The sequence below is a fragment of the Zosterops lateralis genome (genome assembly GCF_965231275.1).
Source record: "Zosterops lateralis genome assembly, chromosome: 14".
In the NCBI taxonomy this organism is placed as follows: Eukaryota; Metazoa; Chordata; class Aves; order Passeriformes; family Zosteropidae; genus Zosterops; species Zosterops lateralis.
The window spans coordinates 16016720-16088602 of NC_139774.1; the positions used below are offsets into that span (position 1 = coordinate 16016720).

Sequence of the window (71883 nt, forward strand, 5' to 3'; positions counted from 1 at the left end):
GGTTGCCAGGGTGAGGAAGAGCAAAGTGCCAACCATGTCCCCCTCTGAACAGTTTGTCTTTCAACAAGGATGTGGAAAACCTCGAGTGAGGGAACAAACCTCCTGTCCCCAGCCACAGTGATCACCCCACTGTAAATCCCAGAATCACTGAGGTTGGAAAAGCCCTCCCAGATCATCGAGCCCCACCTTGTCCCCAGCCCAGAGCACTGAGTGCCACATTCTTGGTCACCTCCAGGGATGGGGACTCCAAATCTCCCTGGGCAGCCCCTTCCAGTGCCTGGGCAATCCTTTCCAGGAAGAAATCCTCATGATCAGGATCTCAACAAGAAACAGCACAGGGTTCACAGGATGCTCTGGAATGTTGGCTTTTCCTGCCTCTCCAGCAGCTGCCCTGCCCCTGAGCACCAGAGATGGGCAGGATCATGCCAGGCCAAACACAGAGGTGGAAATGTGGTCCCCACTGCTGAGGAAGGAACAAACTCCATCTCCACAGAGGATTAACACAGAACACGCCCTGCAGCAGGAATTGATTTATACAAACCCAAAGGAAATGAGAAACTGAAGGAACAAGGACTCAAATGAGAGTGAGCACTGAGGGAAGCACAGGCAGGACTCCACTGCTGCAGATTCCACATGGGGAATACACACCCTGCCAGCTCCACACCCCTTCCAGGACCTTCTGGCTCATGCAGCATCACAATGTGAGTTTTCAGTGAGAGCTTTAAGGAGCAGAAATGAGCATCCATGAAAACAGATTTCATTCACTCCACTTTTCGGGAACAACTTGGTTTTGTCAGCCAGTTGCAACAACCATGAACTCTTTGCAGGCAGCTGTAGAAGAGAAGGCTTTTCCCCTATGATACCAGAATTTCCAGGGAAAGAGGTGCTGGTTTACAGCTCTTGTGATTGTGGTGACAGGAGGAGGATGAAGAAGTGGGGCTGAGAATGGAGGAAATGTGCAAGGCGGTGGTGACAAACAGTGACAAAGAAAGGACTGACTTCTGGCTCTGATCATCTGTGACAGCAAGTGTGACTGGAATTCAGGGGGTTTTTGTTTTTATTTTTTAATTGAAATTACAATTAAATACCCACATATCACTGGTCAACTAAAGGAATGGGGTTCAGGGGGACTGTAACCCAGGAAAATAAGATTAAAAATCATTGATTGCCATCTTGATCCAAGTAACTCCCTACACCATTTTTTTTTCTGTTTATTTAATCTGAAATAATCTTTCTCCCTAAGCTTTACAAGTTTGCTTCCCCTCAGCTTAAGCCCTTATCCAACATGAGAACTGCATCTCCAACTCAACAGCAAACAGGTAAAAAATTCTCTCTTCCTGAGCCTTCTGCTGACCTGAACTGTGGAAACTGCCTGAAGCTTTCCTCGAGGCCATGGATATAGGGAGAGTTCAGAGATCTCATAAATTTTGTACTCGAGATGTGATTCAAGGAGAGGTTCACAGTTCTCCTCCCTGGGGGCCAGAGCTGCTTTATCTCAGCCACCACAGCTAAATGCTCTCGCTGTGTGCTGTGATGCCGGGCAAAAACACACAGATAAAACAGATTAAACACTCTGCTTTTCTCTTTTCCCCCCTGCTACAGATCTCAAAACTATCAAACACTGCTTGACCTCGACCCCAGAGCTTGTAAGAGAGCCTGTGACCCCTCATTATCTCAGAGCTACCTGCTTTGCCCTCTCTGCTCTGCCTTGAAACATCAATTGTGGCACCGTGAGAAAGAGGTCACTGCATCCACCCACAGGAAAAGGCACAGACCTCACACAGGGACTTGGAGCAGTGCAGCAGGATCAGCACCATGACGAGGCAGTTCCAGATCAGCTTGGAGCATCCCGGCTACGGGACCTTGCACTGAGGATTTTCCTCTCCTGTATCACTGGATGCTCAAAGTCTCATCCAGTAATTTGATAATTGGGAGAGTTTTTTACTCCAGTAAACCCCAGGCTGGATTCTGTGCTGCTGAAGGGTTGGGTTTGCCTTTGAGGTCGCTGCCTCTCAGCTCTCCCGCGGGAAGGAGCCATCAGGACAGCAGGAATATCCTGCAAAAAAATAATAATAACAATAAAATCCGCCTCCTCCATCGCTCCCTTGGTGCTGCGAGGGTCCCAAGGGAGGGACCACCCCTCTGCCTTCGCTGCTGGTTCCACAGCGAGGCTAAAATCCATGAAATACATCCCTGCCAGGGGTGAGAGCGGATCGGGAGGCGCCGGGATGGGGACCGGGATGGGGACCGGGATGGGGACCGGGTGCCACCTGCCGGGATCTCCGCGCTGCTTCCCCCGCTCCCGAACAGCGGCTGCCGGGCCCTGTCCCTGTCCCTGTCCCTGTCCCTGTCCCTGTCCCTGTCCCTGTCCCTGTCCCTGTCCCTGTCCCCGATCAGCAGCCGCCCCCTGGGATCGGCGACAGGAGCCAGGGCAGGGCTGGAGCTGCGCCAGGGCAGGTTTAGGTTGGATTTTGGGAAAGGTTCTTTCCCCCAGAGGGTGCTGGCACTACCCAGGCTCCCCAGGAAATGGGCACAGCCCCGAGGCTGCCAGAGCTCCAGGAGAGCTTGGACAGCACTGTCAGGGATGCCCAGGGTGGGATTTTGTGGCTGTGCAGAGATAGGAGCTGGACTTAGATCATCCCTTCTAACTCGGGATATTCTGTGACTTCCCTGCCCACGGGAGAAAACAAGGCCATGCCCCTAACAACTACCCAGAGATGAGGTGCAGAGTCCTGGCAGATCTGTTTAATAAACCACATTCTTATTCCAGCTCTAACCAGCCCCTGGAGTGTCACTGCTGTCACACCTGTGACAATCAGCACGAGTGTTGTTCTAAGTTTCCTTGCCTTGTGAGCATTTGCAATTTTGTAGTGGAGATTTTTACACAGCTTCATGTAAACTATGTAGATATTTAGAGTTATTTATTTTGTTTACATATTTCTTCTCTGGGAGGAGAAATGTGATTAATAGTGATGTTCACCTATGGAATCGAAGAGGTGGCAACCTGTGTAGCCAATCTTTTGCCTTCTGTAAAAAGTGTATATAAATGGAGTCAGAAATATTAAAATAGAACTGGGGTCTGTTCACGCTGCCATTCGTCCCTCTTCTTTCCTCAAAACCGCCCTGTGAGGGTGGGGAGGATCTGGAGAAGCTGTGGCTGCCCCTGGATCCCTGGCAGTGCCCAAGGCCAGGCTGGATGGAGCTTGGAGCCACCTGGGACAGTGGAAGGTGTCCCTGTCCATGGCAGGGGATGGAACTGGATGAATTTTAGGGTCCCTCAACTATTCTGGGATCCTGTGATTACACTCCTGCACTGCTTGTCCTCCTGTATGAGGATGGGAATATCCCAATGAGCCGATTATTGCACACAACATCGCTGGGAAGGAACAAACCCGAGGTGCAGGATCCGTGCCCTGCAGGCCACAGCTGCAATCGGTGTCAGCCCTTGCTGGGGACAGTCGGGTCCCAGGATCCCGATACAAATACAGCACGATCCCACACAAATTGATGGGTTTTTTCCCTCAATTTACATTATCTCTGTGCGTACTAGGGCACAGGAGGAAACACACACAAGTCAGAACCTCGCTGTTATCATGGGCGGGGCATCCCTGAGCATCCAACTGCACACCTGGAGCATCGAGGCGATGCTGAGGAACCCGCGGGCCCTCTGCCCGGCTGAGCCCGTCCCAGGGGGACACGGGGAGCCCTGTGACCTCTCCGGCCGGGTGATCCCAGCACAGCCGCCGGTGGACGAGGGGAGGCCCCTCACGATCCCGTAACTACAACTCCCAAGACGCACCGCGACAGCAACGCGCCCACCTTCCCGCTGCCTTGCGGGGCCGCTCCGCGGTGCACGCTGGGATTTATAGTTCTAAGAAGGCTATAAGCATATGGCATCTCTCTGGCGGAGAACTCGCCTCCCCGTGATGCACCGCGACGCGGTGACACCATCGGCCGTCGCCGGCGCGGAGGGCGCGGGCGATGTCGGAGAGCGGCGGCGGCGGCGGCGGGGCCGCGGCGGGCGGGGGCGGCGGCGGCGGCTCGGGGGCCGCGGGGCCCGGGCCCACCGACCCCGCCTCGCTGCCGCCCGGGGACCCGCAGCTCATCGCCATCATCGTGGAGCAGCTCAAGAGCCGCGGCCTCTTCGACGGCTTCCGCCGCGACTGCCTGGCCGACGTGGACACCAAGGTACCGACCGGGGCCGGGCACCGAGCCCGGGGCCTGCCCGCCCCTGGAGCTCTGGGGCTGCTCCCGGGGGATCCCTGGAGCCACATCCGCACCCCGGGCGCGAACGGGCCGAGAACAGGCTCAGCCTTTCATTTCCCAGCCCAGGCTTTCCTGGGAAAACACCTTCCCATAAGAACAGTGCTGCTCTCAATCTTGAATTCAAAAATTCCCATATTCTCAAACATTCCTATATTCTCAAATCAAGCCTTTAACCTTTGTTTCTTGAGTAGATGTTCTCAGGCTGTTGTTTGACATTAATTTTTTCTCAGGCACAACAAACTGCTCACGATTTGTTGCCAGTATTGAAGTTGAGCTGTCAGTGTCACGTTGGATTATTCACAGTGACTCTGTCAAAATTCAATGCTTTTTGTTGAATTTTGCTTTCCCAAGGTTTTATGCTCCAGCAAGAGCCTTGTCCTGGGATCTGCTGTCTTCATCCAGGGCCAGCACCCAGGACAGGCACATAAACTCTGAAATATCCCTGTTTTCCCTCTTGTTTTTCCCTTGCATCAAACTCTGAAATATCCCTGTTTTCTCTCTTGTCCTTCCCTTGCATCAAACTCTGAAATATCCCTGTTTTCCCTCTTGTCCTTCCCTTGCATCAAACTCTGAAATATCCCTGTTTTCCCTCTTGTCCTTCCCTTGCATGCAGGATGTGGATAATCCTGAGTATTTATATGGATTTGTTAGTTAAGTTCCTCTTCAGTGGAATTACATTTCCTCTGATAAAACTCAAATAATTATAACCATCTTTAAAAATTACAGTTGTATATTTTTATTCTTATCTTCTCTACAAGTGCCACAGAAGCAAATAATTCAAGTTCTTGTTTAATGACAGTATTAAGAATTCTGGGGTGGAGGGTTTCCAGACAGCAAGAACTCTGCTTAAACAACCTCTGTCTGCACAGTTTGCATTTCACTACAATTTCAGCCCCAATCTATCCAGCTGTTGGAATTATGACAACACTGAGTGAGTGTTCTGTGCAATTTCCAGTTGTGTTCTCGGGGAAAACAGGATTATCTTTGTTCAGGGAGTGAAAGGAGGGAAGCACAGACACAGCAGAGCAGTCTGTGTGTGACAATAGCTGCACTGTGAAGGGCTCTGGCAGGGGGTTGTTTGGAGGTATTTGAGCTGCTGAGGTGGATTTATTTTTATTTTTTTTTAGCCAGCCTATCAGAACCTGAGGCAGAAAGTGGACAACTTTGTCTCAACCCAGCTGGACAAGCAAGAATGGAACCCAGCCATGAACAAGAACCAGCTGCGGAATGGGCTGAGGCAGAGTGTGATCCAGTAAGTGAGATTTCATCATCACCTAAGGCAAAGGAGAACTGCCTGAGTTAAGTTTTTCACACCATTTTCTGTTGTCCTCCTTGAGTTTCATTGTGGGAGTGAGTGCAGTCTGAAATCTCCCCAAAATGCACGTTATTGCTCTGTCTGAAGTGGGTGTTTTTGAGAGGTGAAATGGGTGGTTTTGAGAGGTGAAATATTTATATTTTCTGTCCAAATTATTGCTGCAAAAACAGTACCTGCTGTTCTGAGCTGGATGACCTTGATCTTGACTTTCAGGAAAGAGAAGAGCCTTTAAAGATTCTTTAAAGAAAGAGTCCTGAGGATGCCAGAGGTTTGTGTGTAGACTCCAAGCCCTGTCAGCAGAAATCTCTGCACCAGCCTGAGCTCCTGCAGCACAGGATAGTTCCTATCCAGTTTTTGCAGATAATGCACAGATAATGAGCAGAGGATGGAGCAGCTCTGCTGGGAGGGAAGGCTCAGAAGGAAAGGGAGAGCTGGGATTGTTCACCCTGGAGAGGAAAAGCTTTGGAGTGACCTCACTGTGGGTTTGCAGGGCCTGAAGGAGCCAACAAGATGGAGAGAGAGAATTTACCAGGGCCTGGAGGGACAGGACAAGGGGGAATGGCTTCAACTGAGAGAACAGGGTTACAGTAGATAGCAGGAATAAATCCTTCCCTGTGAGGGTGGGCAGGCCCTGGCACAGGGTGCCCAGAGAAGCTGTGGCTGCCCCTGGATCCCTGGAAATGTCCAAGGCCAGGCTGGACAGGGCTTGGAGCAGCCTGGGACAGTGGGAGGTGTCCCTGCCCTGGCAGGAGGTGGCACTGGATGAGCTTTAAGGTCCCTTCCAGCCCAAACCATTCTGTGACTGACAACTTATACTGATTCCCAGAGCTGCTGAGCTTTAGTCAGGGAGAGGAGGAGGAGGTATTGCACACAAAATGTTGTAAAGAACAGTCACAGGGAGTTTAAAGAGTCCCTGTCACTCCTGGAGGGGCAGGACTGAGCCCTGGGGGAGTCCAGGTGTGTGTCCTGCCCACCCAGGCTGCTGTTACCTGGAGGTGGCACAAAGTGCCCTGTCTCTGCATCTTTCACAGCCTCATTATCCCTGGCTCCTTTTCCCAGTGCCATGAACATCTCCGTTTCCTTGCAGACATGACTTAACCCTCCCAGACAGCCTGTGCCCCACAGTCCAGGAGCCTGACACAGCCCCTGAAGTCACTTCAGTTCCTGCTGCTCAGTCCAGAACCTCTGCTGTGTGCTCACTGTCTTCTTTTTATAATTCATACCCATCTGTCTAGACAAGGAGCGAGTGGACAGTCCTGTTCTTGGGGGGCAGGGCTCTTCTCCCTCCACTCAGCCAAAAAAAAAAAAAAAAAAGCCTGTGCTCTCACCTGCCCTCCTCCTCAGAATAGCTTATTTCTCTTCTTGTGCCAGAATGTGTTTGTGCCAAAATGTGTTTGTTTGCTTTCATGTTGACCTGGTTTCCACAGGAGCCCTATTAAAAGTGGCTCTTGGCCAAGGTGTCATTTAAGTACCTGGGAGAGCAGATGTGAGTTGTTAATTCTGCAGGGAGCAGGGAGAGAAATAGGTGAGTGAAACAAGTCCCTGTTAAGGATCTCCTGAGTAGGCTGCAGTTCTCACCATGTTAATGCTAATTGCAGTTGACAGGAGGGCTCTGGAGAGTTTCTGGAGGAGATTGGGGAGAAGTTTTTCAGAGGAGCTGAATGACTTCTTTGTCTTTGTTCAAGGTCAGGAATGCTGGAAGCTGGAGTGGACAGAATTATTTCTCAGGTGGTGGATCCAAAACTAAACCACATCTTCAGGCCTCAGATAGAGAGGGCGATTCATGAATTTTTGGCTGCACAAAAGAAAGAGGAAAATGTGCCAGCTCCTCCTCCAGAGCCTGAGAATAAGGATCCTCCTGCTCCATCTCAGGATGCCTCCTAAAGGTCTGGTATCTCTGCACTTACTGCTGACATTCCTTGTGCCTCATCTCTCTATTTGTACAGTGTAAGATAGGGGAGGGCTTGGCAGGGGGGACACTTTGATCAGCAGCCTGTTGTCATTGTCACACAGCCCTCTGCCCCTCCAGTGGCTGCTAAAAATAACTGGGGCTAAGACACAGGGATGATGTAAATCAGCTATCAAGGAACACTGTACACTCTGCCAGAGCTGGGCTCGGATCAGCCCAAAAGGCTTTTTATTCCAGTAAAGCATATCCAAAAAAAGAAAAAGCATATCCAGCAGCATTAACGTGGAAGTGGCTGGATTGCCTTCAGAACTGTATCAAATAGATTAAATATATATATCATTTACTGAAACACAGATGGGAATAGAGTGGTGACAAGTTATTGTGGCTTAGCATTGAAAGTTTTAGGTATCTCTGCTTCAGAACAAACACTGGAGTGTTGAATTGTCACTGACCAAAATAGTCCTGTTGGAGTAAGGGCAACATCTCTGGGAGTGACAAACTGTTCACTCAAAAAACTGGTTTAAATAGACCAACCTGGATCTTGCAGCTGCAAGGACTGAGGTGCCTTTGTGGCAAACAAGTTCATTCTGGCTTTTGTGATTAAAATAACTGCAGGGGCCTCAGGGGGCCATAACTGCTCCTCTGTCTTAGCACAAGATGTGCCCATCTTTGCTAAAGTTGCTGAGGTTGTTCAGGATCTTGAGGAGCCACTGCCTTGGTGGGAAATTTCAATCTGCAGCTTTGCTGGGGGATTTCAAACCATGCTGGCATGAAAGGAAGTTAATTGTCAGTATTCCATCTGCCAGGGCTTCCTGAAAGCAAAAAGGCTCCATATAATCTGCAGCTGATTTATTTAGAAGGAATATAATAACCTACAGTGGCTGTTCTAATGTTTGGAATTAGCAGAGCAACCAGCATGAGGGTTTGGCTTAATAGTAGAAGTTTAAGTGGCTGTAGTGTCATCCTGAGTTATTTACTTGTGACTTGCAGCTTTAATGCCTTGATTTTTGCATTTGCCTGGTTCAAGTAGTTTAAAAGTCCATTATAACCCACAGCAAAGTGCAGCTGTTAATATATCCTAATCTATCCTAATGCACTGACTTGTGAAGGTGCTTTTACATCCTCTAAAATCTCTTTTTTTTCCCTTGCAGGGAGATCCTGCTGCTGAGCAGCTGCAGTTGCAACAACGCCCTGTCAGACTGGCAATGGATTCCTTGTTCCCTTTGGTGCAGGATTGCTGTCTGCCAAAGATGATTAACCTTTATTAGGCCTGTGAGAAACGGGGGAAATTCAGGTGCAGCTGGAGTTGTGCCCATGGAAGGACAGCCCAAGTGTGGAGAGGGTTTTTTTGCTGTGAACTGCAGTGTGTATTCATTAGTCAAGGGGGTGGGAAGGAAAAAAGGGAGTTGTCTGCTGTCTGGAGGGAGTGGGGAAGTGGGTTGAGATGCTGCAAGGAGCACAAAGAAAGGAAAAAGAGGGTTTGGGGGTGGGGTATTTTTTGGAGACCAAGTAGAGATTTCCTTTGCTAGAAAAGCCAGAGGAGGGGAAGCCTCGTGCTCCTCTGCTGGGTTAGAGGGAGCAGCAGGTGCCAGGTCAGGTGGAACTCACTGCACTGCCTGCTTTGGGAAGGGCATTTCCTGCTCAAAACTGGAGCTGAAGCTTCAGGATCCATTATCCAGATCGATTCTGTTGAACACAGGAACATGTTTACAGTTGGCTATGCCTATAGCTGATGTCACTCCTATTTCCCAGGGAGCTCTGGGGAGCAAAGGGCACACCAGAGTAGGGGATCAGGTGGAAATTTGTCTTTTTTTCTGCTTGGAAGACTTTTCTTTCTCAGGTGCCTGGTGGAAACTGTCCTATGCTTTCAGCTTGAATGCATGCAGTGTCCTCTGGATGACAGTCAAATGGAGAATGTGATAACCTGTTCTGCCAGCAAATGTCCACACTTTTTTTTTTTTTTTTTTTTTTTTTTTCAATAAAACACCTCTAAAAGCATCTCTGAGGCTTGGCTTCTTCGGCATTTTTTTTTCTAAGGAGAAACTATTTAAAGGAATCCAGGATGGGTTTAAATAATTAGGATTCTTAAATAAAATAAAGGATTTATTTAAAGAAATCCAGTGCTGATGGCTGGAACCTGAAGGAAGGTGTGACCTTACACATTTTATGGGTTAATCCAGATTTAACAACCTGGAGTTGTTTCTTATTGTGAAATAAGATGGTTTTAGTATCCTTTCCACAGAATATGCCTCAAAAAATGTAAAATATTGTGAGGATTGTGTGAGTAAAGGGTTCTCTCCTGGGTGTTGGTTTGGAGGTTAAAAACTGCTCCAAATCTGTAATAAATGTTTTCCCTTAGGGCGTGAAGGGCAGCTCTTGACAGAAGAGAATATTTTACCTCCTGGTGGGGTTCTCAACCACTTCTTTGGAACTGAAATACTTATTCAGGGGGAAAAAAATGGTTGAAGAGTTTAGAAAGAGCGAATGGAAAGGATTCTGACTGTGCTTAGGCAAATTCTGGATGACACCAGGAGTAGTCAGGGAGCAGGGACACCAGCTCAGGGCTTTTTTTGTAGCAAGTCAAGCTGGATTTCCCTCCTGCAGTGAAGAGGGAACCTGAACCTGCATTTCCAGCAGCTTTAAAAGATGAGTGAAGGAGAATAGACTCAGCCAGGGTAGTTTTTAAAAAGCTTTTCCATTGTTATCTCTGTTCAGTCTGAGCTCTGACACTGCTGTGCCTTTGGTGGGGCCCAGGCTGTGCACGGCTCCAGTGGCTGTGGGAACCTTCAGATCACAACAGAAACACCTGAAGAGTTGGGGCAGCCAGTCTGGGATCACACAGGCTTTAATGTTGGGGTTCTGAAGTCCTTGCTTTGGATCAGAGCTTTGGAAAGGAACCCCTGACACAATGAGACAGTGACAAAAGCCACCAAAGTCCTTTTGATGAAGGACTTGTGCAGGGCCCTTTGATTAAATTCTGTCAGTGACACAGCCAGACTCAGGGTTCCAGCCTTAAAAGCTCAGTGATGAAATAGAAATCTTCACACCAGAACAAAAGAACAAAGCTGTCCCCACTACAGAAGTGAAATTGTCCCTGCAGCAGGATGTGGGACTAAAGCTGGGGAATGAGTCAGGTTTTGCTGTGCTGGGTGTGTTAAACACAGCCTGGGGAGACAGAGAGGTCTAAGGAATCAAGAAGCTGACATTAAACAGATGTTTGCACAAGCATCACTTGCAGCACTGCAGAACTTTCCTTATTTTCCCTTGTTCCCATCAAACCCTGGCCTGAAGCCACACAACAGTTCTGATGTCTCTGTTCCTCTCTGTCCCAAATTCTGTCATGTTAGAAAAACTGAACAGCAGAATTCCATTGCCTTTGCCCCATTATTCCTGAAAAGTGTATATGTAATGTATATCAAACACACACAGCAATCCATTATTACAAACATACATATTTTAGCCCAATTTAAACTTAATTACAAGCACTGAACAGGAGTTAAGTGATAAATAATGTGTTTATAACTCATTCTTGTAGTAAAATTGATTATTTCTTTAAATTAATAGGCATTTCCTGATACTTTTTAAAATTTCTTATGCAAATCTTACATAAAATAAAGGGGTTGATTCCTGAGGCACTTAGGACTGTTCTGTGATAACTCCAGAGATGCTTTTCAGTGAAACCTGGAGCAGGTTACCAACAGAACCAGGCAGAAACCACAACTGCTGATCACCTCCCCAAGGTCACAGTTCCACCTTGGGTGGATTTTGGACTCTTCAAACCCCTTTGCAACTGCAAAGCAAGTTTTTGAGTGGGTCCCACTGACTCCAGCACTGCCTTTACCTCTGTGATCTTAAAGGTCCCTTCCAGCCCAAGCCATTCTAAGATTCTGTAATTACATATTTGGCCAGTTCTGGGTTCAAACTCACAGAGAACTGAAGCACTTTAACTCTTTCACAGATATTTTGCGGTTCATACTGCAGTGAAAAACATCTTTAAAGAGAGCTGGTTTGACTGCTAGTGAGCAGCTGGGGTCTCTCCACAACCACTGAGTGCAGCAATTCCTGCTCCTTCCTTCCCTTCCCAAGCTCAGCTGTTCAGAATTCAGCCATAAGAGGGAGATAAACTCTTATTCATTCCTCAGTTCCTCCCTGCAGGATTCTTTCGCTGCCTCCTGAGTGAATCAGCCCGGCAAGGTGTGGAAACAGCTTTCCCGAAGTGTTTCCCTGAGCTCTGACTGTGCTTGTCCAAAATCACACAAATCACTGCAAATCACACAGCAGACACTGACATTTCTCAACAGGTTTGGCAATAGGAAAGGAATATCAGGGTTAGGGGAGAGAAGTGAACACCCCCAGTGATCAGGGACAAAATCACAGCTTTAGGATGTAAAACTGTAAATCCTGGCTTAGCCAAATCTGTAATTCACAGGTGTGAGCAAGGTTGAAGCCCCAGCTGGTTGTGCCATGAGATTGTATCAGAACCATTGCTGCAGCTCTTGCAATTTTTTTTTTTTGTGATTCAGGTGCTGAGCCCACAACAGAGCAGAGCTGTGGGCTCAGCCTGGAGAACATGACTGGGCAGTGACCAGCCCAGTCTAGACACCCTCCCAGCCGTGCACAGAGAAATGTGCTACCTCAGCCATCAGACTGGGAGCTGCCTCCAACAATCCCCTGCAGCGCTGGGCCAAAGCAGGCAAAAAGCAAAATGCAACTGGTCCAGCCCACCTGGACAGGCTGAAGGACTTCGTGTGTCACTAATTCCATCTCCCTGACTCACACAGGTCAGTGGCTTTTGCACTGGTGTCTTTACAGACAGATCCCTGCTCACATTTAAAAAAAAAAAAAAAAAAAAAAAAAAAAAAAAAAAAAAAAAATCTCCAAAGCACTTCAGGTGTTGGCCCTACAAAGAATTCAGGGTGCAGTTTGCTGAATTGGGGCTTTTGGGAATTCCAAGCAACCTTATACATTAAATATACCCATTTTGGAAGGGATTTCTAGCAGAGATAGAAAATCACTGCCATGAGCTTCACATTTCATTGCAACTCTGAAAAAGGGAGATGAAACAATCACAATTCTGAGAACGCTCACAAAATTTACATCTTCTACAAGGGGGCAGCACAACCACAGAAAAAAAAAAGATAAATAAAAAAGAAAGAAAACCCGGTGGGAACTTTCCCCACATCCCTCCCTGTGAGACACGGGGACATTAAACACGCCCCTCTGTGCCAGCATTCACCTCCACCAGCTCCTCCTGCCAACATTTCATCCTTCCTCCAGGTACTTCTGCCATCCCAGTAAAACCAGGACTGCTTTGACCAAGGAAAAAAGCCGTGGACATCACCAACATCAGCTCCTGGGCTGCTCAGCAGCACCAAGCCTGAGCTCCACACCTTCACTCCCTGCCTTCTCCAACCACACTACACACACCTTACAGGACCTTGCAAAAAGCACCCCACTGACACAAATCTATTCAAGAAACCCCAAATATAGTCCAGTTGAGCCTTACCCTGCTCTGCAGAGCTCAGTGCTTCTCTCCCCCCAGGCTCTGGCACACTCTGTGCTCCCCTGTGGCTCAGCCCCAGTTGCAGGGGATCAGGGGAGCATTGATCTCGTCTCATCTCACCCCAAAAAAACACCTAAGCCATTGCCTTGCCACCCCAATCTCTTCCCAGGGAAATGAAAAGCTGCTTCACCTGCAAAAAGAGATGGCTGATTATCTCCAACCCCACCAGAATCTCTGCTTCCTACAGGAGAGACTAAACATAACCATAATCTCTTGCAAAAATCCATCTTTCCCAAAAGGCTTTGGAAAAAGTGAGATTTGGCAGCTGCCGGCCCCACAGGTGACCCCTGGACACTTCCCCAAGGCTGACACTCCTCCAGGGATGTCACAGAGATTCGAGGGCTGGAGGGGGTTTATTTTGGGAACAAATTCCCATTTTAACCAGCGCCGGGTACCAGGACGCGGCTCCATCCCCAGCAGATTGTCAGGAGCTTTTCCCAGCCCCCGTGGCTGCCAGGGAGCCCCAGGGGTCCAAGGGCAGGGCAGGGGGTTGCTGTGGTAACAGCACGGCCCAGGCAGCCCATCCTGAGCCCCCCTGGGCCCCCCAGCCCCGGCGGCCACTGCCGACGTGCGGGGCCGCAGGAGCAGCTCCGGCAGCGCCCGGCCCTGCGAGGGCCAGGGACACAGCAGGGAAAGGGCTTGTGGCAAAAACACAACCCCAGGCAGGGTTTGAGATATGAGACTTTTGGGGTTTTGAGACAGAAAATCAGGTTTTGGATCAAACCCATGTTCCGTCCCCGAGTCGTTGCGATTTTGCTGTTTGGCATCGCTCTCGCTACTGAGGAAAATTAGGGTCACCCCAAAGTACAGCTCACCCACAGGCTGCAGCACTTTTTTGGGTGGGATGTAAAAGGTTTAGCTGGTTATGAGGCTCACTGGATCTCAAAAGGATTTTTCTTTGCTTTCTCCTTCATACTAAAGAAGGAGAAAAACTTTCTCCTTCATACTAAAGAAAGAAAGTGAAGTTTGGTGGGTAAACTTCACCGCGGTCCCTGTCAATTAAACCATTTGTTATAGATTTTGTGTCAAGGTAGGGTTTGCTCTCAGGGTTTCATGGGTGTGCTCATCCCTCCCAAAGAGAAAGCTGCCTGGAATGAGTTAGAGTGGGAATTTGGGAAATGGAAAGCACGTGAAGGAAGTTCTGCCATGTGTGGAAGGACCATCCTGACAGCAGGGTATCCTTAGGGGCAGGGGATGGCCACTCTGCACCACCACAGGGAGCCCTTGAAGCCTCTATGGAAAAGTATAAAGAAGCAATTGATTTTTTGGTCAATGCTGCAGACATGAGAAATTCAGGGGAGCAGCCATTTGGGTGTGGTTTACATTAAATATTGGGGGGTCCTTTGCACTTTGTCCATCCCCACTGAACAGACCCTGGAGAGAAGGGCTCTCAAAGAAGCCCAAAGTCAGGGAAATCTCCGAAGCTGATAATAAAGAAATGTGGTCCCTGACCAGGATTATTCCAGGTTTAAGGACAAATCTGGTTTCTGCTTTGATGTTTTCAGTCATCTCACCATGAGCAGCATTTGTGAGATGATTTGCTGCCCTGACCACTGGTCCTCACAGATCAGATCAAGAGATTCCATCTGTCCTTCTCAAGCTCAGCTCCTTCTGTCGTTGCCTAAAAGAAAAACCTCTCCCAGCCAGAAGAGTTTTCACTCTGGAGGCTTCAGGATCTCAGAGAAGCAGTAGGAGAGATGACAGAGCTGCCTTTGAATCGAGCTGTGATGAATAATTTGTAATTTCGGTAGATGTAATATGTATGACATCCCTTACCTCAGTGAGAGCATTCGACTTCTCTGCAAAGAGTGAAATCAAAGGAAAAAATAAAGAAACTGAGCTGAAGGCAGAGCTCAAACACCAGCCTGCAGGACACCGAGGCACTGGGAGTTACTGGGAGGTGATCCACGGAGAATAATTCCAGCCAAACCAGCAGTTCAGAATTCTGCAGGCATCGACCGAGGGCAGTTGCAATGTGAGAGCCCATCCAAGAGAAATAAAGGCATGGAAATAATGTTCTTGGGGACTGGAAAAGGGCTCCAAAAGAAACGAGTTTATGAGATACTGGCTCATAATAGGAATTAAATTGCCCTCGCTGAAAAGCAGCTGATGCACAGAAAAGAGTTGGTAGAAATCTTTAAGGCTTTAATCAGAAATTTTAAAAACTGGAGAGGCTTTAGAGTGTTTCAGCAGAGGGCAGAGAGTCTGAATGGGCACAGATACTCTAAACGAGATTCTTCAGGCAAAGGTTTGATGAGTGTGAGGAGGAAGAGACAAAAAATGAGATTTAAACTGCAAATGCAGCAGCAGCAGCACCTTGCCTGAGCCCCAGGAGGTTCAGGGTGGATTCTTGGGTTGTCCTGTTCTTGTGGGTCCCTTCTAACTCAGGATTTTCCAGGATTCTGTGATTCTAAGATTCCCTCTGCTCACATCCAGCATTTCCCACTCTGCAGGAAGACACCATTAACACTGCTCGCACCAAACCATCCTGAAGCTCTGGATTTTATTCACACACACACACACAAAAAAAAAAAAAAAAAAAAAAAAAAAAAAAAAAAAAAAAATCAGAGGGCAAAACTTAAGTGACAACAAACTTCCAGAAAGTCTTAAAAGTTCTAGGAATTCTGAGCCTTTTATTAAGAGAACCAGCAAATCTACAGGAAAAAAAAAATAAATTGCTTTGGGATTTGCTGTTCAATCTTACTTTTCCACCTTGCCTTGAGCTCTGAGGATGTTAAAGAGTTCAGGCTGCACTGCAGGCAGGCAGGGGATGCATTTGTGAAACGTTCCCTGCCACTTCTGCAGAATATGGGAGTCCTCCCCATCAGCCACACACTCCCTTTCCCAGCACAGGATGGTAATGAGCACAAAAGAAGAACAAAAATCCAACTAATGGGACTTTAAACAACCAGAAATAAAACGATGACAGGGATTCTGACAGCTCAGTGCTTGGTAACACCTTCAACCTCTCCCAGATGTCAGAGGATAAGCTATTTTTACCAAAAAGAGATGGTAGAAATGGGAGCTTATTTGGACACCTGCAGCAGAAATTGATTTAAAGTGATTTGAGCTTTGAAAATGGGGTTTGGAGGCGACTCATTGGGCTTTGTTTTTCTGGAAAGGGGGACAGACCACCTGAGATTCTTGGTGCAGCATCAGTCTCTCTACTCTAATGCCTGTCAGTCATATTTAAATATGTGCAATATTTAACTTTTCCACTCTCTGGACCTAGATATTAAATAGGCTTTAATTTTAGACTTTGCCAAAGGACAAGATGAAAGTTCCTCCTTTTGGGCATATCAAGGCTCTCTCTTTTTTCCTCCTTTTTTTTTTTTCTTTTTTTTTTTTTTTTTTCCCAAGCCTTTTTTTCTTGTTCCTTTTAGAGCAGAGAAAACCACAACATAATTCCCCCATCCCACTTCCACCCCAGCCCAGTTCCATCTCCCAGCACCACTGAAGTGCAGCTCAGGTTTATCCATCCCTCAGCTCCACCATTCCCACCCCAGGCTGTGGCTGAACCCTCTGCACTCACTGTGGTGAGTTCACCAAGTCCATCCAGGCAGGAGAGCTCCATGTGCCAAGGAGCACTTGATCCATTGAAATATTAAATTTCATGCTGCAGCCTCCAGTTATGTGACCCGGAATGTCTGACCTGATGTCAGAGGGGCCTGGGGCTCTGCAGATATTTCCCCAGGGCACCCTGCCCTCTTTCCACCAAAGGAATCCGATCCAGCTACAGGAAAGAGAAGGAATTTTCAGCTGTCCCATCCCCTGTGAGACAGTCTGTGCTACATGGTTCTGATGTAAGGTGTTTCTCACCCACTCCCTTTCTCCTCCTTGCCTCTCTAGGTGCTAATCCTGCATTGATTTCTACAAACAGCCAGGTTTGTATTTTCCCTTTGTATTTTCCCTTTTCCATCTTTTACAGCCAACATCCCACATGGGCTCCACACTTGCAAAGGTGCTAAACAGTTCTGTCACCCACAGAAACCCAGGCTGGCCAAAGGCAGGAAGGATTTTGCACAATTTCACTGCCTTTGTGGGATTTGCTTCAGCCTTCATGGAAATCCTGACATTTCTGGGATCAGGGAGTGCCACCTGAGCATCCATCCCACAAAGAACTGCAGGTGAAAGAGAGAGATAATTCCTGACACCAAAACTCACAGGAGCTGGGAGCTGATCCCTCCTCCCCTCCCTGTTATCCTTGTGGTTTCTAAATGGCTACAAAAGGTGATGTCCAGAGTTTCACCAGCACCAGGAGAGGCAGGAAAATGCCTCTTGAAATGCCTTTCAAGTTTATTTTCTTGCCATCAACACTTTTCAAGCAAGGGGTGATTTTTAAAGACCAAAGGGTCTTGAAAATTAAGTATCTGGGTATAGAATTCTTGCTGCTATTATTTAAAGAGCAGCATAATAAAAAGACTCTTTTTTTTTTTTTTTCAGTCTTTAACAAGTCAGAGATGGAAAAAACCCTCTCAGAATTTTTGCAGATGCTGAAATAGGCCTGGCTTGTGCAAAATGTCACCCCTGAATGGGCTTTTGCCCCTAAATGACACAGATTTCACAGCTCCCTGGTCTGCCTCCAGCCTCCACATCTCCAAGTAGCTGTTCCTGGGCTGATATTCCAAACATTCACATGTTGCTGATGGAAAAGTGATTTTTCTCTTTTTTTTTTGGCCTTTTAACAGTGTGGGTGTGAGTGTCAGCCAGCAGTTGTTTCACCTGGCTCATCATTTGTCCACATGGCATCCAGAAACTGCTTCATCAGGCCAGAAGTGAAACAGAGGGAAAGCACAGAGCCAACACTGGGGATGGAGTCAGGATCTCCTCTGTTCCTATCCCAGCCCCATGTTTCACTTGGGGGAACACTTGTAAGGTCCCTCCATCATCACCTCAATTTAGGAAAAGCAGCAACAATCTACCCACATCCAAACTCCAAAAACCAACCACCACCTGCCTCTCCAAACGGAGAACTTTGTGACAATTAAGGATGTCCTGAAGATTAAATCCAGCCCCAAACCCATCAGGGTTGCTCAAAAGGGGACAATGGAGATGAGCAGAGCCACGGAGTCACTGGGGAAAGTGCAGACAATGAGCTGGTCAATCAGAGCTGCTTCCAAGGTGGGCAGATAAATAAACACTAATGAAATCATTGCTGAGACAGCCCCACCAAGGGGGGCTGCAGCTCTCAGGGGTAATACCAGCCTGTCCATTAAAAAAAAAACCACAAAACACAACCCTGAAAAGCCACCAAAGAAGGCGGCACTCAGTGCGTTTTCAGGGCTCTGAGAAAGGAGGTACCTTGGAGCCCTTTTGTCCCAGGGAAGGTTTTTCCCTTTCAGCCCTGCCCACTTTAGCATCGCTGCTTTTCGCTCGCCACTGTGAAAAACCAGGTTCACTTTTTGGTAAATTTTAAGAAATATGTTTAATAAAAAAATTAAGACAATTAGGAGATAAAAAAAAGCAAAGTATGGCCGGGTGACTCGGCACTCAGCCCAGTCCACACTCTGCTATCTCAGAGACATTTCTTAAATACTCTTTCTATTGCATCAGTTTGTGAATATTCATATTTTTCCATAAACTAGTTTCCATATTTTAGGAACTGTTTTGCATGGTCCCTCCTTGGGTTTGCCTTTTTAGAGCATTTGTGTTTTGTGGTTGTGTCTTCATTATCACCTCCAGCTCGGGCCTTGGTCTGTGCTTTCTTCAGATGGGAGATGCTGATAGTTGGTGTATCAATAGCAGAGTCTTCTTTACCTGTTCACTGGATGTTATTTCGGCCCAACAGACAGTTTAACCACACTTATATCAACTACTACCACTATGCCTAATTTTCTTTACTAATAGCAGAAATAAAAAACTTATATCCTATATCCTTACCACAAAGTTATCAATCATATAACACACATCTTTCAAAAAGCCAATTTTATAATATACATTTATAACAGTTTCCTTTGTGCAGCACAGAAGGGGGTTTTAAATCACCCTGCAAAGGAGCCAGGGGTGTTTTACAGCTTGTTGACAATGCCACACTCTGCAGACATCAGGGCCACTCTGCACTCAGGGACAGCCCTGGAGGGTTCTGTTTTCACAAGCATTTCCCAACACAGCGCCAGGAATGCAGAAGAAACTCTCACATTTACACCAGCAGGGATCAGGGGCTGTTTGTCCCCTTCCACAGTTGGCCAGAAGTGCTCCCAGCACTGCAAGCAGCCCATGGGGATGAGCTCTCCTGGGAAGAGCTGCTGTCTGTCCTCACTGGGAGGTTTATGGTTGATTCAGGGCACTGGCAGAGCATCTGTTGTCAGACCTGCTCCTCCCTCACTCAAGAAGTTATTTGCCTCATCAAGGGCCAGTTTGCTTGTTTAGAAAAGAAGATTATAATATTTATTTCCCAGCTGAGATGCAAAGCCTCGTCAATCGTTACTTAAGCAACTGAGGGGTTTTTTATTTGGATGAGGCTAAATAGGTGTAAAATTATAGGGGGGATTAGAGACAGATTAAGGGGTGCCTGTTACTCAGAAATGACTCCTGGGAATATTTCCAAGAGGCCAAACATAACTTGCAGCAGCAGCACAGAGCAAGCATCTTGTGCTACCCTGTGCTTAGAGTCAACACCTCCAGCAATGCCTTGAAAACCTTCTCGTGTCCTGCTGGCCACTCCTGATGACAGCTTTAGTGACCACACTCAGCTGTCCCTGAAAGTGAGACCTCACTTTGGCACTTGGGCTGAAGGGTTTCACTCAGAGCAGCAAGTGGGGATGAGCCTCGGGCTCTGTTCTCTGTCAGCTCTGGCACCACCCTGAACCAGCAATTTCAGCAGCTTCAGGGCCCACGGGTCCTTATCTGGGATCCACCCCCTGCACTCCTCATGGTGTTGGATTCTTTTAATCCAAAGTTTTAATGCTGGAAAGATGGTGTCACAATCCTTTCTCTGTGTGCTGTCACAGCAGAGGGGCTGCAGCCCCTTAAAGGGATGGTGTGCAAGGGCAGTTTATCAATAACAGTTTATCAATAGCATTTTAACAGTGTCATCAATAACAGTTTATCAGTGTTATCAAAAAGAGTTTATCAATAACCCTTTTTTCATCCCCTCACTCATCTCAGCCCTGTGTGCTCCACTAGGAGGAGGAAATGCCACCTTTCACCCATCACAAAGCCCCCTGTGTGCCTTTTTTCCTGGACCTCACACGTCATGAGGGAGGCAACAAATCAGAAAGTGCAAAGACCACAAACACTACCAGGGAATGAGATATCTTAAAAAAAAAAAAAATAAAATCTCAGCATTTTATTTCCCTCCCCTCGACTTGCTTGAAAATTGTGCAACACAAAAATATTTCAGCCCAGATAATACACAAGCTGCAGTTTCAAATTGCAAGGCAGCACTGGGTTGCCTCTGGACTGGATGCTGAAAAGGAAGGATTGCTTTTTTTTTTTTTTTTTTTTTTTTTTTTTTTTTTTTTTAAGAATAGGGGAAAATGCGATACTTTCAAATATTTCTGAGGTCCTGGGATTTCTGGTTGCGTAACAAGCAGAAACTTCTCTTGAGTCATTATCCCCTCCCCTTGTTAAGTTCTCATTTGTTTTCACACATATGACATATCAGCTTCCTACATCAGTGGGTAGGAAGATCGTACCTGCTTTAAAATCCTTTATAATGCTGCTTCTCCTTCCCTCAAATAATTTTTTTTTTTTTTAATTTAAAAGAAAAACACTTTCAGGTAATCAGTCAGCCCACAGATCTGAAGAGAATCGCTGTCTCCTGACAATGACATATTGCCTGTATTTTAGGAAATCTAAAAAAAAATCAGGGGAGTATATTTATTGAACTGATCTGTACCTGGAATCCTCCTCTCCACACTGCAAAGGCACACGGGGCCTGTGTGGAACAGAAATCTCACAACAGAAAGCAAAATTCTGAATAAAGGGCGAATTTTTTTTCTCCAGTTTTTAGAAGAAACTGAATTGTGGCATTCAAAGTGTCACACCCAAAGCTTCTCCATGTAGCTGTGCCTTTGCAAGGGTCGTTTGCCTTTGGGATGGGATTCAGGACTAGGGTGGGTGCAGCATGGTCTGGGTGAAAGGAGGAGTCCACAGAGGGAAGCAAAAAGCAGAGAGATCCCAAAGGCACAAGAGCCTGGACAGCAGCACCTGGGAATATCTGCCCTCTTCTGCTCCTCATCTCTGCTGCTCTTGAATAAAAATATAACAGGTTGGTTTTATGGTCAGTCTGAGAGAGAAACAGGTCAGCCCTTGGATTTCAGGAGGCAGAGAATGGCCACAAAAACCTGTGATCACCATGGATCTCCTGCACAGTCCCTGTCCTTGGTGGGCTGTACCACAGCCTGGCATTTGAGTTATAATTACTTGTGCCTTTTTCACTCTTAACACCCGAAATATAATCCTTGACTCACTGTGTTTCTGTCCAGAATGAGGGAAGTGGAAAGAGAGAGGTGGGATGCAGGTGAGGATGGAGCACAGGTGGCTCATCTTCCTCGTGTCCTCCAGGAGAGCTCTGCTCTGCTTCCCAGGCCACCTCCCTGGCCTGAAATGCCTGAACAACCCAGGAGCTGGATGCTGCCCCAAGGTTCTCCCTTCCTGAGGTTTCCAGCAGCCCTGGTGTGAGTGTCCATCCCACCCAAATCCAGGGAAAGCCAAGCATTCCCTGCTCTGTTACAACACCACATCCAGCAGGGAAGCAAAGCTCCCTCCTGCAGGCTCAGGAGCCCTTTCAGATCCCAGTTTTGCCCCCTGAGGTTCTGCTCATCCCCAGGGCAGCTCCTGACAAGGGTTTATCCAGGACAACAGGGAATTTGTGCCAACAGAAACCGAGCCCAGCTCAGAAAGGAGAGGTCCCCTTTGTCTGTAACACAAGGCCAGCACAGGCAGAGATGTTTTCTCTGTAACCAGATCCTCTGACTGGAGCAGAAGGGGACTCTGTTGGGAACCAGCCTTGCCTCCCTCCAGCTTCCCTGGAGGGGAAGACTTTCCAACCTAAGGGATTCCTTCTCACCCTGAAGGAGCCCAGCAGTGCACAGCCCTGTTCTCAGTGCCAGCCACTCCCACTTTCCAGCTTTCAAGGTCTAGAAACAAGATCTAGATTTCAAAATCTAGAAACATCAACTCCTTCTTCTCTTCCTTCTCCATAGCTCATTTTCAGTTCCCTAAAGGCTCCCCTGACTTTATCCAGAAAAAAACCTCCATGAGTTTAAATGAGAGCTCACAGCCAAAATCTGTATTTTTTTACATAGAGGAGCATATACCAAATGAAAACTCTCCTGGCTGTTGTAGATGTCAATACTCCTCCAGAAACCAAATAATCAAGCCATGTTCCTCAGTAAATGACCCACCAATGTATCCTGTTAACTTGGTGCTGCTAAAGGATGCTCCCTTTTCTATCTTGGAAATCACCTCTGCCTGTGATTGCAGATTTAAAGAGAAGGCTTAGAAATCGTGATTTTGATACAGGGGATGAGAGGCCACTACAGAAATAGATGAGTGGGAATGAGATGAGTTTTAAGATCCCTTCCAACCCTAAACCATTCTGTGATTTTTAGGTGGCAGGAGAGGAACCCCCAGAGCACTGGGGGGTGTCTGCAGCACCTGCTGCTCCATCCCTGCCGTGGTGACACAGCCCAGCACATCCCATTGTCTGCTGGGACCACAGGAAGGTTCATCCCCACACTCAGCACATCCCAAGCTGCCTCTCCTGCCCCATGCTGGCCTTGGGAGCTGCCAGTGAAACAGGAAACCCGTGCTGAAAAACAAACCAGTGCCACCCAGTAAGAGAAAATGAACAATTTCCCCAAGGAGCTGGCTCACGGGGGACCCTGGCTTTGTGTGGGTAATTGGGAGGAACAAATGGGCAAACCACAGTTCATCCCATCACATCCATCCCAGGATGGACCCAGCATTTCCACTGGCTCACATTAACCCCCTTGGGCACTTGGCAGGAAATAAGAGGCCACTGCAGCAGCCCTGAGCCCTTTTGAAAGCAGAGCTGGGATCACTATGTACCAAGGGAACCGTGCCACCCATTGCCAGCTAATCCTGCTCCGAGAGCCCTACAAGGAAGAACCCCTATGGAGTAATGAGAAACTTAAACCAAACACGAGGCTCTTTTCTAAAAGGGCCATTTATCCTCGGAGGGGAAGCAGGAAAACACACATGGCACCACTCAGAGCTGCGTGCTGCCTGCTTGGTACTGCGAGTTCTATTTTCACGTTTTTATAATTATCACATAATGCATAATGTGACACAAACCAGGAGACGTCAGCTCCGTGCAGAGCCAAACCCAGCACAGGCAGGCACTGCATGGTCCCCACAGGGCAGCCAAACCCTGCCCTGCTCCTCCTGGCTCCATCCCAGGAACACCAGCCACATCCCTGTGCCCCAGGTCACCTCCCCTGGAGCAGCACAGCCCAGGGCAAAGCTGCTCCTGCTCTCACAACCTGCACAGGATAAATCCTCCTTGCTGCAGTCCAGGGGGTTTCAATGAAGTGCCAGAGCCTGCAGTGAGTCTCAGCCTCTCCCAGCCTGCAAAATCAGGTTTTCAAGCCAGGCAGGTGTGCTCTGAATTGAGGGAGTGCAAACACAGCCCTGAGGTGCCCCGTGGGGTCTGGGCAGCACAATGTCCTCAGGGAACATGGTCCTCCTGCCAGGACACCCACACCCTGTGAAATCCCCAAAATTCTTACTGGAGACATGGGATAAATGAAATTTGTCACCATTCAGGGCTTCAAGCTCCCTCTCCTGAGGGTCCTGCCCAGGGCACCCCTCTGGCTCTGTGTTCTGTTCTCCAGTCCCTCTCCCAGCTCTGGAGCTGCCCTTGGTACTCCCTTTGCTCTGCCACAGCACAGGCAGCAGCTCCCTCTGTGATCAGTGGCTGCCCTGAGACACAAAACCTGGCACTGGGACTTTATAACTCCTGGAGATCTGCTCTGGGCTCGTGACAGGATGGAGGATCCAGCGAGGAATCCCTGCCTTGACTCCAACACTCACACACACACGGAGCTGTGCTTCTCCTTATTAAAGGTCTCATAGAAACTTTTCATCCTCACACTCCATCCCAACCTTTGCTCTGCCATCAGGACCATCTGGCTGAACCTCACTCTGGAAAAGCAGAGCCTGCAGCAGGGTACACTCAAGTTCAGCCATGGCTGGCACAAGGCAGCACCTTTGAGAGATTTCTGCAGCAGGTCCTGCTGAGAAGAACAGAAATGATCCCGTGGAGAACTTCTTCCTCTATGAAAATCTCTTCATTTCCACAGAACTAACAGGGTTTGTTCTCCCTCCCCACCCTGACATGAGAGACACAGACAATTGTACAATGCTGTGGAGCAAGGATGACCATGAGGGAGGAATAAAGCATCTTTTTTTTCCCTCCTGTAGGAAAATATGGTCCAAGTAAGCAGCTGGACTGAGGGGAGGCTCTTCCAGAGGAACTGGCATGCTCTGCTGTTCCTAGACTGAATGGATGGCTGGTCTTCTCCAGCCAATGCTGCTTTACAGAGGAGCTCTACAAAATCAATATCTTCCTTCCAAGGCCAAACCCCTCCTGGTGCCAGCTCTCAGCTCGGAGCAGATGTCACTGCTTGGGCTGCAGAGCCCCCGAGGAGCAGGGCCAGCTGTCCCCAGCTGTGCTGTGCAGCCCCTGGGGCAGCTGGAGGGGGCTGGGGGTGTCAGACAGAGAAAATTTCTCACTGAGGAGATGGGAATACAACCACCACTCCATCAGGGGTGTTTCAGTCACTTGGTGAAGCCAAGGAGTTGCTGTGTAACCTTGGGGAAGTAGTTTAAGTTTTTCAGAGGCAGAGTTGAGCAGTGCAGCAGGTCTGGGCTGAAGAAATCTGCTCTGGGAGGGAGTGTCCTTTGTCAGGCAGGGAGAGAAAAAGTGATTTATTATTAGAGATGCATTAGGGAAAGAAATGGGATTCAGCAGTGCTAAGGTTCCTTCTAAGCCTGACGCAGGAAAAAGCTCAAGGTTGAGTAAGGACCCTCCTCCTGAGATCAGCTCAGCTGCTCAGAGCGTGTGTGAGAAGATGGAGCTGCACTCAGGAACTTCTCTGCCAGTTCCTCCACCACAGTGACCATGGAGAGCTGGGCACTGCCCAGAGGTGCAGCACAAACAGCAAAGCACCAGCCCCTCACCTCAGGGCACCCAGGAATCCACGGGATGTCAAGTGGGGAGTGAATTGTAAAGAAATCTGTCCTGACTGGGATAAAACACGAGGCCAGTTCATCCACAGGACACGTACAAAGGGGGAAAGCCAGCAGCCTGTGCACTCCTTTCCTGCTTTCAAGAAACTTGCAGCGTCAGGCAGAATTTGGAGCTTTAACCCAGCAGCAATGAAAAAAAAACCCTCTGCCTGCATCTGAACTCTGCCTACATCTGGTGGCTGAGAACACTGCCAAGGCTTTAACCCTCTGCTGTTAACAGAGAGAGATATTGATGAGCGTCCCTCTGGCGAGGGAAACCAAATGGTGTTTTTTAACCTCAGTGGATTCTTTGCAGCTTTTCAATTCCTGAGCAGGGCTGTAGCTCCAGACGGGGCTGTAATTGAGATGCATTATCCTCTGCCTCTGAAACTTTCCCAGGCACACACATGTGCGCACACACAGACTGTGCATTCAGCTATAAATACATTCCATACCTGCACAGGCATTAAGCTGCTGCTCAAGGGATGTCTGGACATTTCCCTGCCAGCTCTGCAGTCACAGCACTCAGCACGGCCACTCCGACGTGACTAATGGAGCAAACGCAGAAAGGCAGCTGGAAACCTGGCCACGACAAGCAGGAGAGGGTCTTTTAAGGACCAGTCCCCTGGAAAGGCAAAGATTTGGGGTGTTTTCATCCTGAAAGGGATGGTGAATGTCTTTAACTCTCCTACAAACAAGAGCAGCAACTTGCTGATGAACCACCCACCCTCCTCTTCATCCTGAACCAGCCACCATCTGTGCCCAGCACGGCAGAAAATCTCCCTCCAAAATCTCCCAACCTCCTCTGTTCCATTAACCTTGCCAAAAGGCCAAATTCCATCAGGACAGGCTGATCCCATTCAGAGCACAGCAGCTCCTGGGATGGAGGAAGTGAAGTGTGTCCTTGAAGGGTTTCAGTGGCATAAGGACCTAAAGCTGCACCAGTGACCTGGGAGGGATGCTCTCCAGACACAGCTCATGAAATGCTGACTAGTTTCAGAGTTTAAACCTCAGTGTAGGTTTCAAAGTGTAGGTTTCAAAGCACAGACCTCACTCAAAAATGGCCATTCCCTGCAAGCAGAGTTTGCTTACAGACCAGAGAACAAAGAATGAATGAAAAGATTGAAAAGTTGCCATTGTGAGGGAAAAAAAAAAAAAAAAAAAAAAAAAAAAGCATTTGATGACTCAAAGGGAGAAGTAAAATACATAAGGTCCACTGAGCATTTAGTGATAGTTTCATACCAGCCTGAATAACTCACTTAAGGTTCTTCTGACATCCACAAGTGCCATTTTATGAAGAATTGGCTTGTAATAATGCATAAATCCTGTGCTGCCACTCCCCCACCCATCTGCAATGGAAACCTTTCCTGCAATGGAAACCTTTTAACAAAATATTTAATAACAGCTTTAGTCTTTCTTTTAGCCTGGGAGTGTAAATGGGTTACATTATAATGAGAGGCACCTTTCTAGAGATCTATAAGTTAAGAAAAATCACATCCTCCTCTTATGAAACACGAGATGTGCCCAGGGTTATTTCCATCCCAGAAGAGATGATCCATCAGTGAATCCTAAAGGACTTTATGAGAGTTAAACACCTCCACCAACAGCATCCACCTCTGTCCAGCTGCAGCAGGGAGATTTAATACAGAAAGAAAAGGAAAATGAGGCACAAAAATCTTATGATAGATGTCTGAAAACATAATCCCATAACCAAACCAATGTGGCAACCTGTTCATGTGAAATTATATCCTTTCCTGGAGGAAAAGGGGAAAACTCATTCTGAAGGGGACCAAAGCTTTTTGGACACAGAAATGAACAGTTTACAACTGACCATTGACAGAACCTCACAAATCTAAACAGAAAAGCTGATCAAAAGATTATAGGAACAAACTGACAAGTAGAGAGAATTTTTTCAGCTTCGTACCACAATGTTAATCCAAAATTTTAAATGTTTATTTGAACCATTCTTCAGAGGTCCTCAAAATGTTGCTGTCTATCAGTTTGAGACCCATCATTTTCTTTCTTTTGCATTGTCCTCCCACATCCCCCCTCCTTGAATGAATTGCTGGGGTTGCTTTACCTCTGGCACACAATAAAGTCTCACCCAGCCAAATGTCTTCAGAAGTCTGTGCCCAGCTCAGTCTGAAGGTGTTTTATCTGGACATTCAGCCCCCAAACCATTTGCTCTTCAAAGAGGAGAGAAACTGAAGGCTGAACTGGCTAATTCAGAGAGGAAATGGCTCGTCCTGAAGCAGCCAGTGAAGTGACCACTTCGATTACCTTGATGTAAAAGAATGGGATTTGGCCCAGTTGTTATTTTTCCACCAAGCATTTCACAGAAGCCAAGGAAAGCAGGAATTATATCAGCTTGAGGCCACTATCAGGTCACCAGGCACCTTCCCCTTCCAGGTCCTCAAATACTGGGCAGCTACAGGGACCTTGTGCATGTGCTGTGCTGGCCTCACTTCAGAGAGCTGCACCAGTGAAGGGAGAAAAATTCCTCCCATAGGAAATAGCAGAGGAACAAAAAAAGAGGTTGGAAAATTGCAAAAAGTCACCTTTCAGTGTTCAGGGGCTTTATTCAGCCCCTAACTCTGTTTTGTCCAAACAACGCACCTGCTGCCTGTGAGTTTTCAAGTCACAGAGAGAGAATTTTCCAACAAAAGTGTAACTTCAGGGAGGTCAGGGTGCTGTTTTCTTTTCTGAATTTTCAACAGGTTCTGTACTCTTACCTGGAAAATTCAGGATGCCACAGCTACTCTGAATTTCACAGCAGTGGCTCTCCAAGAACTCAGGTCTGTGTGTTCCAAAAACACAAACCTGCCCCACTGTGACCTCAGGGTTGATTTCCCTCGACCTCGAGCACACAACTGTGGGACACAGCTGAGCAATTCAGACCATGTACCCACAGAGGGCAATAATCCTTCCACCCATTAATTAGGTGCATTTGTTACTGGAAATGATGGCAAACTGATTCAAGTGGATGAAATAACAAAAGAAAACCTCTGGAATCAAGAGGCACTTGCCCAAGCCTCACTCTTGCAGATGTCTGGTGGTTTGGCTGAGGTCAGGGCTGTGGTGAAATGCCCCTTCCCAGAGAAAAAAAAAAACCAAATGTCATCACCAGATCCTGGAGGGAATGGGAGAATGGACAGTCTGGCTTGAACTAAACCTTGGAAACCTGAGAAGATTGCAGGGGATTAGCCAGTGGGTAACACAAAACCCCAAAGCCACAATTACCAGCCCAGCAGCAGCCACTCTGCCCAAGCTGCTCTCAGCCATCCCAGCACTGCTGCTGTGGGAAAAGCCAAGAGGAGAGGGCCTGATCCCTCCTGCCCAAAGATTCCCAGTCTGGGAAAGGAATCTAGGTTTTCATCTCTTGGGGAAAAGTGTCAGGAATGCCATGGGGTGGGCAGTGCAGCAAAAGTGTCAGGAATTCCATGGGGTGGGCAGTGCAGCAAGGTGGGAGAGGGTCTGACACACACACAGCTAAAAAGTCTCAGTGAAGGGAAACCACCCCACATGTGGGTCTATTCCTGGATATTAAAGAGCCTTTTAGGTGTGTGAGATATTAGGGCTCACGCTCGCTTGATGCACAAGAGATGCTTTGAAATGGTTACAGCCCTTTTTATTCACAGAAAGTCCCCTCTGAGCTGCCTTTTCTTCTGTCTGGGCAGGAGTTTACACCGAGGTTTTATTTGGCTTCAGGGCAAACACGATGCTTTGCAGGAACAGACCCCTCTCCTAGACAAGTAATTGAGAGAACAAATAGCTCCTTCTTAGCCCACAGGGGAGGCTGCCAAGCCCTCTCTCTGCTATTCTCGGCTTCCTGGCTCAGAAAGGGTTACGTGCAATCTAAAAAAGAGTGGCTTGTCCTCCTCGGGGCTGCTTGGAAAACTGTGCAGATCCCAGCTGGCAGCAGAGCTGGGCTGGGGACACTCTCTGCAGGTTTACCCTGCCCTGGTACCAGAGGAGAATCCTCTGCCCCAGCAGGCAAGGGCAGGGTGGGGTTTGTTTTGGAAGTGTTCAGATGCTCCCCAAAAAAACCAAGACAGGCAGTTCCTGCCCTGAAGACTCTGCAGATTAAGTGAGAGGTGGTGCTGCAGGCAAAGATGGATGTGCAGATCTGGTTTTAAGGGTAAATATTGCTATGAGGTGCAGGGCAATTGTGATGCCAGACCTGGGTGCAGTGGTTGGAGCATGGGGAAGCAGGAGCAGCAGCTCCATACATACATTAAATATACATTAAATACCATAGTGCTCTGTCTGCCTCATGGTGCAACTAATTTCCAGCTGTGATGTCAAAATTTTAGTTTTGACTATGTGCAACACTTTAGATTTGCTGTGAAATCTCTGTATTTTCCACTTTGTTTCCTAAATCCACATGGAACATCCCCAGTGCTTTAGTTTTAGCTGCAGTTCTACTCCTGTCTCTGCCAAACAGGCATTACTGTTATCTCACCTGAGAATAGGCAGTGTGGGTCACAATTCAATGGACTTGTGAAGGTTCAGTGCTAAAACATATAAAGATATTTATAAACCATATAAATAAATCCACAGGACAGCCAAGACCTGCACACAAGATGTCAAATCCTTAATTTTAAACTGAATCAAACTTCATAAAGCAAGGGGATTTTAAAAAAGTATCAAGCACTGATTAGGAGTGGTGTCAATGAAGTGAAGGGCAGCTCTTCAGAAATAATGTGCAATTTTCTGTCAGTGAAATTCTCAAAACTTGGCTGCTCACTCTCATTGGCCAGTGAGTGCAAGAAGCTTCTGCTGTTCAAAGAGGACATCCTAGATGGAAGGAGTATAAATCCCAGAGCAGCCATTCATTAAAGCAGTTTAAACTCTTCTCCAGAGCTGTGTGACCCTCAGAGAGCGACTGATCAAATGTTCTCAGAGATATCTGATCAATCCTCTATTTTGGGGCACTTCCCTTTCTCACTCTGCTACCTGGAATGTCCTTTTCCCCCACCCAGGAAAAGCTCTGGATGAGAAAACATTACCAATAATCTCTCAGAAGGAAATGAAGAAATGGGAGGACAAAACAAATCATTGTGTTGAGACCATGGAATGGCTTTGGCTGTTCCTGGAGTCAAACAAAAACTCCTGCTCCCCTTTTTCTGCCTGGTGAGACCATCCATGGGCAGATCCAGGAGGATCCCTGCCCATACACCCCATCTCCATCACTGCAGCATGAGAGGCTCAAGGACACGTCCCACTGGTGCAATCAAAAAGAAATTGCCCTCCCTGGGATCCTGCATCGGTGCTTTTATGGTGTTGGGGTGAGAAGTGCCCATTTATCCTCTTTCATTTCTTGTTAAAAAGCAGAGCCCCTGTCAGACCTGAGGAGAGCTGCAGCACAGAGGAGACATTATTCTCAGTTTTGGATTAAGATCAGTATTTTAATGAAAGCACTTATTAGCCCCAGCTGGGGCTCAATTTTCCAGTGAGTTGGGAAAAAGAAAAAAATATATATATATATTGCCCTGACCATTCTTCTCTGGGGATTGCACTGAGACATCTGAGAGTATCAATTACTGATCATAATTCTCTATTGGAAACCAACAGCTGGGGGAAAGCCGCTGGCTGGAAACGCCTGGATTGCTTTACATCTGAAACTGGAGTTCCTGGCTATTTGGTGTCCATTTTTTTTTCCCACTCTGGGATGTTGACAGCTCTCAGGGGGCTGCCCCTGCCACCCTCTCACAGCCATGTCCCCTCAGCAGCCAGCAGAGGTGTACTGGAAATAGGATGTGCAGGGAAGTTTTGGGGACATGGATCTTGTGGAGGGAGTTGTCACTGCTGTCCCCAGCTCCTGGGAATATTTGTCAGCAAGAAGAGCTCAAAGTTCTCCCCCTTTTCTCCTTTATAGGGAGATAAACTTTATAGTTATATATATAACTTTATAGTTATAGGGTGGAGGAATGACCACAGGGACACAAGGTTATTCCTGGGGAACAGAGATCCTCACATTCTCTTGGAATGTTTGCACTTTTTGGTGACTTTAGGCACCCAGAACAGGCTCAGGAAGGTTTGTGACTCAATGCAGGGATAAAAGGAAGGTGGCAAAGCAATGCTGGAAGGGGCACTCAGGAGTCTCCATGAACACAAAGAGCTTTCCCCTGCACACACACACGAAAAAAAAAACAAAACTGAGCTGGAGGCTTGCTTTAAGTGGGAAATAAAAAGTTTATTCCATCCCAAACCTTTTACAATAGCTGATGCAGAAATGGTCATACACAGGAAAACAGCCCCTGAGCTGGAGGCTTGCTTTAAGTGGGAAATAAAAGTTCATTCCATCCCAAACCTTTTACAATAGCTGATGCAGAAATGGATGGGATCAGAGCTGGAGGAAGCTGCTGTTTCAAAGCCAAACCTCATCAAATGCACACCAGTTTCATCAGGAGGGGCAGAGCCCTGCCTGGGTCAGCAAGGAGGGTTTGCAAAGGAACTGGCACAAGGGCCAAGTGCCCACAGCAGGGCTGTGATGTGTGTGGGGTGTGGGTGAGGTGTGAGCAGAGCCACCAGAGCCACCAGCCTCTCCCCTGTGGCCCCCAAGGGTGGAGGAGGTTGGCAGCACTTCCCTCCTGCATCCCTCCCAGGGATGGAGGGGGGGACACCCACAGATGTGTGCCAGCAGTTTGTGGGAGAGTTTAAAGCTGTCTGCACGTGAACAGCTGCACTGACCCGTAATGGATGGGCACTCCCAAAGGCAGATTTCCCAAAGAACAGGCTCTGTGTGTGTGTGTGTGTACCACATGCCTTCCTGGGGCTGGGGGCTGTGTCAGGGCCAGGGAGGCAGGAGGGAAGCCCATTCCAGCAGTGGTCAGGTTGGAGGCTTCACCTTCTTTCAGCTGTAGTGGCTGGAGTTGGGTTTTCTCCTCCACTTGGAAAGTCAGATCTGGGTGGGTTTTATCAGAATATCAAATCAATAAAATGCTCTGCCTGGGAACCTGTTTTCTAAATGCCATGGAAAACAAAACAAAACAAAACAACCCAGCTAGCCTGGGACCAAGTAGCTCAGGAATTTCACAAGAAAGCAAAGGAAATCCCAGGCATGTTGGCCTTGAGAACTGTGCCTGAGGTTTGATTAACTTTTTTATTCCCCTCCTCATCCCCACAACCAGCTCATCCCAGCTGAACTGGCAGCCTGAGATTCCCTGCAGGGAACAGAAGGGAATCTGCATGAAAACCAAACCTTGGATGACTTTCCCACCTTTTAAATGAGAAAAAAAAAAAAAAAATCCTCACTGCTGGCCCTAGACTGTGATAACCCAGGGCTGAGGAGGCACCTGTTCAGCCCCAAAGCCCAGCCAGGCTGACACGATCCATTCCAGCTCCCAAAAACCCTCCAGCCAAGGGACACAGTGCCCACAGCTGCTCCCAGCCAAAGGCAGATGCTAATCCTCATCCCCTGGAAACAGGCAGTGAGCACCTGAAAAGAAACCCAGTCCCAGCATCACACAGACCAGCCATTCAGCTCAGGCCAGTCCCATTAGATTTGGTTGACAAAAGAATTCAACGTGCACATTTATAATTTGGCAGGGAAAAAAGAAAAAAAAAAAAAAAAAAAAAAAAAAAAAAAAAAAAAAGGGAAAAGGAAAAAAAAAAAAGGGGGAAGCCAAGCTTTCTCCTTCTGAATGGAGAGTTTCTGTGGCCCAGCCTCTCTCCTCGTCAGCAGACATGGTGGAATTCCCAGGCTATGGAGGAGATCTCCTGGGGCTGATCATGTTCTTAAAGGCATGTTCCCAATCAAGAAGGCTGGGATGAGGCATAATAATTGCATAGGCTTCCTGAGAACTGGCTTTAATATCCCTCCAGACTGATTTAACCTAGTTTTTTATTCTGCTTTCACATTTAAAAAAAAAAAAAAAAAAATGAAGGTCTGTCTATATCTTGATATACTGCAAATCAGGAAATGGAGGTGTATGGTATATCTCATCCTCCCCTGCCTGGAGCTCTCCACGGCACACTGCCAAGGCATTGTGTCAGCAAAGCTCTGTGCTGATTAACGCTGGGGAGAAAGAGAAATCAGTGGCCTGTTAAAGGTCTGAGAGTCAGGAGGCATCTAATCCTGGGCCTGGCATAGGGATTTGTGTCCTTGAATTTGGTGGGGAGTAATTAGTGTCATTACCAGCCTGCATTACACCTCTGTTGGGCTGGAAAGACAAACGAGGGTGGAAAGTTTTGCAGGCTCAAGGCCATGGTTGGTTATAATTGTCATTAACAGAAGAAAACTGGGAAATGTGCCATGTTACAAGTGCCAAGCTTGTCCTTCCCTTTGGAGTCCCTGGAGCACCTTGAGGCAGTCCCGAAATCCAGAGGTGCATTTCCCTTTCCAGCTGAGGATCCTCTTCCAGCCTTGGGGAAGAGATGCCCAGGGGTTCAGGGAGAGACCCCAGAGCCTGTCCCTGCCTGAGGCTGCACATTGTGCCCCCACTGTCCCCCAGATGGGACAGATGGAGGTTTATCAGCTCCTGCAGGAGGGATCCACACCTCCACAGGCAGCTAAAAACAGAGAGAAACCCAGGGCTCCATCCCAGGGGGAAATCCCAGATAAACACTGGCAGTCTGGCCACAAAGCCACACAGAGGGGAGGTGCAGAATCCCCAGCCTGGCTGGTTTGCAGGAACATTGGGTTTGAACATTGAGTTTTTCTGTTCCCTGAGAGTGGGGTCAACCTTTCCTGCAGGGACAGCCATCAGTCCCTGCTGTGGCATCAGCACAGCCCGTGCTGGGGTCAGCAGGGAGCTGGTGGCTGAAAAGTTATCTTTAGACCCTGCTGGACACTCAGACTGGAATCACAGTCATTAAAGTGCTTTTAATCCTGCAAGAAGGTGCTCTACAAACCAAGGCACTGTTTTAGGCTGGGAGTTGCCAGTTTAGCCTTGCAGGTCCAGCTTTAAAGATGCAGCTCTCCAACAGTGCAGTAAAAAAAAAAAAATCACCTCTGAGGTCTGTAAGAACAGACACCTTGGAAATGTAATCCCAAATTCTGCACAACACCATCAGTGCAACACTTTTGGCTGGCTCAGCATGGCAGAACCTCTGTGACAGCTGGGAAAGCCACGTTGGATGCCACGTTTGTTGCACAACAGGGCATTTGCAAAGCCTTGAAAAAAAAGGAAAAAAATAAATAAAACAAAAACAAAAAAATCCCAGCAGATGAATTAAGTTAAGAGATTTAGTATCATGAATATGAATTGCTGCTCTGAGCCATCCTGGTGAATACTAAACTCAGATTTTGGATAAAGCCACACCTTGTCTGGCTCAAGCTGCCATGAGATCCCTGCACTTCCCTCAGCTCCTTTAGATCCAAGGTAGGAGGGAACAATCGTCCCTTAAAACGTGTGGGGCCAGTTCCCAGGTTTCTTACTCACTCTAAGCTCAGCCCTTACTCCCACACTGTGGCAGTGGCAGCTTTATTTGAGCTCCCAGCCCCAGCCCACACTCTGCCTGGTCCAGAGGCCACTATCCTTGAGCAAAAAATCAGCTCCAAGCCCAGAACTTCACTTAATTCTCTGCCATCACTCTCTGCCCTTTGCTGCATCCCACGACAGAACAGGGCAGTGCAAGATAAACCAGTCAGTCCCCAGAAGAGCAGACCTGGGCGAGCACAGAAACTCCACAGGCCACAATTTTTGGCAGATCCTGGTCCTATCTAAACAAACAGGCAACGTGACCCGAGCTCCCATAAATTTCCTGAAAATCTTTAATGACTCTGAAGGCTTAAATGAAGTGTTTCACAGCAGAGGCAGCAGCCAGTAATTACGGGTTTGGAATCTGTGGGGCTGCAAGCTGAGGTCCAGCTCAGAGATTGCAGATGCAGGCAGTAATAACAGCTCTTTCAGAGCACAGCACACGTCTTTTGCCACCACATACCCTGATTTTTGAGCTGCTGTGTGCCTAGCCAAGCATGCTGTCAGCAGGAGCTTTAATCAAACGGCAAAATGCATTAAATATAGAGACAAATCCTCAGGGATGGAGTTGCAAAGCATTGTGAAAGTGTCAACTGACTGCTGAGAGACCATGATTTAGCAAAAAAAAAAAAAAAATTATAAAGAGGCAGCTCCAGGCTGTAAAAGTCAGACTTCTAATGGAATTGGGATGTGCAGGAAAGGTTTGGGACCTGCCATCATGAGGGAGGGTTGTCACTGGTGTGTCCTGCTCCCAATATCCCAACACAGGGACTTCAACACCACATCTGACCTCTCCTTCTCCTTCCCCTCTTTTAAACCTGCTAAAGCAGGTTTAAAAGAGGGGAAGGAGAGGGAGAGGTCAGAGGTCCCACAGACATCACTCAGGTTCAGGGGGAGCCACTGTCCCAGCCTGGTTATTCACATCTCAGCCCTGGGGAGGACACTTCCCCAGCCTCACACGTTGCTTGGAAAGGCTGCCAGCCCCAAATTACTCATCACATCACTCTGAACTGCCTTTAAAATGTTTTTCATCAGCACTCTGGTCATCTTTCCACTTTTATACGTGGTGCTGTTAGCAGAGCCCCTCTTTAAAGCCGACTGACAGGTCTGAGAGGCAAGAGAGCCTGTTAGTTTTTTCCTTTTGCCTGTCATTACACAAGAGTAGTGCTTGAGATCCAAGTTCCTATTAAAAAAAGAGGACTAAATTAAGCTCTTGCATGAGGTCTCTAGAGATGCATCAGTCAGTGCTTTCTTACACACTCCTTTCACAGAGCAGGGAAGTTTGTGTACCAACACCACCACTGTTCAAACTGTCAAAGCCCCTAGAGCTACATCAATCCACAAAAGAGCAGCCAAACTCCTTTGAAACTTCTGCAGTGAGGCAGGAGAGGAGAATTTGATGTTTAATGCTTTAATCATGGAGTTGGAGGCCTCCACTGATCCACGGTGCTGACGGCTGCAGGAGAGCTCACACCACGTACGGGCGAAGAACTGAAGTTTAGATAAAGGGAACTTCAAGGAAAAAGGACTGAAAGGCACAGTGAGCCCTGTAATTCCAAGAATTGTGTTAGACTCCTCCTGGCAAGTGTCCCTTTTCATAGATCATTGTGGGATTTGTTAGTTGTTTCTACAGATTTAGAAGGAAAACATCTCACACGCCCGCTGCGATCGGGAATGCGCCAAAGCAAGTAAACAGCACGTTGTTCATGTTTCCAGAGATCTTTTTTCCATCCCATTGAACCATTCCATTGGGTCAGTCTGTGCTACGAGAAAGCAAATGGCTCAGATTACTTATCTCAGTTTTAAAAAAAAAAAAATTAAAAAAAAATAAAATAAACAAAAACTCTGGATTTTGCAGTGTTGCTGCATCCCTCAGTTTCCAGAGCCAGCCCTGGGATGTGGTGGATAATGCAACCCTCAGTTCCTGCTTTAGCAAAACAGATGAAGTCCTGACTTGTTCTTCTCTTGCTGGTGTTTTTGGAAAATGCAGGAAGGAAAAAACCTGCCAGACAGAAATAGTCTGTGTGTCACTTCAAGCCAATCACTGGGGACCTGGACTCAGAGCCCACTGAAGTCAGTGGAAAGATTCCTCCCGACCTCCCCGGGGCCTGGCTCAGCCCCACACCAATGTGCTCCTTGCAGGTGTAGGTTTACATGTTCCTTTTTAAACGGCCCTGAACAAAGACTACCCTCAAGAACCACCTTAACCACAGCTGCATTTGTCTCTAGCAGGGAGCTTCTACCCTGCCTTCAGCAATGTTCCTGGTCCCCAGCCAAATCTCCAGCCAGCACATCCCTCTGTCTTCTCCTGCAGCCCTGCCCATGTTGTAGGGCCACATTTCCAAGTGTCCAGCCACACAGGGCTGGTCTGGCTCTCCTCTCCTGCGTTTTTTTTTTCCCTCTGTGTCTCTCACCACTGCCACCCCAGCGCCTGCAGAGCCATCCAAGGTTTCCTAGGAACTGCAGAGTTAACTTCTTCCCACATTAACATTCCCCTTGGGAGAAGGGCTCTGCTGGCTGGCAGGACTGGGCAGGGACAGAACAGTACGTGGTGACACTCATATAAATTTCTCTTTATAGATATGTATTAATAGCAGCACTTCTTTCATTTTATCCTTTTAGATAATCCCGAGCAAACTCTCTTCTGAATATATCACTTCATATTCCAGAATGCTGAATGAGGAGCTCAGTTCCAACTTGAGGTAAAAAAATCCAATTCTTTTCACTTCTCAGCTTATTTTAGCTAACTCCAAGAAAGGCTCCACCAGGTAGCACAGAGATCACTGACAATCCAGAATGAAGATCACCTCCTGAGTTTGGTGCAGGAGGAAGAGCTGCCTGCACTACCAGCAGCCCTGCAAACCAAACAGAAAGTGAAATCAATGTGAACCTTGCCTAAATGAGTCACTTATGTGCCCCTCTACTCCCCAAAGTGGAGTCTTTGGTCTTTGAACACTCAAGAGTTCTCCAAGTCACTGAAGGGACAATGACACACCCCACTGAGCACAAAAATCAAACTTTCACAGTGCAGTGCTGAGCTCAGAGGGTTAAAGGACACCCCTGGGAGAAGCAGCAGTGACAAATAAGCACCAAGAAGGTCCCTTCACCTTTCTGATTGTTCCTAAAGCCTTGGCACAGCTCCAGGTGTGCAGCTCCTCCTGCAACTGCTGCACCAGCACTGCCTTTTCCCCCTCTGCTGGTGTGTGTGCAATGCCAACAGGGCCTGGGGTGGGGATCCAGATGTGCCAGAGGGAAGGCAGGCTCTGAGATCTGCTGCACAAAGTGGCCTGGGGCTCTTCATGAGCTAGGAGGGAATATGGAATGTGCCAGGGATGATCTGTGCAAGAATTTATTAATTTTGCCAGAACTGAGGTGGCATCCATCTGTACCTCCTGGGCACAGGATGAGGGATCAGGAGAGATTGGCTCCCTGCCTGGCTCTGCTGCTCTCTCCTGCAATGATACTGAGCCACCTTTCAGCTCTGGGCCTTTTCCTGTGCCTCAGTTTCCCCATCTGCAGGTCTGGACGTCAAAGCTGCTGTGTGTAATTTTTAAAGAAAGGAGCAAGCCAAGAGAGGGATGGAGGGAATGGAAAGGCAAATCCTTCCAATATTAGTCAGCCCTTACTTTGGCTGAGTAAGCAGCACAGAGAGGCGGAAGGAAAAAGAACCAGGGAGGCTGGAAGTGCTGGGTCTCAGACAATTCTGTCCCTTTAACACAGGGGACAGCTCAAATCAGCAGCCCTAAGCTTGGTCCTGCTGGGCTCTGCTCCCTGCCAGCAGTGCTCAATGTGCTGCTTTGTCTCTCGGAGAGAACGTGGAATTTTTGTTCCTCATTTACAGACGTGCAGATATCTGAACCTGCTCAGCCACCAGGCTGAGCTGCCGCCAGAGCCAGGGGAGGTTCACAAGAGGCTTAGGAAGAGCCTCTCCTGAGAGATGAGAGTTGGGTTTCTGCTGTTCAGTTCACGCCGTTTGCCCCTGGAAAACACCTGCTGGTTTCTTCCCTTGCGCTCACAGAGAAGCAAAAGACAATTTCATGCTACTCCTTGTCTGCCTCCTCTGCATCCTCCAGTCAGTTCCCACCAGTGGTTCCCTATCAGGTGTCACCTCTGGGAGGGATGGGAAGCAGAGAGATGCCTGCCCGAGCATCTCAGATTAACCATTTCCGTGCTTTTCCCTGTGTAAATGTGGGAAAAGCTGCTCACAGGGTCAGTGGCAGGTAAATAACTGGAGGTTGTGGAAGTTCTCCCCAGCTTGGGACAGCGTCAGTGGATTTGACCCCGGCCCTGCCAAAGCTAACATCAGACTCTTGTTGACTTCAACACTCCTGCAAAATTGTAACAGCACAATGCTGTGACATTCCCCAGAGTGACTCCCTGCAGAACTGAGGCAGAGGGAAGATGAAATGTCCATCCTCAGAGGATGGAGGGTGGAGGAAGGGAGAAGGGAACCAGCAGATCCCAAACTGCAGCGAGAGGAGCTGAGTTAAGGTGGGCGTTTCACTTTTACTCTGAAGGATTAAAGGCTTTAGAGGACAGGCTGATGATCTTTCAGCGTTGCTCTGTGTCGTGGTTTGAAAGCAAAATGAGTGAGAGGCTCCAAGTCAGAAATACAATTAAATAAGAAGAAAGGGAAAAAAAGTAAAGTAAAATAAAATAAAATAAAGGCAATAACACAAAGAAGCACTGGCAGAGTCAGAACACAGCCTGAGCAGGGTGGTGGGAGCAGTCCAAGTGAGGGGCTCTTCCTGAAGCAGTGATCCCACAGAAAGGTCTGGGAGCTCTGCTCCTCTGGGAATCCAGTGGCTCAGGGCTGCTTGTCCTGTCCCAAATGCCAGATTCTCTCCAGGTGGGAATGCTTGGCTCCTCCCCCTGGGCATTGGGAGCATCTCCCAATGGGATGAGGAGTCGTGCAGTGGCTCCTTGATGGCCCATTAAACAGAGAGAGCTCCTGGAGGGAGTTCCCTGTGAGACCTGGGCAAGGCATTGATGGGCCATGAGCAGAAGAGCCCAAAGGAGGGGCCTGGGAAAACACTGCCCCACCTGGTTCCAGCAGCTCATGGGGATGGGGATGGAATAAATACTTTGTGTACATCCTACACTGCAACCCAGGACACTCTATCAGCCCATTTTCTGGGAAAAGCACTTGGGATCACTAAGGACAGGCGACCTCCCAGTGAAGATTGAACCATCTGATGCAAAGCAACCCAGAGCAGGTCCCAAATTCCTGGCAGGGACCAGACATGGATCTACAAATCACTGAGGTTAAAATATCCTGATAATATAAACCACAAGCTAAGGCATTCGGGCCACCTCCACATTTCTGTGCACTTATTTCACACCTGTCAGTTGAGATTCCTCTTTTACCTAAACACTCAGAAGGAGAGGGACTTTCAGAAGTCTCTGAAAACAATGGGGACTTAGAAATTTTAAAAAATTCCAGTTCCTGGGCTAATTGCCCAATGACTTTCTTAAGGTAGCTAAGATACCGCTAAATTTACAATAGTGAGAGATAGAAAATAACAGGGATTTACAGGGTTAGGTTTAACAGGGTTGAAGGTTAACAGGATTTTAAGGTTAGGACTTAAAATAACACAACAAAAATGAGAATCCACAGTTACAAAGAATTCTGTGTATCATTCCTTTCTCTCTGCCTGCCTCTGCACAGGCTGTAAATCAACCCAGATCAGGAGATGTCACCAGCCAGTGCTGTCCCCTCCAGCCCAGAGCACTGGGCTGGCAGACACAGGATACACAGGGGGTTTATTTTCAGGGCCCTGACACGGAGCTGTTATGTGACACCTGGAAGGTCACAGCACATTTCTGCTCCTTCTCCCACCAGCTGCTGCTGGGTTAGAAATGATTATTTCTATTATTTCTACCCCTGCTGCTACAGGCAACACTGAGGAACCTCCTGCAGATACCGAGATCTCACAATGTGCAAATCACTGTGTGCACAAATTCTGTCAGAAAACTCTTCTCCCAGGAGAAATTTATGCCCTAAACCAAAGGAAAACAGGTGGGAAAAGGCAGAAATTCTGGTCTGGGGGGGCCAGGGCAGCCCCTCACCCCAGGCTCAGTGTCCTGGCTGAAAGCAACACACACAGTTCATGTGCACAGAACTCTGGGTTGCACACAGGGAATTAAAATACAGTGAAACACATCCTGAATGCCCAGAAGAAAACCCTCAATCCACACCTTTAGTCTTTGCTAACAACTGCACTCTGAAGATCACCGGGACAAGTATTGGACACAAAGTGATGCCAGGGAGCACTTTTGCTTGCTTTTGTTTTTCCATAGATGCAGAATTCTGCCTAAAATAATCCCCATGTAGAAATCCTGGGCTGCCATGGCTGCATGGCCTGGATTTGCCTCCCAGCACCCTGAATTTCACACACACAGGGTGAGCTCCTGGGTGTGCTGTGCCTGGGACGTGCTGCAATTGATTACAGGTTTTCTTGCACTTCGATCCTCATTAGTTCTACATCACAGAGAGTGTGGAATGATCCAGCCCAAGGAAATTAAGATGTGACATTGTTTTTTCAAGGACATATGCTTGGGGCGTTGTTTTATTTCCCCCACTTTCCTCTATCAATGCAAATCCCAAATGGAGTTATCAACAAAAAATAAAGGGAACAATCCTGACCCAGTTTAAAGTTGTGTGTTTTTTTTTTATTATTATTATTCTTTCATTCTTTTGCTTCTCAAGGCCAGAAACAGAACAGAGGCCACAAGCAGAGCTGCCAAAACACATATGCATGTTGGATGCTTTTGTCTAAAGACACTATGAAGTGCTAAAATATTAAATATGTCAAGCAGAAAGGTTTCCTCTGGTCTTCAGAGCTCTGCAAAATGGCAATAAAAATGTAAAAGAAGAATGCTGAATAATCAAATGTGGTTTCTTTTTTTAAATGTCAATAGTAAAGGCTGAGTCCTGGATACTTCATGTTAAGAGCAGAGACAACTCAAGGATTTTCAGCCGCATTTGTTCCCCTGTGCTGGAGGGATCACTTTTAGGGATAAGGGAATTGTAGGGTCTCACTAGCAAACATCCTGAATTGTGAGCATCAGGACCAAACATCCTGTACCAGAGGGGGCTTTGCACCATCCAATCCAGGCCCTGAAATTCAGACTAAGCTTGGCTTTGCAGTCCCCCTGCCCAGCTCAGAGTTGTTCAGAGCCAGACTTTAAACTCAGGGCTGTTTTCCAATCCTAATGATCTGCTCAGATCCTGACTTCTCCAGCAGAACTGCCAGTACGGAGAGCTGCAGAGAGGAGGATATTTGGAAAAGCAAACACTCTCCTCAGGCGAACTCAGCAGTGACCCCCGAGTGTGACCCCAAAGGTCAGTGAACAGCCCCTGAGTGGCCGTGACAAACTCTGCTGAGGCCTTCAAGGACATAAAGTCCACTCTCCCTCCCCAAACCTGCCGTGCTGCTCATCACCCCTGCTGTCATTTCACTGTTCAGAGCACCAGGGATGGGGCACTCCCAGACACCAAAGGCTGGGGCTGCAGCAGAGCCCCTCAGCCGTGTTGGTGGAATTGTTGTTGTTGATATTATTATTTTTATTATTTTTGTCTGCAAGTAAATACCAAGCAATGATGGTGTTCTGAAGTGACCTCCTGGAGCATGTGCTCGAGCCTCGTGGAGCTCAGCCAAAGCTACTATTGTGGATTTCATGCCAAGGCTTGGGAGAACCCTGGCTCCCTCCCATTGTTTTCTTTGGCCGGGCTCGATGGATTCTCAGCCTGGCAAGAAAAGCCCCGTTTTAAAAAGTACTGGCAAAGCCCCCATGCAGTTTGTCACAGCACGGCCCATGATTTAGGACCTCGATTTTTTAGGCTCAACACTGGGCTCTTTTGTTCCTCAGCCTTGGGACATCATCACTCCCCACTCCACGCGAGTTAATAGACGCACCTCGGCTGCTGGGAGGACTTTCTCTTCTCATTTTCCCCCCTGATTTTTCCCCCCCGAATGCAAAATCCGGAGTGGGAATGGGCTGAGGGGAATTGAAGCAGTGTCCTGGGTTGCAGTGTAGGATGTGCACACAGTATTTATCCCATCCCCATCCCCATGAGCTGTTGGAACCAGGTGGGGCAGTGTTTTCTCAGGCCCCTCCTTTGGGCTCTTCTGCTCATGGCCCATCAATGCCTTGCCCAGGACTCACAGGGAACTCCCTCCAGGAGCTCTCTCTGTTTAATGGGCCATCAAGGAGCCACTGCACGACTCCTCATCCCATTGGGAGATGCTCCCAATGCCCAGGGGGAGGAGCCAAGCATTCCCACCTGGAGAGAATCTGGCATTTGGGACAGGACAAGCAGCCCTGAGCCACTGGATTCCCAGAGGAGCAGAGCTCCCAGACCTTTCTGTGGGATCACTGCTTCAGGAAGAGCCCCTCCCCTGGACTGCTCCCACCACCCTGCTCAGGGTGTGTTCTGACTCTGTCAGTGCTCTTTTGTGTTATTGCCTTTATTTTATTTTATTTTACTTTTTACCTTTCTTCTTATTAAATTGTATTTCTGACTTGGAGCCTCTCATTCGTTTTGCTTTCAAACCACGACAAGCAGCCTTATCCCTTGCCCACAGGTTTAGCCTGGTGCAAATGAGGCTTTCCTCACACAATGGGATGCTTTTGGGGATAAAACAGAATCGCTGGCATACCTGGGTAAAGCCAGAGCTGCAGGAGAAGGATTTGCACTTTTCTCTTTCTTTTGTTTAATAGAGGCTCATTTTTATTTATGATTCGACCTCAGAAATAGAGGTGAAATTTGAAGGGATTTAAAAAAAAAAAATCAAAACCACGTCTCTGGCTCCACAAATCCTTCTTACAGGTCCCTCAGGCTTTGCTAGGACGTAGTTATAAGCAAAAAATGACTCTGCAAAAAACAGCCCTTTGGTAAAGACCAGCTCTTGTGCAATTTGTATATTTTGGAAGCCATATTTGACCATTTTACTGGCTAAGGATACCCAAAAGCAGACTCTGGGATCCAAATCCTCAGTGCATGGGAGGGAGGGAGGGAGAAGAGAGCAAGCTGAATATTTAAAATCAAACCAGTGAAGGAGAAAAGTCTTCTTTCTTTTAGAAATGGAGTCAAATGGCTCAAAATCTCTGTACCTTTGTGAGTGGCACTGCTGAAACTCTGCAGAAAAATACCCTCAGCCCTCTCTGCTGCTCATTGATTGGAATTAATAAACCAGCCAGCCCTGAAATAACTGCCACCCTTTTCACTGTCAAACTAATCGAGAATAATTCAATACAATTAGTAAATCATGGGTAAAAATGTAAATGAGGCAGAAAAGCAGCTAATTAGTGACCATCCTGGATCACATCATCAGCGACTGAGTGGGCAAATAACAGCTGAGATGAGGCTTAGACTGGGGTCAGTTCCCATTAAATCTGAGCCTAGAAAACCAAGGATGTGGTTGATGATCCTCCTTGGCCCCTGCAGCCAGTACAGATCCCTCTGGGGTCCAAAGAGACAAGGAAATGTTTAATTTCCTCCATTTATAGTCCACTGTACCCACCTTTGCTACACAAGGTACTCACAGCCTTCTCACAGGAGAGCTTTGTGGGTTGTGTTTTACACCCTCTGTGTGACTGCAGAGAGGACTCAGAGTCTAGCCAAGGACAGGAAAAGTGGGGCCACTCTAATACATCTGACTGCATTGAAGTCTTTCAATTCCAGCTCTTATTCTCTTTAACACCTTGAAAAGTGTAAGTGAAAAATATCAGAGGAGCTGCCTGTATTTCTATATTGATAAAGGAGGAGGAGAAGGAGAAATGACCCACCCTGGAGCCTTTTGGCATCAACATTTGCTGATGTCCCCTCTGGTCTGTCTCTCACCCCTAGAGGTTTCTCTGGCTGATGAGTTTGACCCAGCAGGGAGGTGTTTTTCTCCTTTCATGACCTTGTCTCAGGAAACATGGAAATCATCCTTGCTTTGTGGTACAACATTGGAAGTGTTCTGTTCATACAATGTTCTGCTCCCACCTAACCATGGCCATAATTCCATCTTGATCCTGTCTCTTGCATTAATCCAGAGCATTTCTAACTGAACTATATCAGTAAAAGCCAATCCTGATCAAGACACAGCAAACCAGACCCTCAAAACAGCTTGGAAATTCTTCTTGTTACACTGGTGGGTATTTTTCAGTGTCAGAACATCCACGAGCATTGCAAGGTCCAAAAAATCACAGGATGAACCAGAGCCTGGGGAGGGAAGGCATCTCCTTCCCAGTGGCTCAGCCTCAGCACACTCAGGACACAGCTCAGGGCATGAGGAGCTGCTGTGGTTTCTCACTCAGGCTCAAACCCTCTCACAGCTTTCCTGCAAACACACCTTGAGGCTCCCCTGTGACCAACTGGAAGTTGATAAAACAGCCATGGATTAACAAGGGAAAGGGTCAACTCCCAGGCACCCCAGCCCTGTGTCACAGCTCACTGGTGCAAATCCCAGTTAAGCTAAAGAAAACTAAACCCTGTATTTCACACGAGCCCACTCTGATTTCTGTGTACACTTCAGGCCCCTGTGATTTCTGGTCCCAAGTTCACACCCAAACAGGAAAGGGACAATCTTGTGCTTCAGGTGTGACTGAAATCTCACTCAACTCCCCATGCTCATGAGAATTCCAGGCTGGATCTCACTGAACAGCTGACCTGACTTCAGTCTTGCCACACGAGGCCAAGCCCTAACAGAAACCACCTGTGGTATTTCAATAACATTAAATCCAAGCTGAATTCAGCCTTGTACCTGACTCGCATCCAGCATCAATTTCCTTGGCCCACTTCAAGTCTCTTGCTGTCAACACTCCAGGGCTGAGAGTCATGGAAGAATGAGCTGCATTCTGTTAAACCTCATGGCCAGGGCTGCCAGCTGAAGTGTTATCCCTGCTCCCCACGCTGAGGATGGGATATGAAACAGAACAGTCTGTTTTCCAAATCTGATGCAAGGCTCCAGTTATTCGGCTTGCAGTTCTGACTGCGAGAGGGTTTAGCCAGCTCTGACAACATATGGATGTGGTCCACGGTCCTGGCTGTTTCCTATAGGATCTGGAAAGGTCTGAGGCATGACTCTGTCTTTCTGCTGCACTTGGAATTTGCTGTGATGCGCAGGAGGAGGAATTCCTGGGAAAGGCCAAGGATGGTCCCAGATGCTCCCTCTGCACACACCAGCTCATCAGTGCAACATTCCAAGGTTTGTGTGTTCAGCCAGCACCTGCCTGGCTGCAAACTTACCTCTGCTAGTGGCAGAGTAGGAAAACTCCTTTATTGTTATCTCCTCTTTTGGCCTTATTTATAGAACTCCTGCTAATGCCTCAGCTGCTCTGGGCTGAACAGCAGCAGGCCATGAGCATGTCACACACACCACAGATCTGCCCGAGGGGAGGATGTGTGGGGATATTTTAACCACAGCTTGGAGCTGCAGCCCTACCAGGCCTTACTGATCATGGGATTTCAGCAGCAAACATTTTAACAGCCTGCTGATACCCTCTTTAAATCCATCATCTTTACAGCCTCGTCTTCCCCAAATCCTGCAAAGCTGGCAGATTTCTTGGGGTAAAGTGACATCTAAGATGTCTTGGCATCTCCAGACTTTGGTTCTCCAGCAGCACCAAGTCCTGGCAATGTCATGAGGTGACCAAAAATTGAGGATTTGGCTGTGTGGCGTGGGTTCATTTCCCCCATTTAGGTTTAAAAACAAGCAGAAATGCAAACAACATTACCCAGAATTGTTTATGGTATGAACAGTGACCTGGCATCTGCCACTTCATCACCTATTCCTGTCACACGAGGTTTTTTTGTCTCTATTTGCCACCAGCACAGAGGCATTTGCTTCACTTATTTGTATAAAAGTGCCAAATAAAGTAAATGTAGTTACACTCACGTGTCAAAATGAGGGAGGACCAGCAGAGGTTCTGAGGACAGAGGAGCAACTCCATTCTTGCACAGGAAATATCCACTGAAATTAAGATAATAAGAGCAAGGAGATGAATAGAAAATCAAAGGAGAACATATTGCATTTTCCCCTCAAGGGCCTGATACCACAACCATTAAATCAATATCAAAATTCCCATTGCATTTAGACAACAATTTAAATATCTCTATATTTAAACATAGATTCTGTACAAAATGTCGTTTGTGTTGAAAGAATGTTTGGACAAGGAACTGTTATTGTTGGCAATATCAGAGAAACAAGGCCCCAGCTGTCCTTTGCTAGAAGGGTTAAACTTCTCCTATTATGAAACAAGAAAACAATCTCTGTAAAGAACAATTTTCCAGCCAATGCCCATCCAAAACTCCAGGTCAGCAGCAAATACATCCAAATACACAATAAGGTCATACGAAGAAATTCAGAGAACAGCCCTCTTTGTCTAGAATATTAAGTACTGGAACAAATAACAGCGACATCCTCATGAGTTGTTCACATTTTTTCCCAGCACAGCTCTTCCATGCTGAGGGTTTCTCTCTTTTTCCTATCACTCTGTGTGGATTTTTCTCTTCTGTCATTTGTCTCCTCTCCATTCCAAGTAAAGCAAGGAATGTGTCTTCTCCTGGAGTCACCTATGACATTGCAGATCCCTGGAGCTGGCCCAGCTAGAAGCCTTTTTTTTTTTTTTTTTTTTTTTTTTTTTGTGGATTTGTTGGTTTGGGGTCTCTTTTAAATGAATAAATTAATAATGAATAAATTAATTCAATAACCCTTCCCTCATTCCTCTTCTTGCTCTCCTACCTTTTCCCACCAGGCCTCATCTTCTCTGCTGTTCCTTGGTCCTTTTCTTCATTTCTCACCCCAAGATTTTCAGCAGTGACTGCTACAATTTCTTACCCAACCCTAATCCAAACACTTCCTTTTATCCCCTGTAAATATTTCTCACAAATAATGTCTCCAGGTTGGGACCCTGCAGATGGGGCAAAACCCTGCAAGATTTGTTTTTGCAATAATAATTTTAGGTGGAGGGGGTCCCAAGAGTTTCACAGGCTTGTAACAAATGTTTTATATATTTCATGGCAGGATAAAGGGGAAAATGGAACTCCAAAATTTTGTATGCACAGGATTTCTTAATTGAACTTCTCTGATCCTTCTTGAAGTGGCAGAAATATAAAGGAGAGTCAGAACCTATTGAACCGAGGTTTGTTTTCTCAGTCCCTGCATTATACAATCTGTGAGCTCCAAAGAATTCCTTCTGTTCTCTCTCCTCTTAGTTTCCACATTTTGGACAACTTCTCAACCAAAAGATCAAGCACTATCTGCTTTCAAAGTGCCCCTAATGAGGTAATTACCGGGAGCATAAAACACACACATTTATTGTAACTGTAGCCACCACAGGCTGGGGCCAGGCAGTGCTCAGAGTTCACTCCCCTGGCAGCTCTGAGATGTCCTGCCCTGTTCAAATCCTTTTTTTCTGTAAAGGAGTAAGACATCTCCAGTGTCCATCACGCTGGAGTTACCCTGCTGACCCCTTCTTGAGCAAACTTTGCAAACCACGAGCACCCACATCTGAGCAGAGAGTGAGATTAAACACAGTTGTTTCCAGAAGTTTTGGGGTTTTTTTCCTGCAGAAGTGCTCGAAGTTCTGTTCCAAAAAAGCCTCCCTCCCATCCCACAGACATCCTGTGCTGGGTCAGGAGCTCACCACCGGCCGTGGCTCAACCCACAGCAGGGACAGGAGGAACTTTTTGTTCCTTCAGCAGCTCCTGGGAGCCAGACCTCCCATTGCTCCCCACAGCCACAGCTCCAACCTGCCATTCCTGGGCTCAATCCTCAAAATCTCACCACCTCCCCACTGTTGCTCTGCATTTTCTTGCTTTCAAGTGTTTGAATCTTTGCAGCCTGATTCTCACACTGTTTTATGTAAACTATATGTATTTTTAAAATTTATCTGTGTGTTTTGCATAGTTCTTCTCTGAGAGGAGAACTTGACTGATGGTCAGAGTGACCAATGGAGTCATGAGGTTGTAACTTTCTTTGGCCTTCTGTAAAAAGTGTATATAAGTAAATAAAGTCAGAAAAATGAAAAAGCCTTCCATGTCTGCTGCCTGCTGTCTTTTGTAAAAATCCACACCCACATCACAACTTGTCCCCCCTCTGAGTGAGAGGTGACACCCCACAACCTTCATTTTGGGTCTTGGTCGAGGGAGATTATCCAGAAAATTGCTCTCCTAAGAGCTGCCCAATTTCTGTCCATGAGTGTGGGGGGCTCTGCCACTGATTGGGAATAGAACTGGGCAAAATCCTTCAGGGGAAAGAAAATAAAACCAGCAGCAGGAGGTTGGCTGGATCTAAATTCCTTCCAGTGCCTGAAGGAATTACAGGGAAGATGGAGAGAGACTATTCATGAGAGTCTAGAGTGAGAAGACAAGTATCCAAACTGAAAATACATAGGTTTGGATGGGATATTGGGAAAAAATCCTTCCGTGTGAGGGTGGGCAGGCCCTGGCACAGGTGCCCAGAGAAGCTGTGGCTGCCCCTGGATCCCTGGAGATGTTCCAAGGCCAGGTTGGACATTGGGGCTTGGAACCACCTGGGATAGTGGAAGGCGTCCCTGCCCATGGGGTAGAACAAGATAATCTTTAGGGTCCCTTCCAACCTGGGCTATTCCATGATTCTATATTAATTCTAGCAAGTTGTTTCCATTGAAAAATATACATCCGAAGTGGGGAAAAGGAAATAAAAGGAAAAAAACCCAAAACCTACCAGGCAAAAACAAAACAAAACAAAAAAAAACCCCTCAACCAAACATGTGAGTTAAACATCTTTTTTTGTACTTGATTTCAGTTCTGAGTTAGTTTGGATATATTTTTTTTTTTAATCCTGCCTGCTTAATTTAAAATCAAGGTCTTTCTTCTGAATTTTCAGATCAGCAAAGCTGAAAAATTTATCAGAAGCACAAGTCTGGTTGTGAATTATCTGTTATTCCTGCATGAAAGACTTGTGCAATTATTTGAACATTTTATTTTCACCTAGAATTTCAGTTCCCAAAGGAAGGGAAAGTTGAGAATTCCAGTTCATTCATGTCCCCAGGAACCAACCTAAAGCTGTGAAAACGAGTGTCCTTAAATGATTTCTTGCTATTCCACAGTCACAATTAGCTCAGAGATCATAATGTCGACTTTGCTTGGGCTTAGCTTCAAGACTAACATTCAACTCTACTGCTGCATAATCCTGTGGCTGATACCTTAGTCATAATGTGAGCTAATAGGTCAACCTTGGCTTTTGGTAGGTCATAAAATGGAAAAAAGTCCCTCAGCTAGAAGAGCTGTAGAATTCTTACTAGACAGCACGCAGTAATTCTTGTTCCTGAGTCATCCTGCAAAAAGCTTTTTATAATATCTTGCATTTGCTCTCCGAGCAAGTGATTACACTTCTGTGCTCGTCCCCAGCCATGCAGAGGAGATATTTGAGGCTCAGTGTGCCAGGAGGGATGAATGTGCTGCAGGGAGCACTCCCACGGGCACCACGTGCCAGGACTGCAAATCCTGACGTGCCGGAGGAGAATCTGCAGCTCCAGCCCAGAGCAGGAAATGCCACCAACGTGCTCCATTCCCTGGGGTGCAGGCAGTGATCCTGGTCACTCTGTAGGGACATCCGTGGAGGGCAGGGAGAGGGAACTCTGCAGAGCTGAGATATTCTAGAAACACGTGGGTTTATTGCAAGGGTGGTGGGTAAAGAGGGCTTTGCCTTCAGCCACCAGCCTGGGCTGGAGGGAACCCCAAAGAGAGAGGGAGAGAGAAGAGGGTGTGAGGTGAGGGAGATAAGAGGAGTAAGAGGGGTAGGAGCAAGAGAGGTAGAAGAGGAGCTAAGAGAGGGGTCAGAGTAAGAGAGAGAGGTCCTTGTTACAATCCATTCTATCTCCTTTTGTGTTGAATATTCTAATTTACAGTGACCAACCGGCGCGAGATACAAAACCTACAAACTTTGCATGCAGCCCATGAGAACTGCTCTATCACCATATCATCCTGTATTCTAAACTCTAAAAAGACTTTTCTTATCCACCTTTTCCCTGATGCCTTGGCAGAGTGGAGAGTGGCTGCACCCTTGGGTCCTTTTGTTTTCTGTCCTTCAACCTGACTCCAGCTCATCCCCATCTTCCTGCCTGCCATGATCACACCTCAAAGCTGCCCTTCATTTCTATTTCACTCACAGGTTTTACATCTCCAGTATTTCTTACCAGGCAATCATATCCATAAGCTCTTCCTGCCTCCTCTTTCCCAACACTGGTCACTCTGTAGGGTAAATGCAGCACTAACACCAGGGATGGGGTTCAGAAAGCAGAACTCCCAGAACCTCTGTGCTCTGTGCTGCCAGGGACAAACAGAACCAGCTCACAGGACCCTTCAAAGCCACCTCACTCCTTCTGTTCACAGGCTGTTCTCTGCAAGTTCCTTTTGGAAATGGGACTCAATCCATAACCAGGAGTACTTACCTTCCCAGGTTGTTAAATAATGATAAAAGAAGCGACTGAGTGTAGATTTTTAAGTATTAGGAGCAGAAGGCTGAACTTTTCTTGAGTTATTTTTTTGTCCCTTTTTGGTATGAACTGAAAAGATTAAATATTTTTAAAGAGGATATCTAAAATGACCCTGCAGAAAGCCAGGCCTTGACATGGCAGCAAGATTGGTGGAAGACATCCTGTGGTTTGGGAAAGCTCAATGCTGCTCCTTCAGCTTTTCCCTGGTGATCACTCTGAAAAAAAGGCTGGGAGATTCCCTGCCACAACAAATCTGGCAAACACCTGTCCCAGGGAGGAGGAATCAACCAGTATCTTGCAGAGAAGTTGGAAGATCCAGTGTTGCACATTTTGAGCTCTATCCAAATTCCAGACGTGTCCTTGCCCCCTGTTATCCTGCTGCTCCTGAGCATTCCCTGCAGTGGGAGTTCACAGGGAAATTCCATCCTTCTAACCAGTAACTCAGTATGTGGGACATGGAGGGAGCTGATATTGAACCAGATTCACTGTTACTCAGTATTTCCTATTCTCTCACTTTAAAAACAAACAAACAAATAACCCCAAACCCTTCAGTCATTTTATCATGGAGCACAAACGATGACCAGCAAATTTGCAAGAACAATTCCAGGGCTGGAACCTGTTTGCATCAACCATTTCTCATTAAAAACAGCTCCATGACACTCAGAGGGAAAACATATACAATCCATCTTCCTATTTTGGCACCTGGGTAACACAATTTGCTTTTTTAGAACCACTCAATACCCAACAGTTTTCATGGCAGTCAACGTGGGCAGGAGAAAAAGAACATTGTTTGGACAGATAAGAAGAAAAATCAAGAGTGAAATTTGCTACATCTGCCTTCACCAAGCTGGATTGATTTTCTTTCTCACGTCCACACCAGAGGAAAGGCAGAGCCAGCAGCAGGGAAACAGCCAGGACACAGCATCCTAAAAAAAAAAAAAAAAAAAAAAATAATAAAAAAATCCCTCACGATTATTCTGTCGTATTTCTGGAGGCAAAGGTGGATGCAGAGACAAGGTGTGCATAAAACCTCCTCATTTCCCCGCAGCTGGGGTTCATTATCAGCTTCCTATATCTGGATTGCTCTAAACTTTCCATTTAACAGATATATTCCTGGTAACCACTTCTAAACTAATAACATTTAAATGCAGGATATGGGCAGCCTGCAGCTACGGCTGCTGTGGAAGCAGATCTTGCAGGCCTGACTCATTGCAATAATGGCTTTGCTATCAGCTTCTTAATTATGATGGAAATTACTGGAGCAAATTACCATAAAGGTTTAGGAACATTCAGTCCATTCTGGCCCTTCCAGGTCTGTTGCAATACATATTTGCTTTTTCTTCATAAATGTTAAAATGTTTGCTTTTTTTTCTTTTTTCTTTTTTTTTTTTTTATCTTTCTCCTTCTCTTGGGAACATGGAAAAAAAAAAACTAATTTCTTTTCACCGTGGCAAGGTCCCAAGAAAACAGGTGGCTTCATGCGTAAACAATGATAATTGGGAAAGAGGTGATAGAAATTCCAGCCTGCACTTCCAAGGCCAGCACACAAGTTCTGCACAGCTCATGAGGTTGTGTTGGGCAGAAAGGCTTTGACCACTCCACAAAATCCTTACCAGATCTAAAATCCGATTTTGGACCTTTTCTCCATTCTGATTTGAGAGCAAATTTCTCTACAGTCACACACTCACTTGGAGGGGAAAAGTGAGAATAACACTGGTTGAAAAAAACAATTTTTTGCACCAATGCAGCCATTACAGCCTGACCAAGGGATGCAATGGCCAGGCTGTAATAACCTTACAAGGTCATTACAAGGATTTATTTGTTTGCAAATCACAACTTCTGGGAAAGATAAGAGCCTGTTCAAACCCTGACAATTCCCTGGGAATGAGCTGCAGTGCTATCAGTTTGACTGGACACCTTTGTTCCTGCAAATGAAGTTTAAAGGAACCTAAATGTTGAAAAATTACCATTTCTCTGCTTTCAGAGAACTACCATTACAAGCTAAGTCAGAACAAATTCGAGGCATGAGTCCATTTTCAGCAGGGAATTCCTTCATGTTGGATTAACCAAGATTTTACTCCGTTTGCTGAAGTTCTGTCAGCTCAGTGTCACCTTTGTGCAAGTTCCAGTGGAATTAATGCCCTGATAGGGTCATGCCAAAGGAACCTCCTCTGAGATAAACCAGATTCTCACTGGGCACTTAGTGATTTTTAATGGTACATTTGGATTTACATCTTCAGGCTGAGGGAAGGGGGGGAATTTTTAGGACCAGCAGCTCCTCACCATGAACTTGAGTGGTGTGATCAGGGCTTGTGGCATTTTTTGTCCCTGAGGCCAGCACTTCCCTGTGTGCTCTCATCCCTTCCCCGCGTTGGGAACACAGTGTTCCTTCCCATGCTCCCACTGAGGAGCTGGCCCCGAGGGGTGGGAATGAAATAATGAAAATGCCTTGGTAATGAACCCATCTGTGATGTCCTCACTGGCCTGGCTGGCGGTGCCAAGCAGCTCAGCAGGGGTGCCCCCACTCTTTAAAGCCAAACATATGCACAAAACCTACGGATTTCACTTTTCCCTGCGATTTCCACCCCGCTCCCCTGCTGCTCGTGTTTTAAATACTTTCCCTGAAAATAATTCTCTGCTGCTGAGCCCATCTCTGACTGTGCTGCTACGCAACCTGGAGGTCTGACCTTTGCAAGGGAGGAGGGTCCCAAAGGAAGCCAGGCATGACAGGTCCCACATTTCCAAGGCAATGGATATCAAGGCAAACCCCATCCTGGTGATGTATCCATTACCTCTGGTCCTGGGGTTGAGTGACAGGGAAGAATCCACATCCTGTTTTAGGCTGTGCTACCTCCAGACACAGCTGGACATCACCCAGCATGGCAATAATTGTCCCAGGCCATCAGCTTGACCCCAGGGTGGCTACAGCTGAATAGTCAGTGATGTGGCAGCCCCAGCCCTCCAGATCATCCCCTTTTCTGTCCCACCAGCACAGGAGAATGTCAAGGGGTGTCAGCTGGCTCAGCCATCTCCTGCAGAAAAACCTCCTGGCTTCCAGAATCTGGAAGTGAAGCACCAGCACCTTCATCCACACACAAACTCTGCAGCACAGAGCTGTCAGTGTGCCCAGGTTGAGCAAGGAGAACAATGGTCTGCATCAAAAATAGTGTGGTCAGCAGGAGCAGGGCAGGGATTGTCCCTCTCTGTTTGTCACAGGTGAGGCCTCTCAAGGGCTGTGGCCAGTTCTGGGCTCTGCACAGCAAGATGGACATTGAGGGGCTGGAGAGTGTCCAGGGAAGGGAATGGAGCTGGGGAAGGGTCTGGAGCCCCAGGAGAGGCTGAGGGAGCTGGGAAGGGGCTGAGCCTGGAGAAAAGGAGGCTCAGGGGGGACCTTGTGGCTCTGCACAAGTCCCTGCCAGGAGGGGACAGCCGGGGGGGTCGGGCTCTGCTCCCAGGGAACAGGGACAGGAGGAGAGGGAACGGCCTCAGGCTGGGCCAGGGGAGGCTCAGGGTGGACAGCAGCAGGAATTTCCCCATGGAAAGGGCGCTCAGGCCTTGGAAGTGCCCAGGGAGGTTTGGAGTGCCCAGAGAGGTTTGGATCCCCATCCCTGGAGTGAACCAGGAAGGGCTGGAGGTGGCACTGAGTGCTCTGGGCTGGGGACAAGGTGGGGCTCAGGCACAGGTGGGACTCAGTGACCTTGGATTTCTTTTCCAACCCCAACAATCCTGGGATTCCATCACCCCTTGTGGAGACACCATTGGCCCTTTGCCACCTCCGGACAGGCAGAACCTCAACTGGAGACCAAGGGAAGGGATCTGGATGGGATGGAGCCACCACCGCCCGCACCAGGGGACAGACACCACCCCAGCCCACTGCTGCAGGATTTTAAGGATGTGACCAGCAAATAAAACTGATGGGACACGCGGCACCTTCGGCCCCACTGGCCCCGAGGTCTCCCAAAGCTCAAAAGTGCCCTCCTCTGGCTGATTCCGTGATCCCTGGGATAACATTTTCCGTGGGAAGAAGGGATTAAAAAACCGGCCGCAAAGTCATCACTGAAAACCCAATTATTCTTCAGGAAGAAATTTTTCCAAAAGCTTTGAGATGCACCGTGGGTCCCATCCCAGCCCATGGGAGGGAAGCAGCTCAGACCTGCAGGGAACAGCTTCCCTGGGATGGATCCTGAGCCAGGGATTGTGGTTCAGGTCAGGTTGTGGTTCTGAAACCTCGTGTTTTATGGCTCTCCACGTAGGTCTTGGAAAAAAAAGCCTCAGCTTTCAGAAGAGAGCTCTGAATTGCAGAACACGATTTTCTGGCTCACAGATTTCCATACTGCTAAGTCATCTTTGGACTTCTGTCTCCAAGCAGTTGCCTGACATATCCCAGATGACTATTTTAGGAAAAGGCAAATCATGCCCTAGAAATGCCTGTTTGCTCTGTGCTGACTGTAAAGGCAGTCTAGACGAGCACAGATGGAGATCTCTGTATTTGGTCAGGTGAATCACACCCCCACAGACTCAGGGTTTCAAAATTTTCACCCTCCAATCCAAGCTCGAAAGTTGCTTTACTGGCTAAAGTTGTTCACGATGGAAACGGTCCATGGATATCTTGGGAATCACTGACTTATCTCTCTCACTGCATTATTCCACTGAGGTATGTCAGAGCATTTTTTTTTCTCCCCTCATTTCATTTTAGTATCATGGGGAAGTTCTCTGCTTTCCTTAGAAGATAATTCCATAGACGAGGAAATCTTGGATTTATTCTCTTTCTCATCTTCCCTTATGGAATATCTTGGGTGTTTCCTAGAGATGATGTGTTTGCTTTTAAAGATATTCGATGTACAATGAAAATTTACGCTTATGTACCTTATAAAGTTTTTAAATTAAATGAATACACTTTTAAAATAAATCAGTCTGGAATCTCATTACTCACTTCAGTCTTCTTGTGCCCTATTTTTCAACTGAGCCTCAAGATTACCTGATGTCAGTAAGGAGCTGACAGAACCACAATTTATAAGCTGCTCTCCATCTATTTAAGAATGCTGACAATCGCTTAAGAAAAAAAAAAAATGAAACTGTTTTGTAAATCAATGAAATTATATGTACAAGCAAACCTCAGGCAACTCTCAGCAGGATTTTTGCAGGTCATTAACCTGATCTGCATGATGCTTGGACAAAAGAGTCACTAATTGCTTTTGTCCTTCAGAACTGAACCAAGTCAAGGCAATTCCCAGGAGGCTGCTGCAGAAAGGTGAAATTCCTGGGGCAGGGGTTCATTTGGGAAGCCCTAGAAAGCTTTTATGGTGTTTCTAGAACAATCTTATGAGTTTAAAGGACACCCTGTAGGGGCAACACCACCTTTTTTAGGGGTTAGGGCTAAATTTCCCATGGCTCCTCTTTATTTAACCACATGTGCCCCATCACACAATTTGGGATTTAAGGTCCTCTCCAGTTTGACACCACCACCCCTATCACCATCAACCCAGCTAAAAAAGCCCTCCCAAAACACGCTGATTGCAGATTTATTTTTTTCCCCCCCCGATAATTCTCCTCTCCACGTGGCAGGGAGTAGCCCTGGCTGTGCTTGGCAGGCCTGGCATGGATGTGCAAACCACCCAAGATGTTTGCTTGCCTTCCCAGCAGTCAGGACAGGGTATATTTGAGCTTCTTGGAACACTTTGGGGCTTTGGGGTTTTCTTGCGTGTCGTGCTAAGTGAGCTTCCTCTCTTTGATTTGTGCACCAAGCCATGGGTGACAGAAATACTCTTCATTTTTCACTGACGTGGGCAGCTCCTCTCGCAGATGTAATTGCAGGAGTCTGCCTGGCCGGCTCAGACAGGCCACTTTGTTCCCTCCACAGCCCTGCCCACACCCATCCTCCCCAGTTTGGGACTTGGCTTGACCTTTTCTAAACAGCCTGCAAAGGATTTATTAAATCTAGGCCCTCCATTTTCAAAAAAAAAAAAAAATTAAAAATTAAATATATATATATATAATGGGATATATATATATATATATAAAGGGATATATTTAAAAGGGATATATATATACTAAAAAAGGAATATATATATATATATAAAAGAGATATATATAAAAGGGATATATTTAAAAAGGGATATATATTTTAAAAAGGGAGATAGATGATAGATAGATAGATAGATAGATAGATAAAAGGGATATATATAAAAAAGGGATATATATAAGAGATATATTAAAAAGGTATATATATATTAAAAAGGGAGAGATGTATATTAAAAAAGGAACATATATATATAAAAGGTATATATTTTAAAAGGGATATATATATTAAAAAAGGGATATATATATAAAAAAGGGAGATATATATAAAAGGGATATATACATATAAAAGGGATATATTAAAAAAGGGATATATATTTAAAAAGGGAGATATATACATATAAAAGGAATATATATATAAGGGATATATATAAGGGATGGAGATATATATAGATATAGATATATAGATATATATGAGATTGATACCATATGATATATAATATATGAGATTATTTATTTATATATATATAAATAATTATAGAAAACAACTCCCTGGCTTTGGTTCTTCTCCAGTTTGGTGATATTAGACCTACATCACCCAGTCTCCTGTCCCTGACTGTCTGGAGCTGTCTGGGTGTAACTGATGCTCCAGCTTGGCCTGGAGGCTCTGCTGCTCTGCCCTGGCTGCTGCAGAGCAGGAGGAAAGCCAATTATAGCCCAATTCTTGCCTCACCATTAACACTGGGAGCTTTATTATTACGAAACATTTTTAACACAGCACCATCAAAAAGCCAAGAGTGAGGCTCTCTAGACATTAAACATCCACAGGGAGGTAACAGGCACTGCCTAGCTTGGAATTTTTTATATCTTTTTTTTAAAAAAGAGACAAACTGGGCAGGCAAGGGGTGTTCTGGGTCTAATTCTGAAATTATGTGAATTAATTGTGAATTCTTCTCCCTCTAAGTCCCTTGAACAGCTGCTATGGGAGACATCTCTGTACTTCTGATGGGCTGTAAAGGGTAATAATAATTAAAGCACATTTGAAATAGACGATAAAAGTAAATTTCTCAGAATTTCTACCAAGAGATAGCATGATTTGGCTTGGCAAAATGGGGAAAAAATTGACTATTGTGTCAATATCACAAGATCTGCCTTTCTCTAAATATATAAAATCTTTGATTTTTTTTTTTTTTTTTTACAGTTTAACATATAACCATCCTCTTTCAAATTCCGCTTGCAATACTTTCTCAAAAATCAGGACTCAGCTTCTTCTATTCCAGTCATTTTTTTCATGACTTTTTGCAGCCAAGTTCTACAAAAAGACTTTAACACTTCCCAAGTTCAGAATTACTTTAGTCAGGGAACTTTCAAGAGCCGTGCAAACGTTTATTAACACTTGCAACAGCTCCCCAGGTGTGTTGTAGGGGGTTCTCATTTTATCCCCAACGTGCAGACAGGGTAACTAAGGTAACAGCAAGGCAAAAAGGGTTTGACTTCCCACTTCCAAGCTGCAGGGTGTTAACTATTAGATAATTATTCTTTTACAGAGAGCAGTTTAAAGCTGTAATGTCCAAATATTTGACTATTTGTCAAACTCTCAGAGCTCTCCCTCAAGGGTGGCTGCACCAGGCTGGGTTGACATAGAAATTGTGGCCTCTCTTGGCAAAGTTTGCCCAAGGTTTTTTGGGGGGTTTTTTTATGGCAATCCAGGCTGGAAGAGTCAGTTCAGAGCCTGTAGGGGAGCAGAGCTTTGCTTTGGAGTTCCAGCTCTGAAATCCCTTCAGAGCAGGGCACAGGGAGGTGGCACCAGGGTCACTGTCACCCTCTGCACTGTCCCCAAACACCCACAGCAAAGGCCAGAGGGGCAGCCCCTGCTCTCTCTGACACGTTTGGGGCACAATGAGCTGCAAAAAAACCCCAAACTGTGCATCTTTTCCAGGCTGGGAAAACATCCTGAGCCACTGCCTTGCCTTCCACCCCATTACTAATCACTGTAAACAGCTGTTCCCTCTTTTCCTTTTTTCTCTTGGTTTTTGTTTGGTTTTTTGCTTTTTTGCTTTTTTTTTTCATTACTTTCTAATACCATTCTGATCAACTGTTTGTGGCAAAGACAGAAGAAGAGAAGGAAAATCCTATATCCCACTCCACACAACTAGTCCACATCATTCTTCAGCTCCCTAAAAACTGATCTAAAACACTCTAAACTCATCTCATAATTTGCAATATTCAGGCTGCCTGGTATTCAAATTCACACCAGAACCCGAGAAAAAGAAAAACAACCAAACTATTTTCCATTTCCAGCCCTCTGACCCATCCAAGTCTCTTGAACAACAGCTCATGAAGTAATAGATTCAGATTTTGCCAGTAGCTACCAGGGTAGATCAACCTAGAACAGCTTGAAGCTATTAAAATGGTTCTATATATTTCTGTGAACACATGCATTATGAAGTCAAAATGATGAAGTGCCTGGTAGAGATAGATTTTGAAAACAGTCAAGAACTGTTTGTTCCCAGCCCTGGAGGAGTGAGGGATCCCTGAGATGAACCACAGCTGCCAAATGATTCCAGTGCTCAGGAGAGCCTTTAATCTTCATCTCTTTCAAGAGTCAGACAGAGATGAAAGTCCATTCTGGTTATCAGCAAAACCTTCAAAGCTGAAGGTGAGGCAGCTCATGTGCTGTTGAAAAACATATATATAAATAAAAAAACACCACACAGATGGGAAAATAAGTGCAGAAAGGAAGAACCAACTGTGAGTTTGTGTGTGGACAGGCCAGGCTCTTCCATTGCTCAGTGAGACCAGAAAATACAAACTGAAAGCCTCACCCTGTAAGTGGGGTGGGCTTTTTATTTGGTTGGAAATTTTGCAATGGTTGGTCAGGGAGGTTTTTGTTTGGTTTTTTTAGGGGGTGGCGTTGTAGGAGGTTTTCTTGCTGATTTTTGTTGTTGTTGGTTTGGTTGTTTGTTTTTAAGATGAATATAAATCTGTTCAGAGATAATTTTTCCTTCTCCTATTCTCTTCTACCCCAGGTCTGCTCCCATAAAGATGAACAGATTCCCATAAAATCAGAGAATTATTTGGGTTAGAAGGAACCCTAAAGACCATCTAATTCCTAATAACCTCCTGCCATGGGCAGGGACACCTTCCACTATCCCAGGTGGCTCCAAGCCCTGTCCAACCTGACCTTGGACACTTCCAGGGATGGAAAAAGCCAATCAGCTTCTCTGTGTGAATCCATCCCCCAGTGCAGCACCACTGCAGTGGCAGCTGTGACATAAAACTGCAGAACAATCCTACTACAAGCAAATAACAAATATATCTAAGCCATAAATACAGCCACCAGTTCTCAGTTTTGGTCAGGCAGGACTCAGGTGGTTGGACCCCTCATGTCACCAAGCCAAACATCTTTCCAAATATCATTTTCCCTCCTTTCTGAGTCTTGCAGGAAATGTTTTTGAATGGCCAAACCTCAATCTTTTGTGCCCTGAGAGCCCTTTACATGTGAGAACAGAAGAGCAAGGTTTGTTTCTGAGTGGATAAAGGAATGTGGCAATTTTGTGTGATTGGGACAAAGAAAATAAAACCCTGAGTTTGAACAGCAGGCCTTGCAGACAGAGGTCTCCCAGAAATTAAAAAGGGAGCAGAGGTCTTGAGGGTCTTATGGTTCTTTGCTGGTTTTTGGGGGGTTTTGCACTGAGCAAGGAACAGGTGTTCAGCTATTCCATAGCCAGGAGCATCATTCCAGTCAGAGATGCCTCTCCAGCATCAAGGGTTTTCCAGGAACACATTTGCACTCATTAGCAGTTTTTGCCACAATGGAACAAGTCAGCACAAGCTTGGGGTGCTGGCACAAATCTAGACTTGGTTGCTGTCCAGGAAAGCACACTGAGTTGGTTTGAATGAGGGAAAAGGAGCTGGAGCAGAACAAAGCATCCTCTAGGTACCTTTAGCTAATCATGAAAAAAAAAAAAATAGAGGGAAAGGGAAACAAAAGTAATTGTGTGTTGAGTTGTGTGTCTAAATCTCATCATGAAAGACACTTTGCCAGGACTTAATGCTCACACTCACACTCAGACTTGCCTCTTCAAGCACTGGGACTGTGGATATAGCCCAGGTACCTCTCCAGGAAACGCACCCCATCAGCTTTTTGCACAGATCTCCTCATTGCTCAGACTTAGAGCCCTTGTGCTTGGAAACAATCCTGCAGTTGTGCACTGCACACTGCTTCAGTCTCTGGGCCTGTGTTTTCACAGATTTTGACATTTATTCAATAACACCATACTTTGTACTGAGCCAGCAGTTCACTTTTTCACAAAAAAAAAAAATCAATTTTCAATGCATATCCAAAGGCATTGCCTTCTACCACTCCTCAGACACAGCACACTGCTTTAACTAGGCTCTAACTAATTTTGTTTAGGCATTAACTCATTACATCTGCAAATCTGATCTCTGACAGTAATTGCTCTCTGCCAGCCACTGTCTGGGCCCCTGAGCTCTGGCTCTCCTCAGCAGCCTCACGGGAGAGCCTCTGCTCCTGGTGGGCATCAAACCCAAACCTGTCTGTCCTTCTGTCCATCAGCCAGCCAGAGCAGGCCAGGAGCCACAGCACAGAGTGAAATATCAGAAGCAACCAGACCTTCTGGACCGATTTTCAAAGGAGGGGTTGCAAAGCCTTGTGTTTTGGATAAATGAATACATGAGTTACTGGTCAAGAGAATTAACTCCACATCACTCCCATTTCCCATCTGCCTCTGAGCTCCACCTCAATGCAAACAACAGGCACATCTTTCACCTCTCTCAGCTTTTGGGGAGATTCTTGCTCTTCCCCTTTCCTCAAGAATCCCAAATCCTCACTGCAGGAAACGGCAGATTTATCCCAAAAAATTGTGTATCCATAAAAGCACCTTGTTTGCAGCCTCATTATTGTTGTGAGGGCAAACCCAAAGGTCTTGTGCAGCCTCTGTGAGGAGCCAAGAAAGGCTGTGGAGAAGTGTTGGGGCTCTGAACTACAATTTTGGTGACACAGGAGGCACAGAACAGCCCCAGCTGCAAACCATGAGGGCAAGAAGGAAATATTTCCCTCAACAGCTTCCTGCAAAGAGCTGTGATGAGGGAAAGGCAGTGACACATCCATGCCACAGGTTGGAAAAACCACCAGGATCCTGACTGAAAATGCCACATGGATAAGACACAGAGGTGTAAGTCAGCTCCAATTTGTTCAAAACATTTCAACACATCAACTTTGTACCCGTGGGCTTCGTGCCAGGGCAAACAGCACCTGCCTGCACTGTTCTGACTTCTGCCAGGTCAAGTGTTCTCCATCCTCCTGCTAGGGCAAAAATCTGAAATAAAGTGGGAAAACAGAGTCACAGGGTCACTGGGGTTGGAAAAGGTCTCCAAGATGATCAAATCCAACCTCTGACCAATCCTCACCTTGTCACCAGGCCAGAGCAGCGAGTGCCACTTCCAGTTGTTTTTTAATCCTGCATGGATTCTGCATCTTGTGTTCAACAGAAAATCTGCATTCCCAACCCTGACCCACACCAATTTACTACCTCTGGGTGCACAGGTCTGGTGCTGCACAACCACAACCTGGAGATGTATCTGTACAAGCTCTTTTCCAGCAAAAAAAATCAAATTTGAGAAGTTCCTACACTAAACATCCACAGGGAGGTAAGTCACTGCCAAGCTTGGAATTTTTCATATATATATATTTTTTTTAAAAAAAGAGATGAACAGGTCAGGCAAGGGGTGTTCTGGGTCTAATTCTGAAATTATGTTAATTAATTGTGAATTCTTCTTCCTCTAAATCTATTGAACAGCTGCTATGGGAGACATCTCTCTGTACTGCTGATGGGCTGTAAAGGGTAATAATAATTAAAGCAAATTTCTCTTGTTCCCATCCCTACACCTCGGTTCACCTCCTGTTTCCAGGTGCTGATGCAACTGGTTGTGGGGCTCTGTGATAAACTGGGTCAGGGAAAATTCTTTTGAGCAGCAGTCGGGTTGGTTTGGTTTTTTTTTTTTAATTTTGGATGATTTCACGTCTCCACAAAGAGCTGCCTCAGCACAACTGGGGGGCAATGAACTGCGTGGGACAGCGCCAAGAGCAAGTGGCCAAAAGTGGGGGCAAAACTAAATTGCCTTCTGCTGCTGGGGAAAATATTCATGTAACTTGCTCCAGAGAGGCTTTCCAACCTCCGGAGCAAATGATCAGCATAACATTTGCATTTGAATCGAGGGGAAAATCCCCGAGGAGCGTGTCTAGGCAGGTGGCTGTCTGGAGTTGGTCAGAGGTGCGATGGAAGGAGGGCATTCCGCATGAAAATTGGGTAAACAGTTCCCCAGGCTGCTCTGCTCTGCGCTCACAAGGATTTTAGGTTGTTTCCAAAACTTTTTACCTATCTGTCCGTACCTTCGCCTGAAGCTTTAATAAATAAATCTTCCCTTTTTGCCTCGCAGTGAAAGCTGGGCCATGGGACCGGGTTGTGAGCGATGGAAAAGCTCATCCAGCTAATTAATTACCGCTCCTGCCTCCCTCAGCATCAGAGCGCGGATCCTTTGGCTCCAGCCACACGGGCTAATAGGAAAGGCATTTTTAATTACAGCCGGGCACTGCATCTTCCCTTTGCAACCCCTGGGTCTGCACAGGGGGAATTTTTATTTTTTTTTTTCCCTCGCTGGAGCTCGTGGGAAATCCATGGGAGCCACAAGGCTGTGGGAAAAGCTGGATCCCACCTGGGCTCTGCATCTTGCCCAGGGTGCAGAACACACAGTCCTGCTGCCAGCCCTGCTGATGCTGCTGGGGGTTTATTTGCTTGGGAATAGCGAGATGAGGGGGAAAAGGGGGTGAGGGAGGTTGATGAGATGGCAGGAGGGTTTACCACATCTGCTCGTTAGAATTATTAAGCACGGTGCAGTAAATGAATCATTAGGCAGCAGATCCACACATGCTTTGCTTCTCTCAGAGCTCCCTGACTCCAATCCCTGCTCTGGTACAAATGCCCAGGGATTGTTTCAAGCCTGTTCTCAATGTTGCTGCTGCCACTCCTTCTATAAAAAAAAAAAAATTAAAAAATTGCTAAACAGATGAAGCTCTGCTGAAGGAACAGATCTGTTTATGGAACATACTTTTCTTTCACCAGACCAAATATATTCAGCCCTCTCAAGTAAATATGTACATTTAAAAACTCCCTAACTGGCTAAATGAAAAGAAAGAAATAGCAAATTGGGAAATTATATAACGAGGAGCAACTGAAATAAGAAGGTGCATTTTAAAATGCTTTGTGGCATGTTCTTTTGAGGTTAAATCTGAGAGCAATTTTTAAAAAATTCAATTATCAAAGACTGAATAAATGGTTCCACAAGGAACTGAACAAATATGTGAAGGAAAGGGATTATTATATTAAAAAAATAAATAAGCCCTCAGCCTGTATTATTGCAACCTAAATGTTGTCTTAGCCTGGAATATAAAAAATCTGAAAACAGATCTAACTAAGCAAATAAAGCAATACTGACTTGTTTGTTTTTCTTACCCAAGCTAATTTTTTTTCTTAAAATAATAATATAAATCAATTTTTTTTCCCCAAATTCTATTGTTCTTATTACTCAAGCAGCTATTTCCACAGTCATATGCCTGCAAGAGTACCTGGCAGCAGTTTCACTAAGTTATCTGAGTATTTCAAAACAGCTTCACAACAGCAGACAAAACCACTCCATTCAACGCTCCTGCACTGATCCCCTCTTGGCTCCCCTTCCACCCCAGCCCTCCCCATATCACAAGGCTGCTGAGATCAAGCCAGCAGAATCAAAAACCCCAGGAAATCACAATAGGATTAAAAAAATCCTGAGGACAGAAGCCAGCCAGATTTTTTTTTAATTATTATTTTTCCATAAAAGCAGGAGAAGCACACCACTAAAATCTCCCAGGCTTTACTCAGGTGTGGAGGGCTGGGCTGTGGCTTCACTCGTGTTTGCACACACTCAGCAGGCTGAGAGCAGCAAGGAATTCTGCAAGTCACAGTTGGCTGCTCTGATTCAGCTCTGTTGCAGGCTCAGGATTATTTATCCTTTTTTTTTTTTTTTTTTTTTTTTTTTTTTTTTTTTTTTTTTTTTTTTTTTTTTCCTGACCCCTTGGGTTTAATTCTGATTTAAAAGAGTGAAGGTGGGCAACATCTGTCAGCAGAGCCCCGAGTGCACAGGTGAGCCAAGAATAACCCCCACAGCTCTGTCAGTGGAGATAATATCAAATCTATCAGCTGCCTGCAGTTCATAGGAGCTGCTTATCTCAAGGAGCTTTTTAGATCTGATTTGAGTCCAGCCCGTTGTTTGGTCTTGTTTTCTCCTGCCTCCAATGGCAGCTCCACAAATTGTGCTTTTCATTCCGCACAGAAAACGCATCGGGGCCTTGAATTTTATCCCTGATGCAATATGGTCTTAGCAACAATGAGAACAGTGAGCAAGTCATAAAAATAATAAACCATGCTAGGTCTGGAGGCTATGAAATCAGTTCAAACCTACTGCGGGGAGCTGTGCTGCCTGCACAGAGCCACATGGCTTTCCATGGGCACCGGCCCATTTATGACTCATGAAACATAATAGAGTATTGTTGAAAGCTTTGGGACCATGAGAAATTATCTACTGCCCGGCATGGGGAATGGTATAAACTGGCAAGGAGCTGGAGTTACATTCTTTTACAGAAATGAAATCAGACAGCCTTGGCTTGCTTTGCCAGTATACAAAAACACAAATCATGAGGACAACTCCTTAATTAGGACTAATTTTTTATTTTTTTAAAACATTTTTTTTTTAAAGAGTTGCCACTGCACTAAGCAGCCAGGGGAGCCAACATTTGCTCTGTCCCTCGCTGAGTTATATATAATAAGGCAGAAAAGGTGGGTGAGACAAAAAGGAGGGGAAGGTGAGACAATGTCTCAGCAGTGACAACTCCTCATGCCAAGGACTGGGGGACACGTGTCCAAGGAGAACAAAAACCATTTGCTCAAAATTCTGGTGTGGTAACACCAGGGTGCCATAGGTGTGTGCTTATCTCCATGTAGAGGAGAGAGGGAGGCAGCATCCTGCAGGGGAGAGCACAGGGCTGGAGATCATCTCTAATCCAAATGCCATATTCCTCCTGGTTCCTGTGCCCAGAGGGGAAATGCTAAACGGCCCTCTGACTGAGAAAGCAAAAATCCTATTTTTAAATGAGCACTGAAGGCTTTGGGAAATTGCATAACTGCAGGAATACAGCTGAGTGGATAAATACCTGACAGGGAGAGAAAAGAGGGCAAAAGATCTTCCCAGTGTTATCCAGGGAATGCACAAGGGGCAATGGGCACAGTGAAATACAGGAAACTTTGTTTAAGCAAAAGAAGTTGCTTTACTCTGAGGGAGGTTTGAAAAAAGAAACAAATGGAGTCTCAATCCTCAGAAAAAGGATCCTTGTTAACTTTGGGAATGCTACACACTCATCCAGTCAAGGAAAAAATAACATTATTATTATTATTATTATTATTATTATTATTATCCTTTAACAAATTTCAGTTGATTTCTATAATCTGGATATTGAGTTTTTATTATGTATTAGTGAGCCCAGAAAGGCCAGTCAAATCCCCAAGATTAACCTCTCTTAGCAAACCAGTTGCTACCCTGGAATTAAAATATGCTGAAGGAAATGATGGCCTGTGTACCAGTGATGAATGAGCAGGAAAGGCCAAATCTGAATGGAAATTCAGCTAGGAATCATTCAGCCTACAAATGCAACCACATTTTCTATTGTGCAGCAGTTGCATCACGTTACACCCAGCCAATAACAATAGATCAGGAGCTCACTTCCCTCCTTCTGATTATCTGAGGTGGGACCACTCTCTTCTCTTGCCCAAGGAAATCGATCAAAGCATTGATCAAAGCATTTGAGATATTTATCCAAGTTCAAGAATGGATTGATTGATACAGAGACCACAAATTGGCTTCCAATTTATTTCAAAATAGAGGGATCAGGCAGGTGCAGCCCTGGAAGGTGAGGACAGGCATCACTTCCAAAGGTGGCCCTCTTTAATATCACCAAAAATAAACGGATGCATCTCACTTGTGGCACCCAGGATTCCAGCTACAGCTGCACCAGGATTTTGGTGTTCTGGGAGATCCTCTAGGAGAGGGAGGCAAGAGCAGGATGAGCATTTCAGTGGGATTCAAGGAGCAAGGAGTCCATTCCCAGCTCAACCCCCAGCTGCCTGTGAGTCCCTGGGAAGCTGTTCCAGGCAGCAAAGCAGAGGCTGCAGGCTCTGGGCCAAAAAATACCAGGACAATATGCCTGAAATAGAGAGAGAGAGGCACTCAGAGGTCACAGTCCCAGGCAAGCAGGGCAGGAGGGGAGAGATAATCGTGTGCAGCACCTGAAATCAGTCTGAGGAAAGATGGAAGAGGAGCTCTCACAAAAGTTTTCTGCTTGATGCTGATCTGAATCAAGAAAAAAAGACCTCTCCCTGAGGACAGGTGCAGTCCTTAGGGAAGGGAACACACGTTCTCCATGCAAATATTGCAAATGTATTGTAAATATATGTTTGGCCACCAAACAGCTGCCAGTACCATCACTGCTCTGCTGGTACAGGGACACAGCCACACCTTCATGCCCTGGACATACCCTGGGGGACAGAATAAATGCTGAAGACACAGGAATGAGGCAGCTCTGGGCAACAAAGGAGAAGAGTGTGAGTTTGGGGAGGCCTCAGGCAAAGGCTTTGGATGGGTGGATGTCTGAGTTTCAGGCCAAGAGTGAGATATCTTTCGTTCTATTGGAAACCATCACTTCATAAAATTTTATACTCTCCCCACACACGTAGAACTGAGAACTCTTGCATGGTACTGTTGTTCCTGGATAACCAAAATGTCACCTCCACAGTTCCTTGTGGGCTGCAGCTCCACCTCAGACTCTCTGAAAGAGTAGCTGGTTCATTAAAAAATATATATATAAAAAAAATGAAACCCTCAATGTTTGTGACAATCACGTCGACTTTAATGTCTTCCAGGTTCTTGGCTGGGATGACACATCTCAATAAAACAGCAAAAAGAAAATGTCCTCTTTCATACAAACTCGACTTTTGTTTTCCACAAAGCTTTTCCAAGTCCTGGACACACGGTCATAGTAAACTCAACCTTTCTGACTTCACCTCTCTGCTCCAGCAATAACTGGGAGAGGAGATTGAAGCAGAGTTTAAAACCACGTCACCACCAAGATCTTTGGAGAAAGACAGAGAGAGGATCCAGGAGGGGTTTGATCTCTAACCTACCAAGGAGGGTTACGGAAATAAAATCTGAAGTCCCAGAACTTTGTGAATTTGAATAAGTGGCGAGTTTTGGCCAAGGAAAGCAACGAAGGTGAAAGCTGGACTTCAAAACAAATATTTTCCTGCATTCCTAAAAGGCCTTTAGTTTAAAAAAAGCATTTGTAATAAAAGCTAAAACAAGTTTTAAAAACTTCAGAAGCCAAGGGCACAAACAAGTTCCAAGACAGTGAGAAGAGCTGTATCATTGCATAAACTGTGGGGAGAAAAAAAAAAACATTAAATTGAGGACATTGGTCAAAAAGTAAAGCATGAAATCAGAGTGAGGTTTGTTTGTTTATTTGTTTTTTAAAAGGGCCCACACGTTCTAAAAAGGGTTTTGGTTGGGGGCCCCTCTTTTTAATGTCTGCCTTTTCCTCCAGCTACTTTGTGCCACTGATTATTCTGGAAGAAATTCTCACCTCCCTGAACTACAGCACTTTTCTAAAGTTATGCAACATAGGAAGCAAAAGCTCAGTCATTGTGAATATTAAAGAATGTCCCTTGCATCAGCCAGTCCATCTGTGAAGTTTTGTTCATGATGTAGATTACACCACTGACATATGGGAGAGACATTTCTGTGGAAGCCTAAATGAAAGGAGTTAGAAATGTTTTATTTCTCAATTAAAAAATATCATATGGAGAACTTCACGATTTTACAGGGGCTCCTAATATGTTTTGCCTTTATCCTTTTGTATACCCTCCTTTTATTTAATTTTTTTTTCCTCCCTTCAATATGTAGACTAATTACAGTGATAAAACAACTCATATAAGAATGTGACTCACACAGCCCTTAAGAGAACAATACAGCACTACCCTCAGAGAGGGAAACAGCCCAGCTCTCAGCAGGCAATAACTCCAGGCCTGGGGATCATTCCCACGGATGCTGAGATATCGAGCTTAATTGAAGGTTAGGTAAGTCTAATTTTAGCCTCATTTCGTGCCCACACATCCAGGTCCAAACCCTCGTTCTGGGAAACTGCAGATTAAAATGAATTGCTTTGTGTTTTTCAATTTGCATGCAGAGCATTGGGGGGAGAAAACCAACCCCTGGTGTTTTCGAGCAAATTCTGGCCCTGGGTGTGGCTGCCCAATGGCTTCTGTGTGGAATTTGCCCAGAGATATCAGGCAGGATGCAACTCATTCAGCTCTGAGGAGAGGAACACCAACCACAAGTGCATTGCATGGACTAAGACTGATCCCTTAAGTTTGAGCTTTCATGTATTTCATGTTCTGTGGTGCCCAGGGGTGCAGCTCTGAGCTCACAGTCAGTGTCACTCAGCTCTGCACACAGCAGGGACACAAAACAAATCCTTCTCCTGATGGAGACCAAGGACAACTTTCAGGCCCAAAAGCACAAACAAGGCTGGGCTGGAGGGAGGAACAAGAAGGATGGGACCTCACAACCTGGAGCTGGAATTGGACAATTGAACCCCAATATCCAAATGAACCAAAACTTATAAAAATGTGAGACCTGGTGACCAGTTGTCCATTTTGGGTCCATTTTGGGTTGACATTGGGTGTAGCCCTGGTCAGGCTCTTGTCCTTCCCAAGGTGTATCTTTAAAGGCCTTTAAATAAATATTTACTTTATTCTCTATCTCTGTCCACTCTCTGTTCCAGTTCAGCCTTCCCAAGGCATCAAGACAAGCAGCTTGGCCTTGTTGAAATGAGGATCAAAACAGGCACTTCATAAGGAATAAAACCCAACTCGAAGTTCTCACAGCAGCACTAAGAAGGTCCAGTCTTATCCAAGCCATGTCCCTGTCCTGTCACTGCTGTTCCAGTGCACTGGGCCATCTCCCACCTGAGGACCAGCTGGATCACCCTGTCCAAGGGCTTGTGAACATTCCTGTGGCAACAGAGGAGGAGAGAGCCCAGGTACCTCAGACCCTGAGAGTCTCCAGCAGCTTTTGGCTGCTCCTCCAGCTCTGCCACTGCAGCCCACTCACTGCATCTCCTGGTTGCTTTTCCTCCTGAGAAATCCATTGAGAAGTCTCTTGGTGCATGATTGTGGAACCACAAGCATAAAACTGGACTGGGGAGTAGAAGATGAAGAAAAGCAAGAGATGGAGTTTATGGAGACAGGCTGAGAATGTTGGTCAGCCTGGAGAAGAGAAGGTTGTGTTGAGGCCTCACAGCCCCTTCCAGTGCCTGAAGGGGCTACAAGGAGGTGGGAGAGGGAACTTCATCAGGAACTGGAGTGACAGGACAAGGGGAATGGGTTCACACTGACAGAGGGGAACAACAGGTTAAATATTAGGAAGAAACGTCCCTGTGAGGGAGGTGAGGCCCTGGCAGATGTTGCCTGAAAATGTCCAAGGCCATGTTGGATGGGGCTTGGAGCACCCTGGGATAGTGGAAGGTGTCCCTGCCCATGGCAGGGGGTGGAACTGGGTGAAATTCAAGGTCCCTTCCAACACAAACCACTCCATAGCTCTATGCAAGTTTAACATAGTAAAAATCAGAATTACAGAGAGTGCTCCAAAGCCTCTCCCGTGCCCTTTGCTCTAGCCATGGGATGACAACTCCCTGCCATTCCCCTGGATTCCCATCCCAGCTGTTGAACCCTCCCTTATCTTCTGTGACAGGCAGAGCACATGCCAAAGGCCCCACATCACAAAAGACTTCAACCTATGCCTGGCCTGAGCCTCCCTTGCTCAGCTGTCACAGCCACAGCTCGTTGGGAGGCAAACTATGGATTTCTTTCCAGAAATGTTGTATTTCACACAAGTTTCCACAAGGCCATTCATCACCCTCTCAGGAAGAAGCAACTGTGTTGAGAGGACAAACCCAACTTTTCTGCACATGTGTTTACCCAGCTAATGAGAAATGAGGAATGTCTGGCTGTATGCAAAGTCAAATTCCTCCGCAGATCAAGTATGCTTAGATCTGGCCACGAGAGCAACTAATAATATGCAAGTGTTAGGAACTATTTACAGGCTGAACCCAAGTGCAGTGCAGTCAATGGTTTAACTCTTCCTTCAAAGGGAGAGGGATCTGGCCTTGGCACATGCCTGAGGCACAGCTCCCTGCCAGGCTGGCTCATCTCCCTGCCACCAGTTTAGGAGCTGTAGCCTGAATGGGAGAAATCCCCAAATTACACCATTTACCGTCCTGATTTCCCTGCCTTCCCCCTCTGTAAATGCCTTCTTTTCAAACAGAGCTGCTAAATTCTATAACCAGATACACCTCAGGGTGAGCAGAAGGGCTGAAAACACCAAATCCTTCCTGGACCAAAGGTGGAGGTTGTGTCTCAATCCCTTTGTTGTCTCAATCCCTTTGTTAACCAGGCAGAAGTGAGGATACAGCATCCTGTGAGCTCCTGCTCCCCAGACCCTGCTGTAAGAGCAGCACCAAACAGCCCTGCTCTGTGTCCCTGAGAAGATGCAC

The 71883-nt window shown here is 46.4% G+C and overlaps 1 protein-coding gene across 1 annotated transcript; it reads left to right on the forward strand.

Moving 5' to 3' along the window:
• Window positions 1-3981: 3981 nt before the first annotated feature.
• Window positions 3982-9649, forward strand: BOD1 (biorientation of chromosomes in cell division 1; the record flags this gene model as incomplete). The annotated part of the gene is made up of 4 exons (XM_083872083.1): window positions 3982-4188; window positions 5394-5518; window positions 7267-7467; window positions 8642-9649. 3 exons carry the CDS (start codon window positions 3982-3984, stop codon window positions 7463-7465), a joined length of 531 nt encoding a protein of 176 aa, XP_083728209.1. The 3' UTR covers window positions 7466-7467; window positions 8642-9649.
• Window positions 9650-71883: the final 62234 nt, after the last annotated feature.